The sequence below is a fragment of the Misgurnus anguillicaudatus genome, chromosome 19, assembly GCF_027580225.2.
Source record: "Misgurnus anguillicaudatus chromosome 19, ASM2758022v2, whole genome shotgun sequence".
NCBI lineage: Eukaryota > Metazoa > Chordata > Actinopteri > Cypriniformes > Cobitidae > Misgurnus > Misgurnus anguillicaudatus.
The window spans coordinates 31,527,614-31,597,314 of NC_073355.2; the positions used below are offsets into that span (position 1 = coordinate 31,527,614).

The 69,701-nt window shown below is 37.5% G+C and overlaps 8 protein-coding genes across 18 annotated transcripts; 2 read left to right on the forward strand and 6 right to left on the reverse strand.

The window, feature by feature from the left end:
- Positions 1–3,416: 3,416 nt before the first annotated feature.
- On the reverse strand, positions 3,417–11,640 carry LOC129436319 (uncharacterized). 2 transcript variants are annotated; one of them, XM_055194387.2, is made up of 6 exons: positions 11,507–11,640; positions 9,138–9,321; positions 8,070–8,176; positions 5,099–7,960; positions 4,781–5,001; positions 3,417–4,058 (listed from the first exon to the last, which is right to left on the reverse strand). In XM_055194387.2, the coding sequence occupies exons 2-6, from the start codon at positions 9,310–9,312 to the stop codon at positions 3,959–3,961; spliced, it is 3,465 nt and encodes a 1,154-aa protein (XP_055050362.2). In that variant the 5' UTR covers positions 9,313–9,321; positions 11,507–11,640; the 3' UTR covers positions 3,417–3,958. The 2 variants fall into 2 exon arrangements, with proteins under 2 accessions (XP_055050362.2, XP_055050361.2); XM_055194386.2 differs by lacking the exon at positions 11,507–11,640 and adding an exon at positions 9,563–9,796.
- asb16 (ankyrin repeat and SOCS box containing 16) lies at positions 10,951–13,832 on the forward strand. Its single transcript, XM_073857471.1, has 7 exons — positions 10,951–11,247; positions 11,536–11,888; positions 11,966–12,233; positions 12,315–12,723; positions 12,830–12,913; positions 13,010–13,129; positions 13,242–13,832. The coding sequence occupies exons 2-7, from the start codon at positions 11,552–11,554 to the stop codon at positions 13,425–13,427; spliced, it is 1,404 nt and encodes a 467-aa protein (XP_073713572.1). The 5' UTR covers positions 10,951–11,247; positions 11,536–11,551; the 3' UTR covers positions 13,428–13,832.
- A 52-nt stretch (positions 13,833–13,884) lies between these two features.
- On the forward strand, positions 13,885–19,696 carry tmub2 (transmembrane and ubiquitin-like domain containing 2). 2 transcript variants are annotated; one of them, XM_055194436.2, is made up of 3 exons: positions 13,885–14,038; positions 14,935–15,465; positions 18,614–19,696. In XM_055194436.2, the coding sequence occupies exons 2-3, from the start codon at positions 14,951–14,953 to the stop codon at positions 18,999–19,001; spliced, it is 903 nt and encodes a 300-aa protein (XP_055050411.2). In that variant the 5' UTR covers positions 13,885–14,038; positions 14,935–14,950; the 3' UTR covers positions 19,002–19,696. The 2 variants fall into 2 exon arrangements, with proteins under 2 accessions (XP_055050411.2, XP_055050412.2); XM_055194437.2 differs by having other exon boundaries at positions 13,899–14,038; positions 14,939–15,465.
- A 544-nt stretch (positions 19,697–20,240) lies between these two features.
- Positions 20,241–28,450, reverse strand: atxn7l3a (ataxin 7 like 3a). Of its 3 annotated transcripts, none has more exons than XM_055194413.2 (13): positions 28,238–28,450; positions 27,534–27,644; positions 27,269–27,401; positions 26,982–27,183; positions 26,619–26,716; positions 26,514–26,536; positions 26,058–26,103; positions 25,936–25,973; positions 25,768–25,836; positions 24,554–24,597; positions 23,589–23,660; positions 21,691–21,827; positions 20,241–21,606 (listed from the first exon to the last, which is right to left on the reverse strand). In XM_055194413.2, the coding sequence occupies exons 2-13, from the start codon at positions 27,582–27,584 to the stop codon at positions 21,365–21,367; spliced, it is 1,155 nt and encodes a 384-aa protein (XP_055050388.2). In that variant the 5' UTR covers positions 27,585–27,644; positions 28,238–28,450; the 3' UTR covers positions 20,241–21,364. The 3 variants fall into 3 exon arrangements, with proteins under 3 accessions (XP_055050388.2, XP_055050389.2, XP_055050390.2); XM_055194414.2 differs by having other exon boundaries at positions 27,012–27,183; positions 28,238–28,447; XM_055194415.2 differs by lacking the exon at positions 23,589–23,660.
- Positions 28,451–28,565: 115 nt separating this feature from the next.
- Positions 28,566–40,152, reverse strand: ubtf (upstream binding transcription factor). 7 transcript variants are annotated; one of them, XM_073857466.1, is made up of 22 exons: positions 39,697–40,147; positions 38,765–38,871; positions 36,775–36,823; positions 36,509–36,687; positions 36,269–36,352; positions 36,025–36,185; positions 35,756–35,816; positions 35,552–35,674; positions 35,348–35,458; positions 35,133–35,266; positions 34,431–34,572; positions 33,743–33,784; positions 33,531–33,635; positions 33,273–33,428; positions 32,902–33,048; positions 31,843–31,953; positions 31,609–31,697; positions 31,332–31,521; positions 31,142–31,189; positions 30,971–31,036; positions 30,653–30,817; positions 28,566–30,567 (listed from the first exon to the last, which is right to left on the reverse strand). In XM_073857466.1, exons 3-22 carry the CDS (start codon positions 36,809–36,811, stop codon positions 30,460–30,462), a joined length of 2,259 nt encoding a protein of 752 aa, XP_073713567.1. In that variant the 5' UTR covers positions 36,812–36,823; positions 38,765–38,871; positions 39,697–40,147; the 3' UTR covers positions 28,566–30,459. The 7 variants fall into 7 exon arrangements, with proteins under 7 accessions (XP_073713567.1, XP_073713565.1, XP_073713571.1 ...); XM_073857464.1 differs by lacking the exon at positions 39,697–40,147 and adding an exon at positions 39,167–39,313; XM_073857470.1 differs by lacking the exon at positions 38,765–38,871 and having other exon boundaries at positions 31,609–31,693; positions 31,839–31,953; positions 39,697–40,152.
- Positions 40,153–40,663: 511 nt separating this feature from the next.
- Positions 40,664–52,700, reverse strand: slc4a1a (solute carrier family 4 member 1a (Diego blood group)). Its single transcript, XM_073857461.1, has 21 exons — positions 52,544–52,700; positions 50,925–51,013; positions 50,759–50,814; positions 49,930–50,033; positions 49,658–49,701; positions 49,399–49,564; positions 48,377–48,512; positions 48,203–48,272; positions 48,057–48,099; positions 47,794–47,978; positions 47,041–47,236; positions 45,965–46,168; positions 44,941–45,089; positions 44,652–44,846; positions 44,331–44,570; positions 43,925–44,014; positions 43,353–43,525; positions 42,858–43,099; positions 42,582–42,751; positions 41,713–41,886; positions 40,664–41,431 (listed from the first exon to the last, which is right to left on the reverse strand). The coding sequence occupies exons 2-21, from the start codon at positions 50,952–50,954 to the stop codon at positions 41,384–41,386; spliced, it is 2,715 nt and encodes a 904-aa protein (XP_073713562.1). The 5' UTR covers positions 50,955–51,013; positions 52,544–52,700; the 3' UTR covers positions 40,664–41,383.
- Positions 52,701–58,852: 6,152 nt separating this feature from the next.
- On the reverse strand, positions 58,853–60,787 carry selenow2b (selenoprotein W, 2b). The gene is made up of 4 exons (XM_055194454.2): positions 60,628–60,787; positions 60,059–60,156; positions 59,709–59,785; positions 58,853–59,353 (listed from the first exon to the last, which is right to left on the reverse strand). Exons 1-4 carry the CDS (start codon positions 60,654–60,656, stop codon positions 59,273–59,275), a joined length of 285 nt encoding a protein of 94 aa, XP_055050429.1. The 5' UTR covers positions 60,657–60,787; the 3' UTR covers positions 58,853–59,272.
- A 1,752-nt stretch (positions 60,788–62,539) lies between these two features.
- selenow2a (selenoprotein W, 2a) lies at positions 62,540–65,925 on the reverse strand. The gene is made up of 4 exons (XM_073857473.1): positions 65,768–65,925; positions 64,072–64,169; positions 63,908–63,988; positions 62,540–63,811 (listed from the first exon to the last, which is right to left on the reverse strand). Exons 1-4 carry the CDS (start codon positions 65,794–65,796, stop codon positions 63,732–63,734), a joined length of 288 nt encoding a protein of 95 aa, XP_073713574.1. The 5' UTR covers positions 65,797–65,925; the 3' UTR covers positions 62,540–63,731.
- Positions 65,926–69,701: the final 3,776 nt, after the last annotated feature.

Genomic DNA, 69,701 nt, shown 5'->3' on the forward strand with positions numbered 1-69,701 from the left:
AAGTCATGTGATTTCTCCTGACATATTACAAAAGTCCCAGCAAGCAATTTTGCATTTAAAAGATGTCTAATAGCCATCCAAACACAGCCCATACTAGTCTAGACTAAAACAAGGCCAAATTTGGGCTGTCTGTGAAAATGTATTCGATGTCTAACCATAGCTCAAAAATAAATGAAACACCTTGGAATCACAGTTGACTTTACTTACATGATTGAATATATCATACATCTCTCAAGTTAGTTTGGCAAAAACAAAATGTAACCAAATTCAAATTTATTTTGAAATAGATTACTTGTAGCCGAAATGTATCTAGATGAAATGGTAAAAATGACAGCTATTGCTAGCTGGGTGTCTCCAGTTGTTCTTCTAGTGCCAATTCTTGTTATGACCATGACCCGTGTTCAAATGTCCATGACTCTCATCTCTACTCTTCCTGTGTCCAGCACCATGACTTTGCCCAAGTGCAAAGTGAACCCTGTGTCCACTGCTAATTTGTTGTCCACTTTTAGCATGTGAGCCACTATTGTGCTTGTGTCTATGCCAAGTGCTCTTATTAGACTTTCTTTTGCCATGTCCACTTGTTTTACATTTCCTCCTATGCCCGTTTTTTGTTAGAGGTGCCGTGTGTTCTTGATTTTTGTCTTTCTTCTTGGGCACCATTATAAATGCTTCATGTCCTTGGTGGGCATCTTGAAGACACTGCGCACAGACGAATTGTGGGTTTGTTCCACAGTAAGCCCCCAACAGCCTGTTGTGCAGAGAGCAAACGTTGCTTTGAGGTCCCGCACTAAAAACAATTACTGTGTGCTTTCCTCTGTTGTGTTCATCATAATGATGGCTCGGGTGGGTCTTGAAGTGCAAATCCTCACATTGCAGACAGCCTCTCACAGTGTTAAGTTCTTGTGCATTACAGATTTTACCCTCCGTGGGTCCAGGACGATCAAAATGCGCAGGTGAAGAATCCCGAAGGCCTGTCTTTTTAAACATCTCCATCACCTCCGCAAACATAGTGTTGCTGTTGAGAATTGGTTTAGGTGTAAAGGTCTTTCTGCACTGAGGGCAACCATAACCAGTCTCTTTACTGCCGTGTTTATCCCAGTAGTCTTTAATGCAGTCCATGCAGTAGTTGTGTCCACAAGGAATTGTTACTGGATCCTGAAGTTGGTCCAAGCAGATCGAACAGTTGAGAGGATCACGGGCTTCAAAATACTGCTTTGCCATTCCTCAACGCTCTGTCTTTACTTCCAATGCATATAAGAGGAAACTATGAATCTGTTTTGTTAAGTTCTACACGGAATATGCGCGTGTTGAAGTTGTGCAACCTGTTTGACAGGTGCAGGTATATCTACCCTGTCAACTAAGTATTTAATTCTTGAGAAAAGGTCTTTACCAGTCAAAGGTTTGTACACATATAAAATGACCCAAATCAAAATATGAAAGTTGAACCAAAATGATGAATTGAATTACTTTGTAATATTCTAGCTTTTAAGCATACAAACCTTTATGCCAGAAGGTTTAAAAACCTCCATTATTTTTATGAAACAAGGAAACGCCGTCCATTATATTAAATGCATTGTATGCAATTACGAGCACTACATGCCCTTGGGGTAAAGCTCTTGTCTTTGTCTTTAATCTCAGCTGCTGCTAATGTGGCCCAAGCAAAGACTCCACCTGCAGGGAATTGCCACTAGATTCAATAGATCACAGGACCGCTGAGTTAGTCTCAGAGTAGCAGGTATCTTGGCTCAGCCATATTGATAAAACGGCAAAGAGATTAAGATACTGCCAAGGTCAGGTGTTCTGTGATTCAGAGCAGATAACTGTGGGGTTTTGCTTTCTCGTTGTTACTTAGTGTTGAACAAAGATCCAGGAAAAATAACATATAGAGAGAATTATTTTGAGCTACTCTGTTTATGTCATGCATGCTAATGCTAACTGCTAATGCTATTTTCCAAATTTGCTATGTTATTAATCTGTCCAACACTCTTAGAAAAAAGTATAAAAGTTGTCGCTGGGACAGTAGCTTTTAAAATGGTCCTAATATGTATCATTTGGGTACCAGCAGTGTTGGGGGTAACGCATTACAAGTAACGCGCATTACGTAATAATATTACTTTTCTGAAGTAACGAGTAAAGTAACGCATTACATTATATATGTACACATTAATACTTAAGTTACTATTTTCCAAAAAAGTTTTAATCGTTCATCCACTCGAAAAAGGGTGAACGGCACTTTCACATTCACTTTGCAGCCCTCTATTGGCCAAAACCGCACTAAGGAAGTTTCCAACGGGTCGCGGTCCTGTAGTTCGAGTTAAAACTACAAAAACGTGCTTTACGGCAGACCTACAATCCAATCAGAGTCAGCTTTGCTGCAGTAGGCTAAATTATTTACGACAGTGGTAATGGACAATTTCGCTTCCAACCTGTAGGGGGAGCAAAGAGTAAACACTCTTTAGTGTTGCTTTAATGTAGCACTCTGTGCTCCTGAGCGGGAACAGTTTAAGTCAGAAATGGAGATGGCAGGCCAGAGCTTGACATTTTTGCGATCATAAAAAACACCTGCAAGGCCTAAAAGAGATCAAGCCTTAGGCAAGTAAGAAAAAGTAATGCAAAAGTAACGTAAGCATTACTTTCCATGAAAAGTAACTAAGTAACGCAATTAGTTACTTTTTTGGGGTGTAGCTTAATATTGTAATGCATTACTTTTAAAAGTAACTTTCCCCAACACTGGGTACCAGTATGTACCTTTTAGGTACTTTTTGAAAAGGTACTGCCTCAGTGACAACTTTTGTACCTTCTTGTTTATTTCTGAGAGTGAACATAATGCATTAGTTTGTGATTAGCCTTACAAAACTCATTGAAATGAGCCACTTGCTACTTTTTAGCCTCAGGAAATTCTCTGAAAATCTTCCTATCTGTCATACCTTTCAAATTTTTCACATTAGCTTACATTCAAATAGGGCATGTGAAAATGTGTCATGTAAGGGCTTGGCTTTAAAAACAACAAGCACCACATCTGAATGTTCACAAATGAGATTTGTAAGACCTTATTTACATTTTACTAGTTTACAAATTTTACAAAAGTAGTTTGACAGATTGAGATCACAATGCTTGCGGCATCAATAATCTTTAAAAATGGTTAGGTTGTTGTGAATTTTACAGTACGAATACTGTGCACCACTCATACATTTTCTGCTGAAAATGTAAAAATCTACTGCTGGTAACTGACTGGAAATCCATTATACATCTTACTTTCCAAGATTGAAAGGTTCTAACGAAATTATATATATGGTATACTGTATATTAGATTTAGGAGAAAGACCATTATAGAAGTTCATTTCCCGTGCTGTGTTGATAAAGGCTTGAAAAGATCGCAATCATTTGTAGTACAGGGACTAAAAAAACACAACCTCTACACAACAAGATGTTTATTTTTCAATAAAAGACGACATTTAACTGATTCAGAATTTACAGAGGTTATCAAAGTACATACTGAGCTTTTCTAATACAGAACCTATGAATATAAAATACATTTTAGAGAATCATTAGCATTCTCAATATTACTCATCTCAAAGAGATATACATAAAATACTGTACACTAACAGATTACTGTAAGTAGTCTTTCACAGTTATCATAAATGGCTATTTGATCATTTTTGTTCAATTACATACTATTGTTTTCCTGAACAGGGCTTAAGGTATACTCCAAGTCTAAAATGCTTGCTTAAGCGGTCTTAAGTAAAAACAGCTTGCACATATCTTAAAATATATCAGTGCCCAATGTTTTGTCTCAAGATGCACACTAGTATTGTTTTTTGTAAGCTATGTTTGTAAAAACTACTTCATTGTCCTAATATAACTAAGGCCTAGTCATAGCTTAATCTAAACCCTGTCTGCGAAAGAGAATCAGCCCCTAAAAGTTTACTTTGTAGTTTTGTCAGGTTTGAATTCAGCATCAGGATTTGGGTTGATCTTTACCGATCGTAGGTTCAATCCTATAAGCCGCCAGTGCCTCGTATAAACGGTTAAGGTATGTAGAGTCTGGATACCCATTCCTACAAAAAAGAAATATTTACCTAAGCATATACATTTTATTACTATACACAGACAGAAAGGGCAAACATATACAGATGAATGTGTTAACGCAATACATGTACAATAATGCACACATGCACAACTTAAAATAAAACAAAATGTAGTGTTAAATGCTTTATAAAATAACCTTAGGGTGGTTTCCCGGACAGGGATTAGCTTAAACCAGGACTAGGCCTTAGTTTAATTAGGAAATATAACTTGTTTTCACAAACATGCCTTACTTAAAACAGTGGTTACCAAACTTTTTCAGCGTGTACGGGGCATTCCTTTGCGGCCCCCAAAGAAAATTTGTGACAAAAACTGTTCTAAAACTCAACATTTTAATTAAAAAAAAACATTAAATTATACAAAAAAGTAGTGCTTTTTGTCAGTAGCCTTATTTTTTTAGGTTTAGTTACACAGAATTAATGATAAATAAAATGTCATAAAACTGGGGCCCCCCTGGCACCATCTCGCGGCCCCCAGTTTGAAAACCACTGACTTAAAACATTACTTGTGTGTAAGTGTAAGTTGTTTTCAGTTGGGACAGCTCTTACATTTATTTTAGTCTAGGACTAGTCTAATCCCTGTCCGGGAAATCGTCCCCTTATGAAATAAAGCACTCTTGTAGTGAGTAAAATGATGCTTATCGACTTAAGGTGGTAAAAAATGTCTGTATGATAGCTTCAACATCTCCACTCACCTACTCCTTCCTCCCCTCATCCCGGTCTTGTGAGGAATCTTGCTCCAGGTCACTTTTCCACCTCCATCACCGGCCTTGTTGCTTGGACTAATGGTAAAGGTTAGCCCTTGATGAAAAGCCTTTTCCAGGCATGGTAATAAAGCCTGTCCCTTTGGGTTAAGTGGCAGGTAAGCCTCAAACACACCACCCTGGAATGATGACCCTGGACAGGGATCATTATCCTAGAGATGTGCACAAAAAGACAATTACAATCCGGTTTCATTAGTGAATACCCTTGTTAGGATTTTCAAGTTTTAAACTGTATACGAGCATTAATACCCCCTGTATGCCATCAGGTATGATGTATTTGATCTTGGCTGTTGTGTCTTTGGGATGTCCATCAAGGCTTAAAGGCATCTCCGTATACGTCATGGTGCCATAAATGCCTTTTTGATCTTTGCTGCCCTCTTTTCTTGAATTCTGCTCTTCCTGATACGTCTGCATCTGATTCTGTTGTACATCCTTTGAGCTGGAACCTTGTACCGGATTCTCTAGAACTTTCTTCTGAGACTCTTCTTGTCCACACACTCTACAATTGGAATGCTGTAGCGTGCACACATTGCATAGGATGACACCACAGCTGGTCCTTTTAACACCTGGTCCACTTGCTCCACACACGCAATCTGATGGTGTGTGGGAGAGCAGGTTGGTCTGTTTCAACGTCTTTGAGGTGTACTCTTTTCTGTGTTCTCTGAGAGATAAAGATGTTTGTCCGTTACTTTTTAGTCCTGTTTCGTTTTCTCTGGCATCAGTCTTGCTCAACTCATCCTTTACAGATTTCGGTGTCTTTAACCTTTCCAGTGTACCTGTTTTGAGTTTTGTTGAGTGACCACCACTCTTGTATTTGGGCTGACTGATGTTAGACAGAACATCATTTGTGCTCTGAAATGAAAGCTCATTTTCACTTTGATCAGACCTAGTTGGATCCATTCCTCTTGAACCCCTGCTCACTTGGTCTACAGTTGACTTGGTTGTTCCCTGATCAACACCATCCTGCAGGTGTAAAGACTTTTTTACAGAGTTAGACTCTGTCCCAAGAAATACATCCTTAAATATATCACTAACTTGACAGCAGAGCAATTTCGGGCCTAGTAAGAAAACTCTGTCCATCAACGTGTGCAAGATGACCTTCTTAAAGCGTGACTGGACATCCGAGCAGCAGGTCTCAAACAATTCATCTTTATCAACCAGGCCAAGCTCTGCTAAACGCAGCTCCTGAACAGTAAAGTCACTGGCCACCATAGCCACTAAATTCTGAAGCTTGCGATGACTTTCTTCAACCTTAGAGGAATCTGTACCCTTCAGAATCACACTCACATCACTTTTGCTTGCTTGTTTCTCAGACATCTGCATGTCAGATTTCACGCTGTCCAATTGGTTGCAGTACGCATCCTTCATGTAGTTCCACATTACAGAAGACACAGTCAATTGTGCTTCTACTGTAGATAAAGGAAAACCTGTACTGGCTTTTCCACCACTGATGCTATTGGATCTTGCTCTTTGATGAGCATGGGTGTCAGTTATTGACCCAGAAGCAACCTGTTTTTTTTGCACCTGCTCTTTTAGGTCAGGCTGACCAGAGAAACTATTGGCCCTTCTTAAAGAGGATTTGGAAGAGGGCACTGATGTTGGTGTGAAGGGGGCAACGGACTTAACTTCTCTTTCTAAAGAAGCATTCACATTTGTGTTTAATGGGGCACTGAGTCCTGTGGTCAATCCTGAAGTGAATCCAGAGGAAGTAGTTGATTTGCTGGCGGACGTGCTGGAGGTGGTTCCAGTGCTATTCACATAAGATAGCATGTCTTGGTTTTTAAACAGGACATCCTCCCCAGTACAGTTTGGCTGTGTCATCTTGTATGTTTGAGTTCCTTCACCGGTCAGTTCATGACTGAAAATACTTGCACTGTTAAAGGACAACCTAATGGGTGGTGTTGATTGATAGCTTGGGTTTAAATTTAACATGTCCATTTTGTTACTGATACTCTTTAAATCTTCACTAATCTTCTCTTTAGCAAGTCCCTTTCCTCCCAACCCAGAGCTCTTAAACCGAGCTGCAAGTTTGTATTCTTTTCCAGCCTCCACTTTTCGTTCTGTGTTTGAGCCAAACAATTTAGGGGTCATTGGAGTATGCACTTCACTTTGCTTTTTACCAAACTGTCCTCTTTCCAAGGATTCAGGAGATGGTGATGGAGAACAGGAAGAGGATGGTGGCATTTCGGTCAAGCTACTGATCATACCCTCCCCTGCCCCAATCAGTAGTATTTGTTTAGCCTGAGATACCTCACTTTTCTCCCCAACTATATAAACGTTGTCTTGGTCATAACTAAGCAAAACATTAGGGAGAACTGACTGCACATTGTTCAATGCTGCAGTCAGTCCTCCCGGCAAGAAAAGGGTGTTCCTTTGAAGCTGGTCTTTCCTCAGGCAACTTTCTTGCTGCTGATAAAGGTGTCCCAGTTCCTTATGAGCTCTCCGCATGTTTTCTGTATCCTCCGACCCTGTGGGGACCTCTGATTGCAGAAACAAGGTGGTAACCCCATCAGACGTCACATGAACCACTTGCACCCCATGACTCTGAAGTATACGCCTGTATTCCTTGTTGCTCTGCAAGTATGCAAACACATCAGCTTCCATGATGAGTGAAAGATCTTGACAATTGGTTTCATCTATTCTGCACTCTGCCCCCTCCTCCAAATTGGTTTTCTCAGGCCTAGCACTCTGTTCTTCAAGCTGGGCGAGAGCTTCACCTCTGTTTGTAAGCCTATAACCATGTTGTCCTAAATCCAGAGTAGATTCAGTGCCGAGGTCTCCCATGAAAAGGCCTGGTGACTGCTGTGCAGAATTGGCCCATCTCTGTTGCTTTTGACTTCCGATGTCTTCCCTCTTCTCTGCAGTTTCTCTACTCTTTCCACTAGGATCAGAACTTTTAGTACCTGAATGGTTTTGAATGGGCCTAAAGTATTTCTGCATATAGGCCAAAGCATCCTGAACCTCAGAATACATTCCTTGCAAGGTGCATGTCTGCTGTAATAGGCCAGGTTGGGTACGTAGGCCTGGAAATTTACAGCGCAGTACATTCAGAGTCTCTGGACCCTCCTGCAGCTGACTGCAATCTATGGTTACAACCATATCAAGGATCACCTAAAGATAAAAAGTACACAATTTAAGTGACACTTAATAAAATACTACAGTATGTAATATTAGGTAATAGCACTTGAATTCCACAAGTTTATTTATACTGTCAACAAACCTTATTCAGGCTCAAAGGGTCTTGGCCTGGGAGACTCAGGGAGAGTTCATACTTTCTGCCATCGACCTCTATAATGTGAGGATGATGACGAAGTGCACTCTGGACCGCTAAATGTAATTGAAGAGAGAGGATCAATCCCATTTGAAAAATATAAACTTAAAGATGCACATGAATGCTAACTTAGGATAATGACCTCTTTATAAAAGCACCTCACTTTCAACTTATCCGACTTCGCTGCAAGACACACACACAAGCATATTCCCACTTTATCGATAAAAAACTACACAATCTACAGTAGACTTGGCAGATCAATCAACCAGCAAGAGCCAGAGACTTCATTAGCTATTCCAGCAGTCTGCTGCCTAGCCGTGCATTAGACTGTTCCCACTGCCAAATATACTTTGGCAGTGTTAAAATACACTGTTTCCAGTGTGTGGAGCACTAGAAATAAAGAGTAAGATTAGATGTGACATGACTTGCACCATTTAAGAAAGGCTGGCATGAAAAATTACTAAGCAATTAAAACCTGAAATATTCAAAGCAAATTATCTATATATGACAGGTAAAGTGTGTTCTAAAAATGCCATACTGTGTCGTGAACTGAAATAATTGACATGGTTCCATACATTTCACATTTTTGAGTAAAAAACTTACAGCAAAACAAGACTTTACAGTGTAGTCATTGTGTTCATATATTATTTTGAAATGTTTAAAATGTATGACTGACTTAAGGACATTGACTGACTTAAACCAAAGTCATGGGTTCAATCCCCAGGGAACACATCATAGACTGATGGAATAATGTATAGGTTGAATGCACTGTTAGTTACTTTGGATAAAATGGAAATGCATAAATGTAACCCTTAGCATCGCACAGTTTGCTCCAAATAACACACAGCAAGCTGCGTCCACGGCCATACATTACAAAATGCATCTTCAGAAATAACCAGGCCTCTGTCTTTATTTAGAGGACAATACTACAAAATATGCCACCTCCAACCCCCCAGCTGTTTATCAGTATCACTTCATTTACTTTTTGATATTCAATAGCCGTCATAATACTCTCACCTCTGCTCTCCTCAAAGGTGATGAGGGCGCACTCAGTGACGACTGTAATTGACGTGACCTCTCCTCCTCCGTTCCTCGCGCGCAGGAAGTGGATCAGTAGTTTGTCCCGGAGCCGCTCGTGATCCACATCTGTCGGTAAACCGTGAACGTACAGTTCACGGCCCTCCATTGCCATCTTGAGATGCTGATTCAAAACGAGCAATGAAATTAAGAGCAAAAATATAATATACAATATATTTTTCAAAATGTATTTACATGTAGCAATCAAGCAGTGCTAACTCCCTCGCTCATACTGATTATGGAAAATGACAAAAACGGGCGTTTGTTTATGTCTAAGCAGCATACAGGAAGTGTAACTAACAACAGAGCTCGTGAGCAGCGCGGATATAGTATTGTTTCAAGATGAATAAAACGCATATTTTCACCTCGCGTGCACCTGAGTCCTTCAACAGTTCGCCCGTCTCTGTAACCTTTCAAATCAAACGGTTTTTAATCTCACTAAAGAGACATTACGGTCTCTGCTTTGCGTCGACATTGAAATAAAAGTGAAAGTGAGAAGTTGCAGACCGGGCGATTATAAAAAAAAAGTTTTTATGACTTGAGCGTCATGTCAACTTATGCATACTATAGCTGCTATGGTTTTGCATGCTGCTACAAGATATTGTTACTTTCAGTGTTTGTTTCCTATAAAACGTTTTATGTTTGAAATAACAGACAAACATCCCTGCTGAAGAAAACATTAAAACCCATCACAGAAATTGTAATAAATTTAATGGTTAGCAATTGTTTTTGTGCTGCTTTTATTGGATTTTAAGCCATTAAATCCTACTGGAATTTGGCACAGTATATAAATATATTTTGCTTTATGTTTAATGGTAAACAGCTCATCCATATGGATTCATAGTGGTATTTGCTATAAAAAAACATTACAATTCCTTGTTTATTTCAGCAGGAATAAATTATCTATGTATGTTTTTTTCATTTATTTAATTTATTACTATTATTTATTTTCTTTTTTGTCTTTTTTTATCCAGTTTCTTTAAATATACTTTAATATAGTTTTCTATTTTCCTTTTTTCTTCTGTTTTTGCTCTTCTGAGGGGGTGGGTTGAGGTAAAAACATTTTTTTCATGATTCTCCTGTATATTTTTTGTAAAAGCTTTAATAAACAGATTTTTAAAAAATTATCTACGTATAAGAATTTGGATGAATCTACAGACATAGTTTATAAAAAATTATATATATTTTATTGAACTAGACTGGATTCTGAAAAAAATAAAGTGGATACCAAAATTGTGCTGAACTGTAAAATGAAGAGGAGTTTTGAAAGTTTGGATTTATTTAACAATTTTTGTTATTTTATTTTTAATTACAGGCTATTTTATTTACTTATGTATTTATTTATTTATGAGTTTAGTATTATTGTGTAATTGAGAAAATAGCAATAACGAAGAATGAGTATGTGTGTCCAAACCTTCGAGTGTGTCCACCTTTTCAAAAATGACAGGTTTTGTATTTAATTAACAGAATAGTTCACCTAAAAATGAAAATTTTGTCATAATTTTTTCACTCTTATGTTGTTACAAACCTGTATAAATGTCTTTATTCTGATATACACAAAGGAAGATATTTTGAGAAATGTTTGTAAACAAACCATTTACTTCATTCTTCTTTATTCCTACTATGAAAGTGAACGGTCTGTTTACAAACATTTCTCAAAATATCTTTCTTTGTGTATATCAGAACAAAAAAAATGTATACAGGTTAGTAACAACATGAGGGTATGACAGATCTTCATTTTTGGGTGAACTATCCCTTTAAACTCAGAAAAAGAAATATGGTACAATGTTGCGCCATCTATCGGTGATGTCATGCTAGTGCTGGAAGTATCTGCTCACATTCTGGTCTAATAATACCCAGAGCCCACCGTCTGTCAGGTCAACAATATCTTGTGACAGACTGCCTCGTTCATGAAAGGACATGCGGTCGTTTTTATGAACAAAAGTATGAAATATTCTGAGTATTGTCTGTTCCAGATATCAAACAGGTGTTTTATGCAAATGTATATATTCTTACCATACTGTCTGAAGAGCAAAAGAGGAATTTAAAGGTAAGATAATCCTGGCTTTAAAACATGTTCTATATATGCTGTACTTCATTATTACATGTATTGTATGTAGGCTATATTCATTCATGTATTCATTATAAAGCTGCTCTTTAAATAGACGATTGTTGGGAGCTTTACTTAGCTTGTGTTTTCAGGGATGATTTGTATAGTTTGTCTGTTGACCAGAATGCTGTCTTAAGGACACTTCTATGTGTTGTTTGTATTGAATGCCAACAGCAAAAGCCCTGAATACCAACTATACCACGACTTCTGTTTTCTCTCTTGTTAAAGGCACACTGCTGCTGGGATGTCCCGGGACACCTTTGCTTTCACTTCTGCCTCTCTGCGCTCCTTTCGACTGGAACAGGAGCTTCAGGACTGGGAGGATGCAAGACGGTCACTGGCACACAGGAGGGCTATGGCCAGGCGTCCACTGCCTGCTGCCCCCAGGCTTCGGCACGGGAACGAGAGGATCCAGACAGTCCGTGCTCCCCCACCTCAAATACAGTGTAGAGATCCAGCCATCCACAATGTCTTCATATGTGGAGATATGAAGAAAGTGTACGCTGTGCTTAAAGAGCCAGGCATGGTCAATGCTTTGATGGAAACCGTTCACGAAGAAATGGCGTGGGCCCCGGAGATGGGTAGGACCCTTTTGGGATTAAAAAAATCAGTGGTTCAGTCTGAACTCTTGTTGAATATATTTTGTTCTGTGCTGCAGGAATGTGGACTCTAATCTCAAAGGTGAAACAGACGTCTGCACTGCGTCTGGCTGCCAGCAGGGGGCAATCTGGCTGTGTTGAAGAACTGCTGTTTAGAGGAGCAGAGGTGGATGCAGACCCAGGTGGGCGTACAGCTTTACACGATGCTTGCTCTGGCGCTCATCACATCTGTGTACGCCTGCTGCTGGACCACGGGGCCGACCCAGATGTGCTCTCTGTCGATGGCAATGCCCCGTTGCACCTCTGCAATGCAATGGAAACATATCAGTATGTGTTAGTTAAGTGAAGTAACTGAAGTACTAATGTATACTAGATATTTGATAAACAGTTAACTTTGATACCATGTAGGTGTGCTGAGCACTTGGTGACCAGTGGTGCCCTGGTGAATGTGACCCAACAGGACTCAGGTCTCACCCCTCTTCATGTGGCCTGCAGAAAAGGGCTGGAGGACCATGTTAAGCTCTTCCTGTCCAATGGAGGGGATGTGACGGCTCAGAGCCAAGAAGGTGAAACGCCCCTGAATGCGGCCTGTGCTGGGGCAGAGAGGCCGGCAGAGGCTGGACGGTACCTGCGTATTGTACAGATGCTGTTAGAGGCCGGTGCCAATGCGCAAACTGCAGGAAGAAAGAAACATACAGCCCTGCATAATGCTTGTGGAAACTGTTGCCCACGTATAGTTGAACTACTGCTAAAAGAAGGGGCACAGGCAGATGTAGCTAACTGCGCCGGATACACGCCAATGGACTGCCTGCTGCAGGTGGGAGCATAGAAGTAGAATATGAGGTGTAGACTAGTTAATGTGGCTTAAACATGCATGAGCTCTCATGGTCATCACACCTGTATAAAAAGGTATTTTTTTACAGGTAATAGAGGATTACCCAAACCAGCAGCCAGATGTTGTGGCTCGATTGCTTCTCAACTATGGAGCACAGCCTGTCTCCACTAGAGTAAGCACAGTACAGATAATTTAAATAGATAATATAATTTATTTATTTATTATAATTTATTGGTTATTTTTGGTTTTATATGTGTGCTTGTGTCAGACTCAGATGCTGAAACTCTGTGTTCTGTCTCCTGACACTCTGGAGGTGATGCTGAATTGTTATGAGGTGGTACCTTCATGTGAGGAGTGGTTAGAGAACATGCCTGAGGAACTACAAAAGGTCTCTATGAATACTTACATGCATAAGGCAAAAAGTTGTTCTTTCTTAGCTCAGAAGATAGAACTTATTCAACTATTAAACCACCAATGACAACAACTGGTTGTATTTTTAGGCACATAAATCTTTTTTGGATGCAGTCAGACAGATGATCAATCAGCCGCGCTCTCTACAGCACCTGTGCCGCTGTGCGCTCCGCCGCCGCCTGGGGTCGCTGTGTCACATTGCGATAAACCAGCTGGACATCCCGAACACTTTGAAAGATTATCTGTTGCTGTATAATGATGGACAACTCCGTTGACAGTTTTAAAATAAGAAATGTGAATTACTTTGAGTTATTAAAAATGATAGACCAACAATTCTAACAGCGTTTTCTGGACAAATCGTATAATGTTTAAGAATGCTGCTGATTGGGTAAGAGTTTGCGAGGTCCTAGCATGCATTGCGGCATGAATGCTTCTACTGTTGTTGTCCTTTTTGATACCTTTATCTTATGTTGTGTGTTTTAATCCTCATTTGTCTTTTATTTTAAGTGGTAAAAATACGAGCTCATAATTTTACATAGTGAAGTTTGTCACCAACACTGAATTTATTTTAGGTTGAAAAGAGATTAAGTGAACGATAAAATCTTATTTGTCTACAGTCTAGTTATAAAATATGTACAATAATGTTACAATAAAAAATGCCGGGTTGGAGTTTTGTTTTACTGAATGTTTTGTTTCACTGAATCGCTGAATGTTTTGGCGACCACGTGACCTTTCCTTACTCCGCGCTGAGGCGTCAGCTGTGTGCGTGCATCTGTGACTGTGTACGTGTGTGTGTTATTGATCTCTAATCCATTGAAGTCTTGTGTTTATCGATTGGTGCTGGGACTGTAACACGTCGAACAAAAATGGTCTGAAGAAAGAGAAGGTAAATGCACTGTTTCATATTTTTTAAAGGTTGAAGTTTAAAAGCTTGTGAATCAAGGTCGTCCAAACGTTACACCGCCGCTACATGGTTAGCTGCCATCTCACCCAAACAGACAGAAATAATAACTGGTAACTTTTAATCCATGGTCATTTATGTTCATTTACTATCTCATTCGTTTAGTATAAAGTTATAAGTCGATTCTAAGCTCTGTTCATGACAATAAATCCGTAAAGATGAAGGTTTGTTGAAGGCTAAAGGTAAACAGCAGCTAGCTTTCAGACGAAGAACCAGTTAGCTGGTACTATGTATATTACACGTAAGATAGTTTAAATACATCGCTTTTGATTTAAAAGAGAGTAAAACCCAAAAATATTTTGTCATGTGCTAATGCCTAATGCAGACTTCGCTAACTGTGTCACCCAATGTTAGGTAACAGGTATGGGTTTTACGCCCTTAAATATCTTAAAAGTTGATCTGTCTTAACAAGTTATGTCTGTAAACGGCTTTGTTTAGTAAGCTGTTAGTACAGTAAAAGTAACAGTTGTCATAAATTAAAGACATTTCTTGTATTTAGTATTTACGGCATGATATTTGCTCTTAACTAATAAAGTGTGTCTACATAGTCTTAATTAATCAAAATGCAATAATTAGCTTGACATCTAAAACAACTTTCATTTGGGGTTGACGTCACCAAGTCCTCGTGTCCTATTGGATCATGTTAGTACACAGTATTCCCAACTGTAAACGTGCATTCAGTGCTGATTCGCCTCTTTATAAAACGCACTTTTCCTTGATCCTATCCTTCCCTAAATAATAAAATCTATAATATATGTTTTGTATCATTTATAAATGCGTAAACAATTTGTGAATTTTTCATCACCCACCTTTTCACGCAGGTAGAGAGGGGCAGGGATGGCGGTGTGTGCTCTTACCGTGCTAGATAGGCTTGGTGAGGAGGCCACGGCTCTGGGCGGTCTGATCGTCCTGCTTCTGGCCGTGGTTCTCGCCTGGCTGTCCACCCACGTGGCCGACCGCGGAGATCACATTCTGGGAACCATTCTCACCGTAGGTGCCCATGCCTCTCTTATCGGCCTCGGGGGTCACGACAGCTACACGAGCCCCCCTCCCAGCTCAGAGTCCAGTGAGCAGCAAGACGAGGAGCCCGCGGAGGAGGAGAAACAGGAAGAGGGTGAAGCCAGACAGGAAGGGGGAGAAGACGTGCCTGGGGAAGAGCTGCTGGACATTCAGGGTGGAAGGAAGAAAGTGAGTTTTGTTCAGAGTGATGAAAAGGAGGAGAGGAAAGAGGAAGGGATGGAAGAGGAAGACGAAGACGAGGCCACCAGTATCACAGTGAGACTGAAGTTCCTAAATGACACGGAGGAGCTCGCTGTGCTCAGACCTCATGACACAGTTGGACTACTAAAGAGGTGATGAGTCAAACACACACTTTGACAATACATACAATAGGCAGGGCTCAACACTAAGGATTTTTTCTACTGGCCCGGTTGGTTTAAGTTTTTACTGGCTCTGCCAAAATTAAACAGGCCTGATTATTGCCTTAATAAATATAACACCACACCAAAAACTACTACACCACCTCATAAATTTTAAATATTGTTAAAGACAAGTTAATGTCTTAAGCGAAAATAATCAAAACATGAGAAATAGCAGAAAAATACAACAGAATAACCCTCAGCTGGGGTGCAGACCCCCCCTCTAATTTAGTGGGTGGCCTGACTGGCTCTTTCTTATCTTCATATCATTGATTTTTCAGTAAAAAATAAAGTTGTAAACTTTGGCAAACTGTTACCATTGGATTTTATTACTATTTGTTTTTTTTCCTTTAGTGTGCTACATGTTTTCTACTTATCTGGAACGCCTTGTTATAAATGAGGTCAAAAGGAGTCGTTAAGTAAGTTTACCGCCTTTGACCAACAGCATTTGCGTGGTGGTTAAAAACGCTAGTGTCTTTTTCGTGTCTACTTTGATCAAATATTTGAATTTGCCTAAAAATGGCGTTAAAGCATGCAAATGATAAACTTTCGTGACGTGCCACACTGGCCCGAGCATCATTTACACCGGCCCCGGACCATCAGTCTATCCTTATTGTCGAGCCCTGAATAGATGTACTTATGAGGGTTTGTCTAATGTGCCAGCTGTAGGAAAGAAGTCACCGTTTTTGGTAACACTTTACTTGAAGGGGTATTCATAAGACTTGACATGTCACCTTCATATGTCTGTTCTGACACAGAGATTTTTGCAGGTTTATTACAACGGTCATAAAGTGTCATTCACTCAGTTGTGTCATTTTTAATGCAAAGATGACGTTGTTTGAGATGTATTTGTTATGGCAACTTGACATTAACCAATACATCATAACTTGTCATAAATCTGTCATAAACATGACATAACATATTAATTATCAAACTTAAGAAACTACCTAGCTTTATGGGTTAACATTACATTAAACTGTCATATGATTGCTTTTGACATTGGCTATTTGTGATACAAATGAATTTTTCATTAAAATGTCATTAACGTCAACTTTATGTGTATAGCACATTTAAAAACAACCAAAGTTTACCACAGAGCTTCACAGGATCAAGGACTACACATATTCATATCAACTCACATCTGAAAACACATAACAACACTCAAAATATCTCAACACTCAATTCACATTAAAAGCCAAAGAATAAAAATATCTCCAAAGTCTTAACACTCTCAAGTGTTTGAGCTGTTCTTATATGAAATGATAAACCATTCATTAAAGGGACACAAGGCAGCATTTTTATGTTAATAAATCATCTTCGTAAGTCGGTATATGGTTAAATGACTCATTACATGACGAATGAAGACTCTCTCGCCCGCCCCTACCGTCTGTAGGAAGAATACCCCACTTGCAAGTTCGCTGTATCCGACCCGGTGTCCTTAAGTCTTGTATAATCTCAGATATAGAACGCATTTACTCCCAGACACTAGGGGGAGCTAGTAGAGAAATAATACTCAGACTTGCCTTGTGTGCCTTTAATTTAGGCGCTGCCATTGAAAATGCTCAGTCTCCTCTGTTTTTACGCCTAGACCGTGGAACATCGAGTAGCATCAGATTGATTGGACGACATCAATGATCTAGCCAGAGTATGTAGCATGTAGTCATTAAGTGTCAATATTCTGTCAAATAGTTTTATAAAACCATAATGAGTATTTTTCTACAGTGGTACAAATTTAACTTTGATTGTAAATACTTTGTAAAATAATTTTAAATACCTTAACAAAATGCGACATGTCAAAAGATTGTACTTTATGTATGTGCACAAATTAGGGGTGCACCAATGAATGCCGATATAAACTAATAATACGTGTCCGAGAACTATTCTGAACCGCACAGCCGATATTATTCACAGCTATTTCATGTACTATGGCTTTTGATCTGTAAGTCCTTATCGATCTGAAATCGATTTGAGTCGTTTATAACATGCATTTAAAAAGGAACACTCGTCAAACATAATTATTATACGTATCCTTTATTGTCATGAAAATACCTGAAAAGGTTTGAAGAACAGCAATACAAATATATCCTTAAGCCATTTCCTGGACTGCGTTTCTAATGGTTCTTTGTCTGCAGTACATATTGAGTTTCTGGATGAGAGCGCCCTCTGGCTTTTGGATGTAGCAGCATTTCATCGTATTTTATTGAGAAGCAAAGCAAGCATTATCGGCCGAGATATCGGTGGACCCCTAGCACAAATATATAAAAAACTGAAAAAAGAACTTGTTTTTCCTCACACAGAGGGTTCTGAAATTTCCTGACATAGAAGACAAAAACTAACAAAACATTTGATTAAAATGTTTCATTTATTAATTCATTTAATATAATTAACAGTTTTTGTAGAGACCCACCTGTAAGGAAAATTAAAAACATTATAAAATGAAGAATATTCATGACGCTGTTATAAAACTGATTGACAGAGTATTAACACTTACTGACATTTTAATCAAAAATTCAATGTGTACCACTGTAGTTAAAGTCGAGAAAAATATTCACGACGCTGTTATAAAACTATTTTTAACTATTAACACGTAATGGTATTTTAATGACAAGTTCAATTTGTGTCTCTGGTAAAAAGTGGTCAGACACAATTATAATGGCCTCATGACAGCCAATTTCAAAAGCAACCAGATGACAGTTTAATGTAATGTTAACCCATAAAACTAGGTTTCTTAAGTTGATAATCAATCTATGCATTATAATGACATAATTGAGTGAATGACACAAAATGACAGTTGTCATAAAATCTCCTTCATGTTCATCATGACACGTGTTATGTTATGATTATGAGTGTGACACGTCACCCCTTCTAGTAAAGTGTTACCCAGTTTTTAATTCAAAGATTCATTGATCTAATCTTTATGTCAGTTTTACTTTATACACAAAAGTTTGTTTATTTAAGGCAAAGAAGCAGTTGTGTCCATTTGGTATAACCTCACTGCCTGCCTTCAATGTTGCCTTAAGCAAAAGAATATTAAACTACCAATAGTGAATAGTTTATAATCGTTTTTTTTCTTTTCAAAGAGTAAGTACTTCTCTGGCCGTGAACAGCAGATAAAGCTCATCTACCAGGGTCAGCTCCTTCAGGACCCCCAGCGCTCTCTCCTGTCTCTGAACATCACCCACAACAGCGTGCTCCATTGTCACGTCTCCCAAGCCCAGACGCTCCACGAGGCCACCCCAGAAGAGAACCCCCGAACCGGGGGGAGCTCTGTGTTTGGCGGGGGCCTGCGATCGGCCGGAATGGCTCTCAGCACAGGAAGTCTGGTGGTCCCCGTGTTTGTGGTCCTGCTCGCGGTGGTCTGGTACTTCCGAATCAATTATCGGCAGCTCTTTACCGCGCCAGCCACCATCTCTCTGGTCGGAGTCACGGTCTTCTTCAGTTTTCTCATCTTTGGCATGCACAGTCGATGATTAAAGTATCTGTCAGAGGATTATGATGCCAATACAAGAGAAGTATTGAGGTGCGAGAAACTTCAGAAGAGTGACAAGTTCTCAGGGAGCCTTTGAGGCTTCTGGTGCCATTCAGATGATTGAAGTCGGTTGTGTGTGTGCTTTCAGCTTAATTCATGAGTGTCCACGATGTAGCATTGCTGTATAATTTAGCTTCATGGTAAAAAGCTTATATAATTATTTAATCTCAGCTGAAGCTATAGCTTCTCTGTGTAAAGAGAAATCAAGATTGCATGTTTGACTGGACTTCATTTAATGAAAATGCAGTTTTTAATCAGTTGTTCTGGTTTGTCTTCACAAGTGATGACAGCGCTGTCTTACATAGTTGACAGATGATGTACTTGTGTTAGGAGATGAGTTTTATTTCTTTGATTTTTGCAAATGAAGGATGTTTGGTAGCTGACATCTGTATTTATTTTTAACATGTCCAACCTGGCTTGGCACGTCAGCTGCACCTGTTACAGCTCACATTCTTTCATTTATGACATAGTTTTATACTGTATAAAGCTAGAAACACAAGAGCGCTAAATAGTGTTTATTCTTTAAAGTTATGGTTCATTGGATTAATAGGTGTGTTTCATATGACTGATAAATCATATTGTAAAATCTGTATATAAACATTGTATTTACTGTAGATAAAACCTAGAAAAACTAAAGCATATAGTTTGGTACTATATGAGTCTAATTTGTCAAAGTATTTGCTTTTGTTTTAAAGAAAAACCTTCCTACCTATTCTCATGCTTCCTAGCACAGACAACTAGCATCTGTTTTTGAGTTAATTTCAAAAATAAAATGGCTCATCTTTAAACATTTTTGGTTGTTTGTCCAAATGCGCTTGAACAGGACCTTCCAGCTTTATAGGCTAGTTACTCAAAAATGTAATATAATTGTTATATTAATAACTGATTTCGGTGGAAACTGAGGACAACGCAGTTGAGTCCTGAGCAATATTGTTTTATTTAGATCATAATAGAGATACTACAGTGCACTAAGAGACTAAGACAACCAATAACTCTGCAAACACGTGGCCACATCCATAGTAACCCACATAGCAATAGATATCATCCGCTACGAAGTCTATTGCTATTTGGGAAACGATGCGTCACTTATACCATAGTTTTGTATCGTCCCCCCATGCAGACAGTTTGATTAACATTGTCCGGCACAGAGCTCTTAGATCATTTATGTCACGCCATAATAAAAAAACAAAATCCAACAAGGCCGTACTAACTGGATTTGATCCATTTTAAGTGCATTTTCAGTCAATATTTACACAAAACAAATCTTAAAGCAAACAAATTCGATCCAAACACTAGTCTGAAAAAATGCATTGCACATATTCAGAAGATGAAGGATAAGCGATTAAAAATTCATGATTATAAAAGGCATTCAAAAGCACACAAAATAAAGCAGTGACAATAAACTGTTTTTTTAACAAAGGCAAACGATTTGGCTGCTGGGTGCACTACTAAAGTCCAATATTTAGCAAGACATCAATAAAAAGCATGTGTAGCACTGCTTGGCCAGAAAGCAGTCGAGAAGAAAACAACAGGTTTGCAATTACATTTTGAAAACAATGTAAAATCCTTTAAACCAGTGCACAAATTAATCAACAATCAACATTACACTTGGGTTACATGAGCCACCAGGGACAAAATATTTGCAACATCCCATTCACATTCATTCTTGCTTACACACACACACATTTTATGTGTCACTGCAAACCCAAAACTCGCATATACTCACAGTACAGAGTATGGAATCGTGCCGGATGACAGTGAACTGCATAAATAAAATATAAAGTGACAATCTTTCTTGCTCCAACTCACACACACCAAAAACGTTAAAGGGATTTTTCACAGAAAAAAAATTCTGTCATCCTTTATTCAATATCATGTTGTTACAACCCTGTATTTTTTGTTATGACGAACACGAAGGAAGATATTTTGAGCAATGTTTGTAACCAAACCGGTCAGAGGCCCCATTGACTTGCATACTATTCTTTTTTCCTTGCATTCATTCCTCAAAATATCTTCCTTCCTGTTCATCCAAACAAAGTAATGTATAAAGGTTTGTAACAAGATGAGGGAGTAAATGACGACAGAATTTTTATTTTCGCGTGAACTATACCTTTAATGCCGCCATTCACTTTTCACTGTGCAACACTTTCCAGAAACAAAAGCGTATTTAGTCCAGACGTTCCCTCTCTCACATGCATACTCCACTTATTTTCTTCATCAACATTTAAAATCACGAAAAAAGGACAGATCAAGTTAGATAAGACAATATTCAGGTCCCAGAAAGTACAAGTGCAAACATGTTCCTTAGTTTAGGTCGTCGTAAATACTGGGTGCCGGAGGAACTGGCAGTTTTGGTCGTTTTTTCCGACTGGGCAGACCGAGTGTATTTTGGGAGCTGCTGCTGCTACTACTGCCTCCGGCCACTTTGTCACCTCTTTCTCGTTCCTGTCCTTTATCTCTCTCCACTCCACCTCCAGAGCTACTAAGAGAAAGTGTGCTAGGCTTCTTTTTCTTCCTGGGTCTCTTAGATTCAGAGTTATTGGTGCCTAATATAAAGACAACGAATAAATGAGAATGAGAAGTGTACAGGTAAAAAGCATATGTTTTTTGCATCTGTTCGGGTCTCTCACTGGCTTTGGAAGATGCGGAGTCTGAAGGCGAGATGTCAGAGGAACCATCCCACTGGAGGCGGGACATGATGAGCTGGCCGTCAGGACCATCATAACCTTCATTTTCCAGCATTGTATCCGAGTCGGGTAACGTCGTCCTATCAAACAGAAATGAGATGATGCTATGCGCAAACGACTGATCTGCTAGTGAGGTGGTAATATTTTAACTTAAACAGGTAAAAATCCTAGAATCCCAGATCAAAGTCAAGTGCAACAGATTGGACACAGACAAGACATTTACTGTCTCTGTCACCTATTATTTTACAAGTTAAAACATACACTCACATAAAGGATTATTAGGAGCACCTGTTCAATTTCTCATTAATGCAATTATCTAATCAACCAATCAATCACATGGCAGTTGCTTCAATGCATTTAGGGATGTGGTCCTGGTCAAGAAAATCTCCTGAACTCCAAACTCCAAAGAAAGGTGATTTAAGCAATTTTGAGCGTGGCATGGTTGTTGGTGCCAGACGGGCCGGTCTGAGTATTTCACAGTCTGCTCAGTTACTGGGATTTTCACGCACAACCATTTCTAGGGTTTACAAAGAATGGTGTGAAAAGGGAAAAACATTCAGTATGCGTTAGTCCTGTGTGATCGAAAATGCCTTGTTAATGCTAGAGGTCAGAAGAGAATGGGCTGACTCAAGCTGATAGAAGAGCAACTTTGACTGAAATAACCTCTGTTACAACTGAGGTATGCAGCAAAGCATTTGTGAAGCCACAACACGCACAACCTTGAGGCGGATGGGCTACTACAGCAGAAGACCCAACCGGGTACCACTCATCTCCACTACAAATAGGAAAAAGAGGCTACAATTTGAACGAGCTCACCAAAATTGGACAGTCGAAGACTTGAAAAATGTTGCCTGGTCTGACGAGTCTCGATTTCTGTTGAGACATTCAGATGGTAGAGTCAGAATTTGGTGTTAACAGAATGAGAACATGGATCCATCATGCCTTGTTAGCACTGTGCAGGCTGGTGGTGTAATGGTGTGGGGGATGTTTTCTTGGCACACTTTAGGCCCCTTAGTGCCAATGGGGCATCGTTTAAATGCCACGGCCTACATGAGCGTTGTTTCTGACCATGTCCATCCCTTTATGACCACCATGTACTCATCCTCTGATGGCTACTTCCAGCAGGATAATGCACCATGTCACAAAGCTTGAATAATTTCAAATTGGTTTCTTGAACATGACAATGAGTTCACTGTACTAAAATGGCCCCCACAGTCACCAGATCTCAACCCAATAGAGAATCTTTGTGATGTTGTGGATCAAATCTCCATCAACTGCATGATGCTGTCCTATTAATATGGGCCAACATTTCTAAAGAATGCTTTCAGCACCTTGTTGAATCAATGCCACATAGAATTAAGGCAGTTCTGAAGGTGAAAGGGGGTCAAACACATTATTAGTATGGGGTTTCTAATAATCCTTTAGGTGAGTGTATACTGCATTTTTAACAATTGTTAGGCAAAAGCACCTTTACCTATAAACTGGCAATAAACTCTACAAGTCTGTCAGCTTGAGATACATAAATGAACGGACTAGTAAACTTTAGCATCTTCTTTAAAAGAAGAAAAATATATAAAAAATGGACGGTAACTTCTCACTGGGCTGCTCTGGCCATGCAAGGCAAACACTTCACAAGAAATGTAAAAAAAAAAAAAGATTTAAGCTGTAACATCCCTGTTGATGTGTATTCGATTCTAGGGCTATATACGTTTTTGATAATTCGATTTATTTCCTGGATGGCCGCTACAAGTGATCACGAGGGATTAAGAGACAGACCGATGTAATGAAATACGAAAAGCTGCAGGGAGAGGTCAGGGTTGGGGAAAAGGGGAGAAACTCACGCGGACGGCCCAAGGAGGAAGACCCTGACTGCCCTCCTCTGTTCGTCCGTGTGCTGGGGACACCGCTGGGACCTGCCAGGACACAACGTGGCATTACGCACTGCACCAGACACAACGATTGGCCGAGAGACTAAATGAACAGCGCCAGCAAGGTTCTAGAGGGGGCTTGAGGGTTAGACATAAGCACCAAAAAAAGTGGCTGATGTTCATAAAGTCTCTTGCTTCGTAAAACAGGCAGTGCTTGAAAGGAGCTATGACCGTCCAATTGGGAAAGAATGGTGTATTGTTATGTCCAACTGGAATGGAGACAGATTATTTCAATTAGACATATAAGAGAGGCCAAATCAAATCTAAAACCAATTCAAATATTGTAATTTATATTGTTGCCAGTTGTGTTCCGTAAAATGAGTCCCAACACAACATGATCGTTTCCATTTACACAAATGAAAAAGATCATGTGATCACATGCATAATAAATCTCTAACACTAAAGCAGCACACACATACACACGCTAATATAATTTTACCCTGTCTGTACCTGTTGTTGAGCACAACCCAAACATTGGGTTACTTCTGATTACATTTTAACAGATCCTTTTAACTGCCAGACTACATCAGTTGTACTATTAGCCATAGAGCCAATATTAATGTTTGTATTAATTATTAGCTTAAGCCTAATTAGACCAAACTAAGCTGTTTTTATTAAATTCAACCAAAGTTCTAAGAGTTACCATAAATGGTTGTTTAACACAGAGTTAAAAAAGTTTAATCCTTTATGTCTCTTTAGACTGGTTTCATAAACTATATAAACATATAGTTATCATATAGGCATATTGAAACAGCAGTGAAGGATAATGTGTCCATTTGTAGACATACATTACAGAGATTATGATTACTTGTATTGTTTAGTTGAAGAAAAAAATCCTTTGCATGTCATTTGTCCACAAACATGTACTGAATTCTTACCGAGTACACATTTTCTTTGTGTGCTCTGACACAACACCACATTGCTGAAAAAAAAAGAAAGTCTGTTACCAAGAGGGATTTATAGGATTTGTCATTATGCATCACACAACATATTACGGAGCGGTGGAGGTGACATGTGCAAAAAATAAATTGAAAGACTGTCTGTGTTAAAAATTAAGCCTGTTATTGATAAAACAATCTCTAGATGGCACGATGTTAAAGGAGTTGTGTGTAGATTTTTTGCGACATCTAGTGGTGAGACTTGCTGAATTGCAACCGACAGCTCAGTGCACAGCTCACCCCTCCCTTTCGAAACGCATACAGTATCCGCTACAGGACAAATCATGTCATCATCTGAGACAATGTAGTGACATCACGCAGAGCAGTTTGTCCGTTTAGTGCTATTGTAAAAACATGACGGCACAAAATGGTGACTTCCATGTAAGGGGACCCGCAGTGTATGTAAATGGCTAATTCTAATGTAATAAAAACAATACAGTTCATTTTGTGAGGTTTTACAACTCCATAGCATTTAAATTACTGATAGGCCAAAATATTTTGAGATGTAAACATTAAACATTAATCATTACATTATTTGCATAAAATACACAATTTCTGTTTATACACAGTGGCAAGAAAAAGTATGTGAACCTTTTGGAATTGTCTGTGTAATTATTTTTAGACACATGTTTGTCAATACCCTTGACTTCAGAAAACCATGCAATTCCAAAAGGTTCACATACTTTTTCTTGCCAGTACTGTATAGGGTGATTTCAGGTAGTGTCTGATGTAGGTAGTGTAAAATGACATTTTACACAGATGCCACCACAGAATAAACTTCACAATGTAAAATGAAAGTTATGTTGTACACACTTAAAGGAACAGTATGTAGGATTGTGGCCAAAACTGGTATTGCAATCACAAAACTTGTGGCTAAAACTGGTACTGCAATCACACAACTGGTGGCCAATACACAAAATGACAACATAAACATCAGTTGAGGGCTGCAACTCCACTTTTTAAATGACAATATCCTGGCCAGACCACTGTTGTCAGTGTTATAAGTTTTGTTAATGTCTAGTGACATATCAGGGCCATTTTATGATTTATTGATATACATTTCTTACATACTGTTCCTTTAATTACTAAGGTCTGCAGCCCTAATAGCAAGCACCCACTTTTGATGAAACTTAGGACAAATAAAAACTGTTTACCGTAGTCAGTATCGAACGCAGTTCCTCAGGTCCCAGAGTCTCATAACTAATGCCAGAACTATAGTTATACTGTAGAGAGAGAAAAGGTAGTACACTGTTATTACTGCAGGTGTAAAAAACTGACTTTGGGTTTTACTGTTATATAGGGACATGCTTTAATGATCTTACTTTGTAAGGGTCTGGAATTACACTACCGCTGAGCTCTCCTGTAATGAGACAAACAAAAACATTGAAAAAATATTCACAAATTTCTCAAAGCACTGAAAACTAGATTTAATCATAAAACTCACCATTTTTATGCTTTAGAGATTTAGATCTCCTAGGAGAGTTTGGATTCTAAGGCACACAAACACTTATTTCATTTCACAATATTTACAATTTGTCAAAATTTCAAGCAAAACACCACCGTTTTTCAATTAATCACTTAATCGGTGTTCAGCGCGTCATGACTGTGTTAGCATTTAGCCTAGCCCCATTCATTCCTTAGAATCCAAACAGGGATGATGATTAGTTACGTCAGTAAGTACGGTGGCACAAAATAAAAAGTGTTCGGTGGCTTCTAAATTCATCCGTTTGGATCCTAAGGAATGAATGGGGCCAACACATTCACGACGTGCTGTACAAAGATTAAGTGCATGCATTAAAAAAATATATGCATGTATTACTTTGTCTAAGTTGAGGTAAGAACATGGTAAAATATTGAAAAACTGTAGTGTTTTCCTTTAAAAAACAATGAAAAATGATACCTTTTCTGACTTTCTCTTCTTGGCTGTGGGAAACATAAAATTAAAGGTTTTAAAAAAAACTATACTATTAATCAAATACTAATGTGACAGGTGTAGAGAATTTACCTTTCTTTTCTGAACCATAGGACCAGTCATTGTCATTAACATCGTCATTGTCTTCCTGATCACTTTCTGACTTGCTTGCATGGTTGCTGCTGGCTATTCTGTGAAAATATCAGAAGAATCTACCTGAACAACTGAATGCCGGCTGTTTGTAAGTCTGTTATTTCATTGGGAAAAAGTCTAATCGTTCTCTCCCTATTTCTAGATATCGAGCAAAAAATGGCCAATAATCCATTCTTATAGCATGCATATAACAGAATCTTCTTGTAAAGGTAAACTGTTGTTTTATTCTGGCATGAAAGCATTGTGTAAAATTTTGAGGAAAACACAAAAGACATTTTAATGATAAGTGAGCCTAATAGTTACATCACAGCCCTTTCTTCCGTCCTAGCTGACCTGCGGTTGGCTATTCTGCTGCTGTTGCGGCCCATCCCAAGACACTTCTCCAGATGAGGAGCAAAGCGAGAAGCCGCGATACTCCGGTTACAGTTGGGACACACACACTCCTTATTCTTCCACTGGTTGAACACCTGCCCAAAGATGTCCACACCTGGTTGGTCCACTATTTCAAAATCAGAGAGAAACATTAAAGATTTGAAACCTTGGCAATAGTAACAACAAAATAATAAAGACACGATTTACAAATTCCCCACCAAAATCCTTCATGCTTTCTTGGTCGGTCTCATCCAAGAAGAAATAGCCCTGTTTGACTGCCCTGTGTACCTCGAAACACAGCCCCAAACAAGCATCCTCCACCAGGTCTGAGTAAACGTCATGAGCCAAGGCCTACAAGACATAAGACAGATAACAAAGAATTCAAACGCACAAATAGAAAGATATGCGATACTCGAAAAAATGTTAATATGATGAATGCCTTTGACAACAAATGACAGATTGTTCTGCTTATAAACTCTTTACCTCTAGCTTGGTGTTATCCAGGCCTGACAGAGACATATCCTCCATTTTCATTTGCAACTACTACACTAGGGAACTCTCATCATCCACATAATGGATACAATTGTTGAAACACTGCAAAACAGAACGAATGAAAAGGAATACTACATCAAAATATTATATTCTTCATGTAAGAACATTTTTCATGTACATTTACACATCTATCCAGCGCATTCAAGATGTAAACTTTCTTAGTATGTGTGCGAACCCATGACATTTGTGTTTGCTCGGCTAAACTACAGGTAATCTAGGATCATCCGGGATTTATAGTTTGCGCACGTGCGATTTTATTAAGACGCACATCGCTACCCTATATGTATTTACCACCATGACAGACATAATTCAAACACAATAAAATAACAAAATGACGTTATTTATGTTTGTGTGGGTACCGCAGTCAGCTAGCAAAATGATCGATGAAAATAATGTACGGCTAGTCATTGTAACGGTTTCAAACATCAATCGTTTAGACTATTTGACAGTTTGCTGCATGCTGCGATTATAAACACTGCTGACGCACTGCTTGGTTTTAACACGCCAAGACTTTTCTTAAAAGGGCGGGAAACTTAGTAACATAGTATCAGATTTTCCCGCGATAATTAAACTGTGCAACTTGCTACAGTGCCGCCGCGGCATTTGTAGCGTTCATGTATCGTGTTTATACTTACCGACACTGACTGAGCGGGCCAGGTGCGTGACACTCACGAACCCGCAGCTCTTTTATTTATGGACGACATGGAACCATCATTACCTTAATGAAAGCCTACATATGACCGTAACAGAAATGTGTTGCTGCTAAATTACTTAGATTATTTGTTCAAAAATCGCCTGAGCATAAATACTGTGAGATAATAACGCTGCCATTTTGGCTTCCCCGTCAGACATCACTAGTCAATTGCCGATCTGAGGTGACGCATCGATTCAGCTGCCTGGAATTACAATACTACAGAGTTTAATGGCATTACCTAGAATGAAAAATACACAGAAACGCAGGGAAACGGTTTAAGAGGTTTATTTGCCCAAATTGTAAATAGCAGGGATATAACATTTCTTGCTATAGAAAATGTCCAAATTTTTCAAATCTGTAGTACAAATTTAAGATGTTCTTTTTTGCCATTTCTACAAATAAACAAAGATGGGGAGGGTAAAAACTAAAACATACCAAATTAAAAACATCCCCAACTGACAAACAACTCATTTTAACTAAACCGTAAATTGTTTAGCCAACTGAAAAAACAATTCACTCAATACAAAGGGAAAAAAAATAAAGCCATATTTACAAATACCTTACAATAGCACTGAACGCAACCCAGGTCTATGCAGATCTCAAAATCCAATAAAATAACACATTTTGATAGTTCAACTGGATTGTCTCCTATTCCAGCCCATCGATTGCTTTACCAAACCGAGTCAATAACATTCTGCATCACACAGAACTTCCTATTGGGCACTAGCCATGAAATGCCTAAAAGTTGTCAAATGATGACTTCTCATCCAAAATAAAAATTCATTAGCTTGTCCTGATTTTTTTAAAGTATATTTTTGCAAATGCCCAATTAAGTTTGAAAAGTTAATTTACTGTTTGCATCACTTTGGAGGCTCTGTAGAAATACTGAGAATAATTATATGTAGCTCATATCAAAATTAGTTGCAATGTCTGGTCAAGGCATTGGAATAAGAGAATGTACCAGTCGCACTCAAAACTGTTCATATATACATAAACACACAACAAATAATGATATCCCCTTTTAAATAAAACATCTCCATTACATTCCTTGAGCTGGTGCGTAAAAAACCCTTGAAGCTATGGGGTGATGGATGAAATGTAAAAATAATCTTAAAACAACACTGGATTCGCGAGCCTGGGGTTCCGTCGTAAGTGCACTGAATTGTGGGGTAGCTCAAATCCATCATATTTAAAACAGATCTCAATTAAGTTTTAAAAAGGAAACAGTTTTTTGAGCACCAAGTAAAACAGTGGTTGAAAAGAACAAGAAATCATCTTTAAAATAACAAATAGTAGGGAAAAACTTTTGGTGCCCAGTCTGTGAAAAAAAGCTATTTTAGAACAATTAACTTATGAACTATCATGTAACATGAACAGCTAACGCAAATACATCGCTGTTCTGTGACTACGTCACAACCACATTGCAAAACAGCTATGGGCAACGTTCCTATAGCAGGACGAAAATAGTCTGTTTTCACCTTTAACACCGCCTCAGGTGCGGAGGGGTCCATGCGGCAACAATCAAAATGGCTTTAATGTTCCTGAAAATACCACATTTTTGAACCGAAGCAAAGCAAATAAAAGAGGAGCCTGCAGAGGAGCGATGCTAATAGAAAACAAAAACAAAAAGGAGGTACAGATGGAGAAAGAGAGCAAACATTCTTTCGAGTGCAATTATTTGGTCCCCTGTACCTCCCAAAATAATATGCGAACTAAGATTCTTTGGCTCCTTTATGAAAAAAAATGGCGCCTGGTGCTTCTATGTTCTGCTTTGAAATAGTAAAACATGTAAATGATAAACATGGTGCACCTTAATAATGCCTCATAAGCCAATAGCAGAGCTCTACACCCTTTTCTCTGATCTGCAGGAGGAATTTCGAACATACATCCTTGTGCACATTTCATTCTCCTAAACTGCCTTGCCAAGCAAATTCAGAGAGTGAGGAACAAATAAAACCCAGAAGTCTGGGAAACGGATGGAACAGAAGCAGGGGTAAAGACTGTGGGTGAAGCGGGAGGGTGTAGTAGATGTGTTACAGTGGGGTGAGCTCCCTCTGGTGGTGAAACGAGCGCAGTGCAAGAGCAGGCTCAGACCATTGGGTTCATGGCTCAGATCAACAGCATTTCTGGCAGTCTGTGGGCTCAGCCTGACTCGGCTCTGGCTCAGTCTGAATCCGAACCCGATGAATCGTCAGAGCTGGAGGCACTGCTGCTGCTTTCCGATTTATTCTCTTTATCCTCCACCTCTTCGTCCTCAACATCTTCCTCGTTCTGAAAGTGAAATTGACCAGTTTGAGTATGTGTCTGCATTCAAGTATGTACATGGACATAGTTATTAGCATACTGCGCAACCTACATTATCGTCACCGTCTTCATCGTCGTCGTCGTCATCATCATCATCACTGTCATCTCCAGACGATGATCCTTCATCAGATTCCTTCTCCTCTTCGTCTTCATCTTCATCCTTGTCTTCATCATCCTCGTCGTCGTCGTCCTCCTCCTCCTCTTCCTCCACCTTTTTCTATTTTCAATTGAGAAGAAAACATATGATGCTATCTAACCAATCACCACACACTGCTAAAACATTTTAAATATGTAGATACTTGTTGATAATTTTAGCTCTTATACAAACGCTCAAGAAAATGTCTCTCTTTTAAACATTGTTTGTACTTACCGATCGTTGAGCTTTGGCTTTAACTTTAGCAGCGGTGCCACCTGGTTTTGCTGTACTCCTCCTTTTCTAAAGAAGAGAAGAAAAATTATCAGTTATTATGCCATTTGTATGACGCAAAAATACTAAACTCTAAATATGGTTTCAACAAAATGTGTGTACATCTAGACTTACCAGAGAATTGTATTCTTTATATGCAGCTCTCTCTTGTGATGATATACTCTGTAAAAGACAAAATGACCCAATTACTCTCATTTTATTCATGATAATACAATCACAAACAAAACGCAGGAAATGCAGAGGTGGCAAAACTGATATATTACATAACACCAGAAACAAAATATATAAGATTCTCATTTAGTACCGCGAGCCACTGCTCCAGCAGCACTTTGTACTGCCTCTGTTTCTCCTCCGCCATCTTCTTGTATCGATCTTTGTCTTTCTGAGAAAGTCGCTGCCAACGGCCCCCAATCTCACCCATTCGCTCTTTCATAGGAAGATGGTTAAGTTCGCCATTGGACAGCATCTCCTGAGAGAACTTCTGATAACCATTTCTGCAGACATGTGTAATTGAAAAGTGGTTAGAAGGCTCCGAGCAATGCCTTAAACACATTATAACCAACATAAGAAAATGAACTTACGAGGGCGGTTTTTTCGGTTCCCCATCAAATTTCATTTTCTTTCCTGGTGTGATGACTGGAGCAGGGGATCGCATCTCACTTAGTTCTCTCTGCAGAAGATGAAAAAGAAGAATTACTGGTTTGAAAAGGTACAAAATATTCCATACAGTAAATTATGATTCAGGACTTAGAATTAGAAAAGTATGTACAAATGCTCTCATCATTTGCCCACAAATCAAATCTGTCTGAACTTGCCTCATATCTCTTTTGGTCTTCAGCAGCCTTCTTGATCCAGACAATCTTCTCTTTCTTCTCCATGGTGTTCCACGTTGCCTCCATGGTCTTCTGGGCTTTTGTTCGATCACCCTGATAAAATCAAAGCAAAAGGGCGACTTCAGTAACAAAACTGTTTTCACTATATGTACCATGTTGGTACATTACATTTGTGTGGGCTTCCTTACGTGTAGGGGTGGTGCGTGGGGAAAAAAACTAACGCGGGGTTAGTTGTAACACGGACTGTTTACATTGTTGTACAAGGTTGAGCGTTTTGTTTTTCCGGTATTTTTTTCACGCGGCCAAAAGACGATCTCCCGCAAATTATTGGAAATGTATAATGTTTTTCCAGAGAGTTATTGATGAACGAGTGTTTTGGTGGCATGTGAGTAAATTTTTTTATCATATGTTTTTTTTGGTTTCTAAGTTGGGTGTGTAAGATACCAAATCCAATGTTATGTCATATTAATCAGTGTCTTGTAAAACATAGCATTATTTTTAAATCTGTCTGCAGCTCTTAGCAACTTTTTTAGTGGTCTGGAAAATATTTTGACTCAGCGGGGTTAATTGTAACGCTGTGTTACAACTAACCCCTCAGCACTTACGATATGAAAACCGCTAACGTTAGCTTAATTCTTGCCGTTGTTTTAAATAGGCTACACACAAATGATTGCTGGCTGCCACCAAAATAAATGTGCCTGTCTTATCAAAAATCGTGTGTCAAATTTATTTTTGTTCATATCTTAAATATTGATTGAGTAAGGTCATGTCAAAGATTGAAATCATAATGAAATGAATGCCTAAAGTAACGTTTGCACTTCTGTCACGTTTGGTGTAATTGTCCAAGAATGGTAAGTACTAGAAACAAACTTCAAATGTTCATTTGTAGCATAGATGTGTGTGTTGCCAAAAAGCATTAGGTTGTGCACCGCTCTCTCCTACTATTAGTTGAGTGACAAAAACTAACTTAGTACAAAACATCACCTCATATACCGTTTGCTTTTGGACAAAGCCATACAATGGGATTGTTGTATTTCTTACCTTGAATCGGGCGAGATAGTCTCCAATGACACTCTGTTGCCAGATTTCCTGAGCCGTTTTGGGCGTTTCTGGTAGTTTCCCTTTATCATCTTTGAGCTGCTTCTCTGAGTTTGCCTTTAACGTCATCTCCAGATTTTTATACTTTTCCTGCAAGATAATTTAATAAAATAATAAGCTATACATACAGGACGTCCCAATTCATGCTTTTCCACCACAATGGTTCATTTTGAAATTACTAATTAGATGGTTTAACTAAAACCTATAAAGCTGGCCTGAGTAAGCACACACAGAATTATTCATGTAACAGTGTAATCCTGTAAACAAAAGAGAGAAATACTGTGGTGTGTCGCTGAGTAATGTGTTTTCAGTACCTTCTTTTTGTCAGAAAGCTCGTTCCACATGCGGGCCAGCAGTCTCGTGAGCTCCATGTCAGATAGTTCAGGCTTTTCCTGATGAAGTTTTGGGCGCTTCTCTTCTGAAAAAATGAACATTGCCGACACCGGGGGCTTGGGCTTCTCCGGGCTGGACTGTTAGGGCAAAAGAGTTGAATAGAGGGCATTAAATTGAGAAAAAAAGACAACGTTTTGGGTATTTCCGCCAGTCTTAAGATGATTGACAGGTGAACTGACCTTTGCCTTTGAGTTCTTCTTTTTGGATGCGGGGCTAGCGCCCCTTTTAAAGCTTCCCATCTTCTGTTCGGACAGTATTCTTTGCTGTTCCTCTTCTGAGATACTCTGGGAAATGTAAAAAGCAAAGTGTTATATGTTATATAAAGCAAAAGGTGTAGCACAGAGCAAAGGTTACACAGAGCTACGTTAGTTCATTGTAAACACATACTTACCAATAAGTAGCGATTCATCTCGACTTCGTAGTCTTTCTTTCTCTGAGTATCAATAACAAAAATATACAAAGTATTTATATTTACACATACACACAAAAATACATTATTAGGTGGTTGATTATTAACAGACAGATGAAAGTGCACAAAACAGATAACGTATTTTCCGGACTATAAGTCGGATCAGTCAAAAATGCGTTTTGAAGAGGAAAAACACATACAAGTCGCACTGGACTATACGCCGCATTTATTTAGAAAATGATTTCACAAAATCCAAGCCGAAGAACAGACATTTAATCTGGAAAGGCAAGTTATTCACCTAAACAATAGACAGGACAGCAGGCTAAATAGGTGTCCGTACATGTTAACGTAACATTACCATTTATTCACCGAACACAATAGCATATCGAACATACCTGGGAGGCTGAATAGGCTAAATTAACACCACAAGCCAAATCAAGTTCAAAAAGGTCCCGAAGTCATTCAACATCACTGAATCCATTGAATTACATAAATACAGGAGCAGGCCTCTCGCGGCTGTAGATGGTAATGGTTTCTCTTGGTTCATATGAATTAATTTTGACATATAAGTAGCACCTGACTAGAAGTCGCAGGACCACCCAAACTATGAAAAAGGTGCGACTTATAGTCCGGTATAATACGGTATTGTTATCACAAGTGAGTTACAGACCTGTTCACAGCGTTTTTGGTAAGCATCTTTCTCGTTTTGTTTGAGTAGTTTCCAGCGTTGGCTGCACATGACCATACGTTCTGTACTGGGAACGTCTTTCATATTGGACATCAGCTCAGCACAGAACATCGAGTAACCATTACTAAAAGAACAGAAGAAAATTTAAACCCCTCTAAAACGCTGTACAAAGCCATAAAAACTCACAAAATGTGCTTAAAAGTATAGCAAAAATGATAAAAACGAATGTGTGAGAATAATATAGTGGTAGGAACACATATTGTCTTTTTGTTTCATACTTTATCTTAACAGGGCCAGACTAACTTTTTTCACTAGGAACACAGTGGCCCCCAACTGAAAGTTTTAGGGGCGCAACCAGAAAATTTAGGGGCACACACTGTAAATGAAAATGCTAACCAAACATTCACATTTCTACTAATTTCCACTGTATTACTAATAAATACTTTAATAATAGATGCAGAAAGTGTTGTTTTCAATTCAGTGTCACATCACAAAAAAAGGTCAAATTTACTGGTCACACATGTGCGACTGGATGTAAAATTCAGTGGCACACTCTCAAATTTTGGTGGCAGTGTGGAGCCCTGACTTAACCCGATTTAAACTAAGGCTTGACAATTAGACTTAACATTAACTTAACCCATTAGTTTTGTAATGTTCTGCTCGCATTCAACCAAGTAAACTTACGATGGGGGTTTGTCTGGTCGCCCATCAAACTTGTCCTTGAGCTGTCTCTCTGCTTTGGTGAGAGTGGATTTTACAATGTCTTCCTCTGTAAGGTTCATCTCTGGATGTTGCTGGATTAACTCGCGCATCTTCTCCTGAAGCAGAATAAGAAAAAAACGTTTAAAGACACATTCACCCTCTGCTGGTTAATATGCTGCGTGAGCTGAAAGAGTCACCTCGTATAGTTTAAGCTGTTCCAGTGATTTTTTGATCCACTTTATCCTCTTCTTGTCTGAGAGCTGCGGCCACTGCTTCCCAAGATTGTCCTTGATGTCTTTGGTGGTCGCCTGATAAGACAAAAATATTGCATTTCACCCTAAATTGCAACATTGATGTGCAGAGGCAGTAGCAAATTGTGTGTTTGTGCTTGTGGATCTTACATCTGGGTGTGCTTTGAGAAAGGCTTTCTTTTCATGGCAATACCACAGCTGTTGGGGTGTCCTGGGCTTCTCTGGGACATTAGACTTCTTGTTAACGTTCTCCACAAGGTCTGGATGGTCTTCCTTGATCAGACAGGCATAAATGAGCATATATGCGAGTAAACTCATACAATTTACAAATGTGAACAATCTGTAGTTTGCTTACTTGAACTTTGTCATGTTCTGTGTGAACGACTCTTTTTCTCTGAGAAAATCTTTAACATATTTATCCTACAAAATAAAGTAAAACAAGTAGGTCAGTCAAAACAATGCAGGTTGTTGACAAATCTACAAAGGCACCGCTCAAAACAACAGGTGATCCAGACAAAACACTATGATGTTTTCTAAATATTTCTGCACATGAGCAGCAGATGCCTCTTTGAACTTTGCACTACATATTCTTCATTAAAAAAAAAAAGTTTAAAAGGTAAAGCTTATCTTTTTTCCGCTCTGGGAGCTCTTTGTATTTTTTGGATAGGATTTTTGTTAGATCTAGGTTGCTCATCTCTGGATGTAGTTTTGCATACTTGGCGCGCTTTTCCATGAAGAAGCGGAAGTACGGTGTCAGTGGCTTCTTGGGGAAGTCTGGGTGTTTCTGTAGGGAGGATGAGCAGTCAAAGTCAAGATGGTCTTTTGGTCAAGCCAAGTTTTAAGATTGAGCAATAAGACTGGCAGTACCTTCAGTTTCTTCCCTTTATAGGGATTTTTGACGTAGTCCTGCGCATCCACGATCAGCTCGGAAAGGGTGCGAAATTTGCGAATCTGAAAGAAGAGCCATTTTTAATGACAATGAAATTCATAGCCCGCATTTTATAGTTTGCCACACGCATATTATCACTACAAAAAACATACACCAATTCCTCTGTGACAGTTGTTTAGACATCATCTTCAATTGGCATCAGTCACTAAACGCCATACCTCACGTGAAACCTCCTGCCATTTCTGTTTGCACATCTCTGCAGAGTACGGGTTGAAAGCCACTTTCTCCCAATCCAGATGGGACTCGGAGGTCTTGTACTTGGAAAGATCCTTTTCTGGCAGGTTTACCTTCATGGCATCCAAAAGCTTCAACATGTCATCCTGGTGCCAAACAGCAGCTATAAAGAATAACGGAAAAAAACATTGGTTACCTGCCTAAGTCAAGGTGACTTAATTTAATGACACTTGGGGTATAAGTTGCTTACCAGGGTCTTTAGCAGACGAATCCATTTCTCCATTCATCGTTTCAAATCACTGAAAAATAAATGAATGTTAATGAATACAAAACTGAAAGATATACGAAATTGGCTTATTATTATTAAATGACTTATGATGAATTTTCATTTTATTGTGATTTACTGTTTTCTTTATAAAATCATAAAAACACATGTTAAGGAACATTCTGTAAAATTATAACCTTGATATATTTTATTTTGAGAGAGTAAGGTCATGGCAAAATTGAAATTAAAGTTAAATCAATTTAACTTGTGAAATCAAAGACATTAGCCTGCATTTCACAAATTTACCATAGTAACTTATTATAGTAAAAATTTGTTTTAAATGGATAGCCTCTTACATGAAAACAAAGTATGTACTATAGTATTTAGCTAGTTTACCAAGATATTTACTTTATTAAGGTTTAAAAACATAGTATACTACAGTACACTACACTATATGAACTATATACAATATTAGTATACTACAGTTTACTATAGTATACTATATAGTAGCCTATTCTAAATGTCATGGTATTTTTTCATATAGGTTAAATTAAATGAATAAGAAACAATATGTATACATGTATGTATATATGCTATATTGATCTAGTGCTGCCTGAAAAGTGGAATTAAAATCCTTCCCGACACATAACGCTTGATGTTCATTACGCCGCCCCTAAGCGTTTACGCTTCATCGTGAGACAGAGCCCATTGCTTGTGACGGTTTCAAATCTCAAATAACTCTGCAGTCGACACAAGCAAGCACAGGCAATCCGTCTAATTCTCCATTTTGTCTACTGAACTAAGACCTGAATCGGCGTCTCTCTCACTCTTTCCGGGCTTTTCGTGCGAGCATTTCATCCAGTCGGTCAAAAATGGAGTATATTTTCGGCGGACGAGTGGATACGGGGAGGTACCACAGGAGGAGGAAGGAGCGATTTGGACGACAGGCACGCAGCAGCTGCGGACGGACCAGCTGACCACGGATCGGGATCTGCTTTCGGTCTTCGTCGAGAGGGGGATACACAGCCAGGGATCATGAGTGACTGCTACAGCATGCAGCACCAGTGTCTGCCTCCAAAACCGACGGGGCGCGGGTCTCCGCTTCCGCCATGGACAGATTCTAGGTCGCCCCCCTTTGACACGCGGTGACCATATTGAGAGTTTTGCGTCCTCGAATAAAACGCTCGAGTTTCGCATGCATGCGGAGGGATGGTCGCAATCTGATGCGATTTCGCAAATGTTTGAATTAGTCACAAAATGGCACGAGCCTTTTTCCAGAGGCGTCGCCGCCGCAGTATGTGTGTAATGGCGGCGAGTGAGCAAGCAGAGTCCTGCTTTAAAACAGACACGGGCTGAAGCTCTTGGGGCATTTTTACCCTCCCAAAATTTTACTGGAAGAATGGGTGGCGTGATAACCATACCCTTCCACAGCAGAATGGAGGTGTAATGCCCCAGAAATGCGCAGAATTACCCTAAGGGCGGCTTTTGAGAGTTTCAAGCGCCTTTGTGACTTTGATACAAAAGCTTTGTAACCGAGGTCTCGGTTTAGGGTAAAAATATAAAAATGTGAAAAGGGTAACAATTACACATTTCATTATTAATTCATGTTAAAATTTAATGAAACTTAAAATCTTCTAATGTTACCACAATGAAGCTTTTCTCAATGTTTTATATTTATTAAATTACTGATTTATCAAAAAGTTAATTTTACGGTCAACAACAGGTTTCATCACAAACTTAAACTACTCACTTATACATAACTGAAGATAAATAAAATCCTGAAAAGCGGTTTTAAAAATAGGCACTGTCTATGTGTTGACCTACACCGGAGCTAGCCGGCTGTAACTAGCATTGAATCCCCCTCCAGCCCTGGTGATAGATAGATTGGTTAAAATAGCTCTTAAATGCTCCAAACATTCATTCTTATTATATTTCTCTAAACATTTTATTATTGACGTCCAAAATGACATCTTACCGTAAAAAAAGTGTTGTTTACCCCGACTTTCGACTGACGAAGAACACGGGGTGAAAGCGAGGCGTTTGCAGCCGTATGGCGGCGAATGGCAGCAGGGACTTCAGAGACTTGAAAAATAGATATTAAAGAAATATACGATTATTTTTACTAAACACGCGGCGACTGAAGCGGAATTATGACTGAAAATTTCAATCCGGTCAGAAATGTGACCAGCCTTTGATAAAATGTGTCATTTTCTCCTTTAGTCACAATGGAAAATTGTAGAAGCCGAGAAAGAGTACGCTTTACTGGCGTGACGGTTGTTCTAGAGCCGCCATACTACCTTCCACTCGTGGTGCAAGCCTAATTCACACCAACCGAAAGAAAACGATATAAAATGTTAAGGTAAACCTCGAAACTCACCTGGTTTGTCTATTAAACACAGACGACCGATCCACTGAAGACTGTGATCGCGAACTTTGCCTTCAAGATAGACGCAAGCGAAAACAAGCCCACACGGTGAGAGATATAACCGAGCTCCCTGATGGCGAACCAGAGACGGCTGGTTCTTCCCTACACAAGCCTCATGGAGTCTCGACTCGGAAATAAAGACAACCGCAAGGGCTCCAAACAACGGCGGAGGTACCCTTATTGCGTTTACTTGGATGTTCGCAGGTTACTTGAGTAAGATTAAGATATTTTAAACGACGAAAGATTATGATAGCGGATGTTTTTCCCCGAGTCACAGGACGGGAAATTCGGGTAAGGCGACCTCGGAATCTATCGTGCTTTGCATTTAGTCTACGCGAATTTAAGCGAGGCTGCTTTAAAAAATAAACATAAGCGAACTATTTAACATCATGCAGTGATTATTATTTTTTATTTTTTACCAGAATTTTTTCAAGGTTTGTTTACGAAACGGTTGATAGGATGAGGCGCTGATTAGACCTTACCTGTCGCTGCTTGTGTGGAACTGGTTGTGGAACAAGGGGAGGGTTGAATGTTAGCCAGCACTGCGCCGCCGGTCCAGGGCACGGGCGCTCCAGTCCCCGCAGAGCTGAGAGACTTCCCCCCGCCTCCATCTCTCTCGCTCTCCTTCCAGTCAGCGCACAGCTCTCTCGATCCGCTCATTTCTCTTTCCAAAGAGACATCCGCATTTTCAATCTCTCCCCTTGCTTGTCGCTCTCATCACGGATGGCTCGCCGGGTTTCGCTTCCATTTGGATTTTGAACTCGGAGCTTCTGTCACGAGCTACCCGGGCGACTCCTAACCCCGCACGAGCATGCAACACGCTCGTTCTAAAACACGTTTGTTTATTAAGAATGAGGTTGTAAATAAAAGTTTAATAAATTAACTGATCTGCCAACTTTTAAATAATACATTTCCAGTGTGTGTGTTTTTTTCCAGCGTGTTTTTTTGATTTCATAAAAAACACGAAGCCGTATTTCTGCATTTATTCACACAAAGTACATGCAAAATGTAAAAATTGAACTGTTGTGTACTTCATTCATCTTTTCAATATTTGCAGTCCAGCTCTGACAGCTACATCTTTTTGGTCACGTTAAATAATTAAACCCCACCTTGTGTTTTTGTGGGCGTCACCTGCGACGTCCAATCAAGACGTTGTGATTTGGTAAAAACATGATTTTCCAATGAGCGCACAGATTCGTTAAAACATCAGAGCGGTGACGCGCTCTTTTTATTGGAATGCCTTTAGGTGTGTTCGGCAGCACGGAGCGCTGCGCAAACGAGGCGCAGTCCGTTCGAGGTATGACACCGAAATACCGCGAGAGTACAGCTTTCTCGCGGTACTTTGGTGTCATAACTCGAACATTCTGCGCAAAGCTGCGTAAGACACCTACAGCCTTAATGAGCTGTTCGTGCTGCCTGCCTGAAAGCACGAAGAATGCGTAAAGCTGGTAAACGTTTTAAATAACTTTAATTATTAAACAACGAGTAATGAGAAAAACCATAACAGAGCAAATATACATTAAATCACTATTTAGTAATACCCACAGGTTTCAAATCTTTGCAACAGTAGCTAGTAGTAGTTATTTCTAAATTACGCTAACATTCTTTGTTCATATAGGTCTATTGTATTTACAGGTATCAATGCCCCTGAATATAGTTAAACATTAAAATCTCATAAGAAATATAATGGCACGTTTTGCATAGGTATCATCTGTAAAAACAGTGATTTACATTCAAGCTGGTAGTTGATATGTTCACAGGTGTGAGTGACAGATCACACACTGTCAATAGATTTTTGTTGTTATTTTGCAAGAAACCCTAAACACATTAAATAAATAAACACTGTGATGTATAAAGGCAAAAAATCTTATAGGCACACAAACAAGCAAAAGAAAAAAAGCACAATTGTCATTGGGAAAAATAGACTGCGATCAACATAAACTATGGAATGTATATGAACAGTTTGTGAATTTTACGTGTGCATTACTTACATCCTAAAACTTTTAATACATAATATGCCAAACAAATAAGTATAGCTAAAATTGTATGTAGCCATAATAGTTAAAATATATAAGCAAACGATTCTTATGTAATGCACATAGTAAGATGAATACAAAGTGGCTTGAAATCCAGAATCAAGAAAGTTGTCTTGGTTATTTTAGGGTTGTTTTAGTCGTCCTCATCATCAAATTTCAGTTTGGCACCATCTCCATCCAGCTGCAACATAACAGAGAGACATAACATATGGAGTCATAATGTCCAATAAACCAGACAGTCCTGTAATATGTGAACAGTATATGACAGGGTGGCAATATTTTGCATTAATACATTAATAGTAATATATTAATATGAATAATTATTATAGTAATCATTTAGCTAATTAGAGGTGTAGATATTAAATATATACAAAAGTGATAGGTTTTGACCATGTGCAGTATTCATTTATTTAGTAAACTGCATTATTAGCCTTGGTTAGTTTACATTTTGGAGATACTTACGCATTTCATCTCCTTGCCAGTAAAGACAAGTTTGCCCAGGAGCATTCGCAGAGGGACAGTGAGGATTAGGATAAAGGGCAAAGCAAGTGAAGCTACACTTGATTTCACTACCCACAGAATCACCAAACACAGGATCTGGATCACAGTGAATAGGTGCATGCGCAGAGTTGGTACCTGTACAGAAACAGAGGGAGAGATTTATAGATAGATACAGACATTACTTTAATGTGGACTAATCTTAAAGGGACATTCCACTTAAAAAAAATACAAATTTTCCAGCTCCCCTAGAGTTAAACACTTGATTTTTATCGTTTGAAATCAAAAGCAGCTGAAAATAGTCCCCTTAGTGACTTTCATTGGCAGGGGACTATTTTCGGGCAGTGCGTAATATCACTACGCCTGCTGCAGCCATGTTACATCAGCAAAGTCCTGGATTATTACACCAGAATGAGAGTATAGTTTACTAGCCATATCTGCCTAGAAAATCACAACTTTTAATTTTCTATCGGTCTTAGTACACGGTGTATCTACAGTAGAGTCAAGTTTTAAATAGGAAAAATATTGAAACTCTTTAGCGCAATGCTAACGGTCTAATCAGATTCAATGGATTGTGCTAAGCTATGCTAAAAGTGGTAGCGCCAGACCCGGAGATCAGCCGAATGGACTCCAAAATCAAATGTTTAACTCTAGGAGAGCTGGAAAATGAGCATATTTTCAAAAAAATTGGAATGTCCCTTTAATGCTTAATTATATAATGCCATTTTTAAATGTATGCTTTCAGCAATTTGGGGGAGGGCTTTTTTGTTCTGGTATGATATTTCCACATGCACAAAAAAGATGTGTGTGTGTTTCTGAATACAATATCTTACATGAGTAACAAAAGGAACACGTGGATGATGCTTTTTCGGCATAAATAATAGAAGTACTCGGTCCCAAAGCTGGATGCCACTCAGCGAAGTGATACCCATATAGAGGAAGATGCCGAACAGTGCAGTCAGAGGTATCATCTTCAGGACAGGCTCCATCAGAATTGAAACCCCTGTGGGTAAAGAATTATTACATTTTTCAAATTGTAGCAATAAAAACCTTTATCTGCAGCTGTTTACATATTTAGTGTTATTACAGCAAAGAAAGATGGAGCTTACCAACCAGCACCGCCACCAAAATTCCACTGACCCTCTGTTCTATCACTCGTTCAATCATTGGCTTGGGACCTTTGGTCATGACAGTGAGGGCATTGGCATGGGTCACAGATCTGACTGTCGCAGCACTAAGCCAAGGGACACCGAAGATAGAGCAAACTCCACCCAGGAACACAATAAGGAGAAGGTCCAGATGGAAACCAGAGCCCTTTACCATTTTTCTCTCAGGCTGGCTTACAATCAGCCTGGATTGGTGAAAAGTTGGTTAGTAAAGCAACAATGAAATCCAATCCAAGAAGGACAAGCTAGTGTACGCATCTACACACAACAGTGCTAATGAATTGCAGCCTGCACTGCTAATATGCTACCCAGTCTATGAAAACCCATTTTTGTCCTACAAAAAACATTCTGTGAAAATCTTTAATATTGACTGAGTGAAAGAATGAAATTAATGTAGTCACACATTCTTCATGTTTTTTTATAAGTGAGACACTCAGCGTAGTGATCTGGGACTCGAGGAAAATAAGGATGAAGACTAGCAAGGCAGGAACAAAGCAAGCGAACATCATCCAGATTGGGAAAGGATCTGTGGTTAAATTGCCCAGTGGGTGAATAAACCATCCTCTGGCAGCGGGATTGGACACGGTCAGACCCTTTGGCACTTCCAGTTTCTAAAGCAGGATGGGGAAAACATATAAACTATGAATTGTATAAATAAACCCATCTGTTATTGTCTTGCACTGATGTTGTAAGGTCAACATTCAAGTTCATTTGGTCCAGATTTGCAACATGAATCAATTTATGTTCCAGTTTAGGTTGAGTCATTTTGTCTAAGAAACCAGCATAGACTACAAAGCTATGTGCACCTTGCATGAAGAGCACTAAATATAACAGAAAATTGCTGCCTACAGGTGAATCACTATGAGATTCTAGAATTGGATGCCGCCATAGAAAATATCTGCTGCGTTCTGTCTGTAAGCAATAGGCAGTGAAACAGCTTACAACAAGGTTTAACTGTAGATCAGAGCCTTTTTTTAACAGTACAACAGCAAAGTGGTTGTTATTCAAACCTGTGTGTAGGTATCTGTGATGAGGATATCCAAAGTGATCATGAAGAAGATGGCAATGGGAACGCCGAAATCTCCAATCATCCGACGAATCTGATGGGGTAAAGTGTTTTAACAACAATGTTAACCTGGGCTCATGACTGTACAATATTAGCTTGTATTGTATGTACTTGTATTAAGAGTGATACAGTATGCAAGGACAGCATGCGTCACAACGAATAATAATTTATGCTATGACAAAAATCATTTGCCAGATGGCCCAAATCTGAATATTTAAAGGGCTATATACTTGACGTAAATAATTTTTTTTTTACCAGAATCATTACTTTAGATTTGCTTGGATTTTACCACATTTGTTGCTGTGGCACAGACTTAGCCAAGAAGTTACAGCAGAACCAGGCATACTTACTGGACCAGGGAGAAAGACTCCAGTTTTAAACCCACGGAGATAGTATGCAATGAAGAAACACCCAAACATAAGACACATGGAGAGCAAAGCCGTGTTGGGGTACTCTTTATGTATTGAGGGCTGTGTAGTATTGCCACTAGGAGGGGTTGTGGTGTTTTTGATGCTGATGCGGTAAAAGTGGTCGTCCGAGGTCTTGTTCAGTTCATCGTAGTTTAGCTGCAAAGGATGTTCTTGGAAAATCTGAGGATTGAAAAGAGTTTTTAAAATATTTGTTATTATTCATTTGTTTTTATTATAAATTTTGCATGTAACCCCGCTTACCTTTATTAGCTTGGAAAAGGTCTCGTAGATGAAAATGAGAGAGATCAAGATGGAGAAGATCTCCTGGGTGAAGCGTGAGATGTAGCGTACGAGGAAGCTGCCCTCCACCGCCACAATCACCACCACAATGACGATCAACCATATGCCTACCCAGACGCGCCCCACAATGTACTCGAAGCCATTAGATGAGCAGAACTAACGAAAGATGGATAAATATGTTTAGATGACTCATTTTTGTTTTTGAGTACAGTGATCCTTCAAGCCCAATTTTTCAAGGTAAAACCCTCACGTTATAGAACGCCTCTTCAAAAACCATCAAAGGACCGGTAAACCCGATGACCAGAATTGGCTGAGCCGCAAACAGACAGAAAATGACACCCTGCACGCAGGTTGCGACCATCATCTCAGAGATCCCTATCATGCCGCCCGTCTTTTCCGCTAATAGAAATAGAGACATCGAAAAGAAGCAAAAAATAAAGAAGTTAATAGTTTTCTTGGATTGGATTTTCACCAATGCTTTTGAAGAACTATTGAGATACACTGCAAAAAAATGATTTTCAAGAAAAAAAATCTTAGTATTTTTTTACTTGTTTTCAGTAAAAATATCTAGAGATTCTTAAATTGGGATGCTTTTTCTTGATGAGCGGAACGACCCAAGAAAATAAGTCTAGTTTTTAGACCAAAAATATACAATTTAAGCGAATTTGTGCTTAAAACAAGCATACAAACCTGCCAATGGAACAAGAAAAAAAATCTTGAACTAAGTGTTTATGAAAAAAGTTAACTTATTTCAAGAAAACTTTTCTTATTCCATTGGCAGATTTTTGGCTTGTTTAAAGCACTAATTTCCTTAAATGTTATGTCTAAAGACAAGACTTATTTTTCTAGGTAATTTTGCTCATTAAGAAAATACATATTAATTTAAGATTTTTTTTTATATTTTTACTAAAAACAAGACAAAAATACTAAGTAAGACAGTAATTTTTTGCAGTTGTTTAAAGCACTAATTTCCTTAAATGTTATGTCTAAAGACAAGACTTATTTTTCTAGGTAATTTTGCTCATTAAGAAAATACATATTAAGTTAATACTAAAAACAAGACAAAAATACTAAGTAAGACAGTAATTTTTTGCAGTGTATCAGTTGCATCAAATCTTAATAAGACATTTATAGCTTAAATATATAGGCCTACATAATTTCTTTTGGATAGCACATCTATACACATTTTCTTTTCTTTTTACAGCATCTATAAAAGTCAACGGTCTGCCTACAGTGAATGTATTTCATCAAATGCTTGCAGAATATGTTCTCACCCATCAGTCCTCCAAAGGTAATGGCAGGAGAAAGGGCAGCAAAATAGATGAAGATGATAGCAGAGAGCACCTGAGGATTCAGGGCATCAGTGAAGTCACTGAGATAATGCTTGTAGCGGCGTTTTATGTCTTTGACCATACCGCCAAATGGATAGCCGGTACGGGCCAGTGGATCCTCCCGTGGCTCTTCCGATCCAGTTAGGACTAAACAAACAAAATTACATCATTCCAGAGATCAGAATAGGATACAGAAATGTGCAGTCCAACTGCAGATAGAAAGAGAAAAGAGCTTTCCAAGAAGTCACAATTAATCTGCATGTTAGTACATTTATGAAATTTGTAACTAAAATCACCTAATGCAATGCATAAAAAAAAATGAAATGTAAGTGTAAAAGGATGCTGATTTTCTGTAGTTATGACCAGGCACATTCTGAGTCTTTGGACTGATTTGGGGGAAAATATGTGTAAATGATTTAAAAATGATCTAATGCAAATTATACTGGTAGCTAAAAGCATGATCAAACTAGCCAAAACATTTAAGTCGATATTATTTTAAGAATTGTGCTGATCTCTGCGTGTAGCATTTTAAGTTTAATATATCTGATCAGAATAAAAGAAACTCTGGATCATTTTATTAAAGAAAAAACCCCACCGTTTTTCAATATTTTACTATGTTTTTACCTCAACTTAGATGAATCAATCTTTTTTTAATGCGTACACTTTTAATCCTTGTACAATGCCTTTTAAATGTGTTAGCATCTAGCCCAGCCCCATTCATTCCCATGGCTCCCAACAAAAGTTTTATTTTGTGCCACCATACTTACTCGTGTAGCTACTCATGTAATAGTCTTTAAATAGGGAAAACATGGAAGTGTTTGGTGGCTTCTAAATTCATCCCTGTTTGGAGCCATAGGAATGAATGGGGCTAGGCTAAATGCTAATACATTCATGAAGGGCTGTACAAAGATTAAGTGCACGCATTCAATAAAGATTGGTATGTATTAATTTGTCTAAGTTGAGGTAAGAACACAGCAAAATATTGAAAAACGGTGGTGTTTTCCTTTAAAACCTTATACCTCCAGGCATAAGTCGGGTGTCATATGGGCGGGCCCTCTCACGCAGCATCTTCTTTTGGAAGCTGATGATTGGCTTGAGCATGGCCTCATCCTGGATATCCGTAGGTGGGATTACAATGCTGCAATCCATGAAGTCTGCCATGGCATTGGTCAGATCCTTCTCGTTTGTGGCCAGGTAAGCCTCCAGACTGAACACCTGTCAACAGATATGGGATGAAGATGTTATGACGGATAGAGTCCAATACATGACTCTCTTTTCTACTCATCATTTTATCACCTTTGTCTCACTATATTCCCTTTAAGTTCCCTTTAAGTAACACTGCTCCTGCACTCAAATATTTTTAGGCTTTCTTGTTCCAGAGCATTTAAATATTTGCTCTATAGAAATTCCCAGAAGGCACCTTTACAAATAATCACCTACCAGGATAATAAGTGACATCAGGATAATAGAAAATAAAAACCTGTCATATACCTTACTGAACACCTTTGGCATTTTACATAAAGTCACACATTTTTTTATGATCGTCACTGGATGTGTTACAGGTACAATGAATGCATGCTAATCAAAACAAATGATACCAGAAGGAAATCAATCAAAGTATACAGTAACCCTGTTGAAAAACACAGGCTGTATTTTAATGAGTAACTTTAATACCTAATGTTGCAACAACCTTACTAGCTTTCTAATTTGCGTTCATGATATTAAGATTCACATCATTATGAACTTGTGAGAGAAATGAGACACAATCTTACCCAGTCAGCCATCAGTGAGGCCATGGCACGGCCGCTCTCATAATAATCCAGGCCGCTTTGACTGGGACCCACCAGGAAGAACACAAAGCGAACTGGGATAGGAGCTTCCAAAACTCCATCCATCACCACTGAATCCCGCAGACGTGCAAACGCCACCACTGGTTTCTGAAGGCTGTCCACAGCGCCTTGAGAAAGACATGAGCATTAGACGTATGGTACATGGGATGATAAACCTTATGGAATAAAAAGAAATGTTCTCTCACCTGATAAAACAACTGAGGCCTCCACACGATCGGCCATATCTCGCTATGGAAAAGAATCAGCAAACGATGAGTACTAGAGACTGACAGAGAAACAACATAATAATACAGGACGGATGGATTGCATGGATTAATTGGTAAACTGGTACCTGTTTGGTGACTGAGAATGTTTGCAGCTGTATATCACCAGGACTAGAAGGTGAAGTGTCCTCTAACTGACTGTGAAACAACATAAATAATTAAGATTATCAATTTTTGAGGAACATTATTTCATGTTTGATACATTTTGAAAAAAAGGAGGGGCTATGAGACATGTATTTTACCTGCGCCTGCGTTGCAAAATTGCCAGAAGAGTGTCCTGGTCAGTGGACCGGATCTCTTTTTTGAGCAGAAGTTGCTCCACCATCTTCTCAGCAACGCTTGATAAGCTGCTTTCATCAACATCCAACAGGATGGCTCCTAGGTACAGTCAAAACAAAGCCTCGTAAATGTCATCGTGAGGTTTCATGAAACCCCCTAAATTCTGTTATCTTCATACACTCAAAAAAACTGCTTTACACAATTAAAATAGATTGAGTTAGTCCAACTCAATTTAAAGTAAATGGCAATACTCAATTAGTTGCCGCAACTCAATTTAGTGTAGTCTGAATAACTCAATTTAGTGAAGTATGAATAACTCAATGTAGTGTAGTCTGAATACTCAATTCTGTTATTTTATATAAAACATTTTAATATCATACTAATAAGCATTCTGTAAGCACATGTTGGCATGCTAACAATAATAACATTAACATAATATGATACTTTGGATGAGCATGTGAGAAGAGACTGATCTCCAAACAGGCATTAACACAGTTAGTGCTCATTGAGAGAAATACGGCACATCCACAACCTAACCACAAGCGTCACTCTTCTACACGATGGTAACCAAACAATTTGAAAAAATATAACACAAACACTTCTAAATCAATAAGATAAACGGACATTAAACACTATTAAGACTTTCTCTTTACCTAAAAATGCATAAAATAACACTTAATTTAAAAAATTGCTCCCCAAAAGCAGTTGCATGCAAAGCATGCTGGGAAATTCTTTTTCCAGAACCCAAACTAATTGTGTTAACGCAATTAAAAAGAAATCAATAAATTATAGTACATATTTATTTTGTGTTAGACTAATTGAATATATATAAACCTACTGCTCTTAATGAGCTCTTAATGAATGTGTCATTTCTAAGAGGGGCTTGACTCATATGTACATTTAATAAACTTTTATGTTAAATTATCCTCACTGTTCAATTCACCACTTCATTTAAAGTGTCTAAATGTGTCATTCTGTGTCTCACCTGTGCTCATGACCTTACGAAGTTGAATGAGACTTTTGAAAGTGAGATAGGAGACATGGGAGGGACCCCACTGTTGAGTGTCAGGGCTGAAGTTCTCCTCATAGCCCACCCATCGTCCCATTTCCTGCCACACATCTCCCTGAAGCTCATTCATCTCAACGTATGCCTGATGAGGACACATATCATTTTTATTAAGGGTATAATAAATAAATAATGCACCTTAATGCGCATAATTGATTATTAAAAAACCACGTATCACCTCTGCATCTCCTCTCTTGATGGCATTGGTGTTGGTATTTAGAGCAGCTGAAGGGGGAAAATATAAAAAATATTTAGAGAATGAAAAATTGGTGAATGAGTTCAGGACAAAAGTCTTTAAAAAGCAGCAAACTTGACTGGACTTAACTGGTTTGGGTTATTTTAGATATTTACAATTGAAAGACCAGCTTAAATGAACTCAAACCAGTAAGCCAGTTTTGGAGCAAAGTGGGTGCTGTGTTTTTAATATATGATTTATGTGTATGATAAACACAGCCTCCAGGTCTCTAGAGAGGGTGAAAGTCTGATGCGGCTCCTCCTCTTCATTTTGCCTCGTCTGCTCCAAGTCGTAGCTGCCCTTGTGTTCCGCAGGCGTCCTGTAGAGGGCGACAGAGAGCGCAAACTACAGCACACACTAGAAACATGCGGCTGTCCTAGCCAAACACACTCACCAGATGTTATGCACCATAGGCCACACTGATCTCCATCGTCTTACAAATCGACTCAAGCCAACCCTGACACAAGAAACAAAAACCTCACACGGTCCAACCCTCTTACTGCCCTCTGAGTCCCAGCCACAAGGGGGAGACATATTACAGCTTTACCATCTACTGTAACCCTAATAATCTAGTTTGTTTTACTGCTGCTGCTTTTGTTTTAGTCAGAATTGTACTTGTGAACTCAGTATTAAATACCAAAATAAATAAATAAATAAATAATATTGATAAGAGGTTTGAGTCATTAGCATAAAATATTTAAAATGGTCTCAACTCAAAGGTTTTACTTTACCAAAGGTGGTGGAATCAATAATATAATACGGCATTAAAAATAATGACTCAATAAAAATATATTATATTATTTAATTCATTATTAATTTGTTATTCAATTATTTATTTTATTATTATTGTTGTTATTAATACCTTAATTAATAAACAAATTATTAGCATTTAAAATGACTGAAAAAAATGAGTAGTACAGACAGATTGTGAGATTTTAATGTATATTTCTGTAGGACTTTTAACCGTAGCTTTGGCTGCTTAAAAACGGTGCAAAATTTATTTTTCATCAATGAGTGATCATGTAGGACACGTATGATACTTACAAATTATATGGATAGGGTAAAGCTGACTCGCTGCCCTCATAGGATGTGTCATTGTCCTTTAGAGAGGGAAAGAGAGAGGCTTTATTTACTACACCTGTTATTAAATGTATAGATATAACAATCTATTGTGTCAGCCACTATAGTGAATTTGAAAGGTTCCTCTCACCCCTTCAAATGATACAACGGCTTCCATCATGGAGATTATCTGAACTTCTTCTCTCTGTCCCAGAACTTTCAGAAAATCTCACACATAACCTTCATTCACACACGAGTGACACGAGGGAAAGAGAAAAACAACACAGTCAAATATTGTAAGCATCAATCTGTTAAACGCAGTGCTTATTTTTCATTCATTCCTTCAGTACATGTATACACGTTTATCTACAACTTACAGGCTATTCATTACGTCAGTTCTCTAGGAGCCGATCCTATAACCTACCAACTGAGCTACAGGAACACATTTTTCCACTCATTAAGTGCTTGCATAAAGATAATATATTACAACCCATGCCAGAAGTATTTGCATGAAATATGTATATATTCAATAGCAGATTTAACATTTGCATATACTTAGAGTACTTTTAATACTAATGATAAGTCTTTGCACATTTTAAATGTTACTGTGGTTTTATTTTTTTTATTAAAAAAATAAATGTATGCATTGAACAGACGCTTTTATCGAAAGCAACTTGCAGCATATTTAAACTCTACACTTTTTAAAGTGCATTTCATTTATTTCAAATGTCATTTTTTTTAGGGGCAAAAATTTTGGGCTCACATAACTGCCACATGGGCGTGTAAGACGGGCAATTATCTGAAGACTGAACGTCAATTGTGTGATAAGAAATATTCTGTCCCTCACTGAACACAGTGACAAAGGCAGATAGAGTAAACTGTGCTTATGTCCTGATGTTGTCTGACTGTAACGGTTAAAACTCATATACTACTTCATCAGAAGTTTGAAGACAAATACTCATATATGAATTAAATACAAGCAAATCTGATTATCACAGTGGATTTAGATGTCCCATAAAACGTATTAAACTGTTTAAGGCATTTACTTAATGATAAAAACTTTATCTTTAAAAATGGGTTTAGCTCTACATAAATTTGCCTGCTTGGGATTTATGCTAATAACAATGACAACATTGATAATAACAATTATTATTAAAATATTACAGCTAATTAATGAAAGAATTAACCTATAGATTAAATAATAAACTTTACATACAACATAATATAAGGGTGTAAATTAATACAGCTCAGAAATGTAATTTTTACCTAAAAAATGCATTACAATTGTTTTGGAAAATAAATCATATAATTTGAATCTCTGTTTGATTAATATTATTTTTATCAAAATATAATTTATGTGCAAAATTGCTTAAATAAAAAAAGAAAGAGAATTGCTGTAAAGCTCACAAATGCCTGGCAAACATAAATAATTTGAATTTGTAATTGATACTATTTGCAAATAAAGCCAGACCTATTCACTTTGACATGCACATGTACAGTTTGTAGTCATACGTAACCCAGTATACACCCAGATAGCTTATTACACATTTTGGAAATCACACTGTCATTTAGCTTCTAACTCTCATATATTTTTTTGTGACACTTGACTGAAATTTTTGAATTTACTACTTGAAGTTACCTTTAGCAAGTGTCCCCCACTTCACAACAGACCACTTTTACATTTGCACCCACATTAATCTCTGTCTACCCAAATAGACCTTCTCATAAAGTCTAAATCTAAAAATGTCCCAAAGCAGGACACACCCTTACCTGAGCCCAGGTGTTCCTGGCGGGTTTCTGTGCTGAGTTTTCGTGGCTACGCGCTGGAACGGCCAACTCAAGACTGACCTCGGGCCGATTCAAAAGACATGGGAGGGTAATGGAAAAAGACGTAAAGTCACGTAGTGCGCGGAAACCCAAAAAAAGTGACATGCTTTGAGCACCCAGGGGTGGGAGGGGGTGATAAGACACCTATACTCAGGCAAACAGCTTTATCAATGGGGCCACCTTGGAGTAGGAATACCCCAGCCCTAATACCACTCCCAAACTACTACTATTACCCTTAACTTAGTAATGTCAATTAGCAATGGACTTGCTAGTTTTGGTTAGAGCATAAATGTGAAAGGTACAACACTTATGGCACCCCCAAAAATGGTTAGACCTTCTCAACATTAGAATGAGTGAAACTGTGTGTTTGAGCTTTACCTAACATTTAGCAACACATTAGCAGTGCAAAATAATCAGTCAAACAGCATCTTGCTTTCTGACGTCAAGTTGTGTAGATGTTAGGGATTCCCTTTACGTTAAGATATAGCAGACAGCCCTTCAGTAGCGGTTGGGGTTTCCCCCCCTTCATGGCCCTCTCATAAGTTTGATATCTGCTGAGTCACGGAAACACTGACGCATGTCAGCCAATGAGAGCTCAGTTTAAAATTTCATATCATCACATGTGTTACCTTTCATTAAAGAAAACAATCTGTTATGTGCCTTTTAGATTCTTACATTTTCCCAGATTCTGTAAATGGACCTCCATCTCCTTTCAGGTTGAAGTCATTCTCAGCAGACAGTGCCATTGTGTCTTCTTGACTAGAAAAGTAAATGATAAAGTTAGATTTTTAAAGCAGTTCATCAATACAAAAACTTATTTTTATTTGAAATTTTGAAATATTAAGTTTATATTCAGATGAATGATTTTGCTATACTTCTAAATGCTTAATGTTTTCTTTATATATTTCTTTATTATGGTTTCATAAAGAAACTTTAACACCCAAAGAACCTTTCAGTTGCAGAAAAGGTTCCTTGTTGAGGAAAAACGGTTCTTCAGACTATTAAATGGTAAGAAAGAAATGTTTTTTTAATAACCTTTGACTGAATGGTTCAGTGGAAAAGCAAAAATGGTTTTTCTATGGCATTACGGTGAAGGACCCTTTATGAAACCTTAACTTTTTTTGTAAACACAGCCTGTTTCTTTATCCCCTGTCTCCCTTTCAATCATGTTGGGACTTTTGCACATGAATAGTTTGATCGTTCTGACATCATTCTGATATCACAACTGTTTTTATCACATGCATGTAAGTATTTTCTATTAGTATTTTAAACATGATTACACTTTTGTTGGGCTCAGCAAGGTCAAAATTTAATTGCCTGGTTTCACAGACAAGGCTTAAGGCTCCAAGACTAAAATGAATGTTTGAGGTGTCTTAACTGAAAATAACTTGCCCTGACATATCTTAAAATATGTCAGTGTCATTGTTTTGACCTTACACTGTAAAAAAAATTTGCTGTAATTATTTAGCTGGTTGCCAGTAACTTACTGTAGAAGATAAAGACTGAAAATGTGTCATGTTCATATAACTTTAAACAAACCGTTGCCAGTAAATATCATAAATATAAAATCTACAGTAAGTTACTGGCAACCAGCTGCCAGTAATACTGTCATTTCTACAGAATTATTTTACAGTGTAGGCACACCAGTAATGTTTAATAAAATTGACTTAAATATGCTAATTTGACTAAAGCATAGTCCTAGCTTAAGCTAAGCCTTGTCTGTGAAACCAGGCCAATATCTTTTAGGGAGAAATCACAGCTGTATATAAGATTTTAGCATCTATAAGTTTGATTTTTTTTGTAGAAATAATCTTTTTCCAATGAAATAAAAAGTACAAAACTCTCATCGACAGTTGTGCAAAAGTCACATTCAATCAATTTTATACTGAGATACAATATTATCAGCAGACATAAACCATGCATTTCATACAATATCTTATCATAGAATACAAATAAACAGTATATAAACATTTATTTAGGCATGAAAAATGTTACCCAGCATTGGGTCAAAAAGGGAAGAGCCCAGCCCGCTGGGTTTTAATTTAAACCATGCTAGTTTGTTTCAACCCAAAATGTTGGGTCAGATATACATTTTTTGAGTTAACTGTAACCCAGTACTGGGCTTGTCCCATTTTGACTCAACGCTGGGTTGAAAATAACTAAGTCCCAGACTAAAATGCACATTTAAGCTGCATTCATTTAAAAACACATTGTGCTGACATATTTTAACATGTAATTAATCTAAACCCTGTCCGAGAAACGCCCTCAAGAAGTTTAAAATCTTTTGTAATTTTATTTTACTCCTACACTGTAAAAAATTTCTGTAGAAAATACAGCATTATTGGGTAGTACTGGCAACTAGCTGCGAGTAACTTACCGTAGATTTTACATTTATGTTATTTACGGGCAACATTTTGTTCAAAGTTAAATGAACATGAAACATTTTTAGACTTTATCTTCTACAGTAAGTTACTGGCAACCAGCTGCAAAATTACAGCAAATTTTTTACAGTATATAGGAATACAAATATTTTGACTTATTTCATGCCCTGAAGAGGGTATGTGGCATTTAAATTCCTCAGTGTGTGAAACAAAATTCAAAAAAATTTTGATCTTTAAGTGCCCATTATTGTGAAAATTGATGCAATTGAAGCCATTTTATGAACCACAACAAATTCAAAACATTATATAAGAAGCGAGAGCGTACATTTTAAAAATGGCTGGGGGATTTTTGCCCCATAATGGGTAAATATTGGACAGAACAAATGCTGGGTTAAAACTGACCCAATGGTGGGTTGTTGTTATGCAGGTAATAATAACCCAGCAGTTGGGTTAAAACAACCCATCATTGGGTCAATTTTAACCCAGCGGTGTGTTCTGTCCAATATTTACCCATTATGGTTCAAAAATAACCCAGACATTTTTAGAGTGTAAAAGACTTCTTTAATGAATGGTAATGATACACCTGACAGATCACCTGAAACATGTAGATGGTGGTCGCCCAGTGGTCCAGTTTCCTGGGGTTCCATCGAAGTGCCAAAGTCAAAGATCCAGTAAACACTTCTGACATTGTCCTGTCCTATTATCACTGTGCCCTTAATAAACGCAGATTGCTTCTGTCCTTGCAATTATTAGGCTGTTTTAGTAAAAATGTATCTGTACATACAGTATGGTAAGACACAAGACAAAGACCTTGAGTGAAGAAACTCATGTTGAGATTACAGGGACACAGTATACACACACCAACAGGATGCATAATAATGTTTTATAAAAACATCTACGAATCCATAAGGAAGAGTATGCTAGATGGTTTATGTGGATTTCCACCTGTCGATATAGGCAATGATTAGTCTTTTGGCACACACACAACTGATATCAGCAGTCCTTGTGTCAGGATTAAGAGAGTTCATTAATTAGTCATGTAGCGATGAGACCTTTTAAGAGAGGAATAACAGAGAGAGGCTTTACATGGATCCATGAGCTGTAAATTAACCCACATGCTATTTTACAAAACCACTGAACAAGTTTAGAGGGAACCTGGACTCTTCTTTAGAGAGAGTCTATTTGTTTATGTATCTGACTGCTAAAACAGATTTTTTTGTGACTTGTAATACCTCAAACTTAAAACATTATAACATTTGGGGGTGGTTTTCCAAACAGGGCTTATCCTAGTCCCAGATAAAAATGCATGTTTGAGATGCCTTTATTTAAAAAACATCTTGCACAAATCTATCTTTTCATATATCAGTGCCACTGTTTTGTGTCAAGATGCACACCAGTAATGTTTTTTTGTAAGGTATGTTTGTAAAAAACGACTTAAATGTCCTAATATGGCTTAGTTCTGGATTAATTTAAAACCTGTCCGGGGTGTTTTTTTGTGTAAATTCACTTTAACAATGTTAATTTTGATTTTGAATTATTGACTAAATGGAAATAATAAAATGTGGTATGATTGATTAAAAATGATTTTTAAAATTATGCTGAAGAAAGGTAAGGTGCATGCCTTGGAATATTGACAAAACCAATATGCTTTTCTTTCACATTTTCAAAGATAAAAATAAAATTCAAGATTTTATTTGCCACACACATACACAGTTATATCACTTCTAGTGAAATAAAATCTGGCCAACCCTATAGACCAGTGGTTCTTAACCTTTACTTCAAAGCCCCCCTATTGGTCATAACAATATTTGAATATTATATATCCAAACAATAAAACAATAAGAAATCTGTGATTTTGATTTTGTTTGTTTCTGCTTATTTTAATGCTTGTTTTTCTCATTTTTAATAATTTTAAGTTAGGCCTCCTTGGAAATTTGTTGAGGTCTCCTGTTGTCCTCAGCCCCCTGGTTGAGAAACAACACTATAGACAATGCAAAATATTTAAAATATAAGATCAAACTAAAGTATAAGATTAAAAGTAAATATTTATAGCTAAACAATTTATAGCTAAACAATAAAAAAATATAGACTCAGTGAACCAATGAAACAAATGTCAAGTATGATATCTATAAATATGTAACTGGGTATTATTACAGCTTTCAGTGTTGATTATTATATTATTGTAATTAACACATTAAAATATCCATTCTCATTTTTATACGCCTGCATTTATAATCTCATGAGAGTTGTTCTTTCCATTAAAAAACCTTAGACTAATGTTTGTGTGACACTTTTCTCCAGCGCTCATATTATAGCACACATATTACATTGTACAACACACTGTATGTAGGTGTGTCCCTCCTGCAGTCTCTGGTATTTTATGATAAAACACAGCAACTTGAATGCTCAATGATAACCATGCCAGCCTGAAGGACACACATAGACTATCACTAGCTGCTTTAAGGGCGTTCACACAACTGTAGTTTTTAAAATTACAGCGCAGTGTTGGAAACTCTTCATTGAACTGGTTATAGCCACATATCTTTTCATTGTTAAACATGGAAACAGCACTTAACTAAAGTTAGTGATTTAGTCATTATATAGGCCTAGTCTGTATACTGTTTGAGTATATTCATTGATATATACACTCTCTTATTTTTTTACTCAGGATTGGATCAAAAAAAGACGAACAAAGACATTGGGTTAAAACAACCCAGAAAATATTTCACCCAACAATGGGTTAAAACAACCTAATATTTTAGGTTGAAACAGCCCAGCATAAGTTAAATTAAAACCCCACCCCTTTTTGACCCAATGCTGGGTTGATAATAACTCTGCAATAAATAATAATATAAATAATAATAATAAGAATAAAATGGATTTCTAACTTTTTTTGTCTTGATTTCCAGTACAAACATCTAAACATTCTTAATTTGAGATACATTTAGCTATTTGAGAAGATAAATGGCCTAAATATTAACTTTGTTTTGTGATCAGCTGTAAAATTAAGAGTTTATGCTTGAAACAAAAAATATGTCGGCCAATGGGGTAAGAAAATGTAACTTTAATTAATTAATTAATTAAGAATAAAGTTTTATCGAATTAAGTACTTTAACATTATTTAAAAATTGTCAGCACTCAACTCTTTATTCTACTAATGCATGAACGTAATTGTCGAATTAAAGCGCCCTCTAGTGGTGGTAAATAGGTTTACAATGTGAAAGCCTGTGAATAAAACATGCATTTCTGCACTAGATAGTTTAACAAACTAATAATAAACCCTAATATGACCATATTTACTTATGTTTGCCCAAATGTTTCGGACCTGTTCAATGTAGGAGACAAAATAAACAACCGTCAACCTTTAATAAAAATAAAAAAGACATTTTCAGTAACTATAACATTTATTTTTGTTCTACATGGATCACAGGAAGAGCATCTAAAATAAATAGAATAATATATAATATTTTATTATATTCAATATTAATTGAACAAGACAGACTATTAGTACTAATTTCAGTGAATTAATCAAGCGTTTTTCTACATCTGAATTTATCTCCATATAGAAATAATTTGAATAATATGTGACCCTGGGCCACAAAACCATGTCATAAGTAGCACGAGTGTATTTTTAGCAATAGCCAACAATACATTGTATGGCTCAAAATATCAATTTTTATGCCAAAAATGATTAGCATATTAAGTAAAGATCATGTTCCATGAAGATATTTTGTAAATTTCCTAACGTAAATATATCAAAAATGATTTATCATTCATAATATGTGATGCTGATGACTTTATTTGGACGAATTTAAAAGCAATTTTCTCAATATTTAGATTTTTTGCACCCCCATATTCTAGATTTTTCAATGAAAGCTTATTCATACAGATGATAGATCAAAGTTTTTAATAATTATGGTTTTGTGATCCAGGGTCACATATTATTCATAATATTATTTAAAATAACTCTTTTTAAATAAGTTTTGATATTCTATTAAAACAATGGATCTAACTTCAGGCTGCATCAGAATAAGACTAGATGTGCTTGATCTTATTAAATAGGAGAATTAACATTACAAGAATAGTTTACTGCTTTACTTCACTGTCTACTTTATTGCTCTACCTCAGCTTTAGAGTTTTCTGGACTTTAGTCTCATACCATAACATGAATTTTTAGCTATGGCAATCATTTACGTCCAACAAACTCAGTGTGAAGTAGAATGAAAAAGGAGACAGCTGAAGATCGCTCAGAGGCTGGACCCCATCTCAGATGAGATGTTTATGTTGGGCATTACATGATGATGCACTCTTTACGTTTTCTGGTAATCTTCTGAGGCTTGCCATCTTCAGCTTCATTGATGGCCTCCATGATCTACAGGGATCACAAAAATGAAAGTTGTGAAAATGAAAAACAAAAAAAAATCAAGCAAAAATATGGAAACTATCTGATTGTGATTACAAACCCTTATTATTAAAAAGGAAAATACAGGAACAAGTTAACTTGTTTCGGAATTCATTTGTTAATTTCAGATATTCAGCTAACTTCTGCCATGCTTCACCATTGAATTTGACTATCCATCCTTTAATCCACACATCCTTCCCGTCAAATCCCTCCCAACACACTGATTATCAAATGAGATATGAAAATCACTTACAAAGTAAAGTGGCCAGCCACACATCACCAACACACAAACAAAATTAGTTTAGGCCTGTATATTAATACTTACATCTTCTTCAAAAGGAAAACCACCCGTTTCTAACTTTGAGAAGACCAGATGATCATTGATCACCACCTCATAACACCCTTTAGGAAAAAACAATACGTTTTTTTTAACAAATGATTACTAAACTTTGTTACTGTAATAGGGAATTCTCTATAAATTGATAAAAATGATGGGACTACATTTAATATTTACTATGGTAAGGTTCAAAAACATTACAATATTTAGGAATTTTATGCCCTAGTACTTTTGTATGAATCAACATTACATTAGAAAAATAAACTACAGCAGATGTGCTGAGGTAGGCCTAAATTACGAACACAAATGAAAGTTATGAAGGACACGATGTACTTAACCTCTTCTGCCCACAGAGCCAGACACCACCGCATCAGGAAACTTGGCGTTGATCTTTCGCTTCAGTTCCTGGAAGCGGGGTGCGTAGCCTCATGCGCCGCTGGTGGGTTACAACACAATTTTGGATTCATTTCTGTTGTGAAGTTATGATACACAAGACAAGTGGTTTCTCCGGTTTCTCCACCTTCATAGCTACACCACAGCCTACGCTGAGTTTCAAATTATGCATTTTTAGCATGTTGGCCTAATATGATGGCATTATAGCTTACTTGATTTTGTGACGCAGCCGTAAAGTTATTAAAAACAACTTTCAAATGTATAAAAATATTTTTTTTTAAACTTCCCACGTAAATAATTACAGTTGTATAGTAAATATTAAAGTATGTATCAGTCTATAATACAGTTAATCAATTTACTAGGCTAGAGATTAACACTGTGTAATATTAATGTAATACCAAAAATTGACTGAAGTAAATACTAATGTATGCTACACGTCGTCTAAAAACACATTATTTTAACCATAAACACATCCTTGTTAAAACCACATAGACTTGATAGTCAAAGATCTTACCAGTACTCTACTTTTATCTCCACCACCATGACTCGTGTGTACAGATCCTGATTTGTGTTAGTTAAATGGTTACCTGGTTGCAAGCTGCGACTCAAAACTACTCACAAACACCTTAACCACCCCTAGGACACCTGTGTCAGGTGAGCTGCACCCTTCACCTACAACACCCACACCAACAATGACACTACATTGTTTTCCTGTAGATATCCAATGACATTTAAACGGAGGCATTTATCATTCAAAGCGACTAATAAAGAATTCATGTAAACACGACATCTTAAATTACATCAAAGTACACAACAACGTCTGCTTTTATTACGTTATAAAGGAAATGGTGGTCAAATGTAAAATAAAATATTTATGGTAAGCTTTTACAGTTTGAATTTACCTGATACTTAATATGTGATAAATAATATAATATACAGTGGCAAGAAAAAGTATGTGAACCCTGGTTTTCTACAGTGATTTGGCATAAAATGTGATCTGATCCTCATCTACACAACAATAGACAAACACAATGTGTATAAGCTGACAACACACAAATAATTATAGATTCTTGTGTTTTTTTGTTTTTTTTTTTAAACACCCATTAAACATTCACAGTGCTGGAGAAAAATATAAGTGAACCCATAGATTAATAACTTTAATCAAAGCTCATTTGTGTCAGAAGCTGGCAAACTGGAGTCGACGCTTTGCTGCCTTGGGACCTGGACCACTTGAATTTCACAAAATATCCTACAGGATAATGTCAGGGTGGCTGTCCGCCAGTTGAAGCTCAGTAGAAGTTGGTTGATGCAGGACAATGACCTTAAGCATTGAAGGAAATCCACCACAGACTGGCTTAAGAAAAACAAAATGCGCCGTTTGGAGTGGCCTAGCCAAAGCCCAGATCTTAACCTCATAGAAATGACCTCAAAAGAGCGGTTCACACCAGACCTGTTGGAGCAGTTTTATAAAGGGGACTGGGCAAAAATTCCTTCTGAACGATTTGCAGGTCTGATTCAGAACTACTGAAAGAGCTTGCTTAAAGGGGGGGTGCATGATCTCTAAAGCCAATGTTGATATTTGAAATCACCTAAACAAACACTCCCCTACCCCAATAAAATCTTCTTTTGATAGACCCACCCCACACATACCCAACCAAGGCAACAATGTCGGTTAGTAGACACGCCCCTTACTGCTGATTGGCTACAAGTATGTTTTGATACTTGGCCCATTTTAACAAGCTATTAAATCCAAGGAGAGGGAAGTCTCTGCAGAGCAAAAAAGGCGTTTCCCAATTTTTTTAAACTGAAATAGGTGTTTCCACCTCCTTGTCTGACTGGCTCAAATTGAGTGGGGGATTCCCAAATGCATTTTTGAGGCGTTTCCCAATTTTGGGGCGTTTTCAAACTGAAATAGGTGTTAAAAATAATGATGTATGGCTTTTCGAGGCTTCTGTACTTTTTTATTGGATGGGTAAAAAAGCCTAATCCCAGTTTAAAAACCCCCAAAATCGGAAAACGCACCCTTTTTTTCCACAAAGACATATACTTCAATCCAAGGGTTCACTTACATTTTGCTCCAGCACTATATGCATGTTTATTAGGTGTTTCAAAAAAAGACACAAGAAACTTGAATTATCTGTGTGTTGTCAGCTTATACACATTGTGTTTGTCTATTGTTGTGACCTAGATCAGGATCACATACATTTTATGGCAAATCACTGTAAAAAAAAAACAGTTGCCACTGTATAGTAATTATTAATATATATATATATATATATGTGTAGTGTAACAATATGATACACTAGAAAACATAACTATATCCAAACAATGTTGTAATGAATTTGTTTCTTTTTCCACGTTTATCTATTTGTACAATCATCAAACCTATATTTAAAAAAAATTCTGGAGTCAGGAACAAAACAGAATAAAGTCCATGTATTTTATTTAAACTCAACAAGTTGCAAAAGTAAATCATTTAAACAATTATGTTCATCCAATAGGACACTAACTAGCACTATGCTCAATCATTAGCAACAGAAATTCACATTTCACTGCATTTTTACTACACTAACATAAAATATTTTTTAAATAAACCCTTTAAAATCATTATTACCTACAATCTATGATAATGCCTTTTTATCATACCACTACCATCAAATTATTTGTATATGTCTGATGTGTCATAATAAAAGTCTTTAAAAAGATTTCATACAAAACAACAGACTAACCCTACGGCAGTGGCTGCTGTATATGATAAAACATAAACAAGTTATTTGGTTTAGTTTACCCAACCAATAAAATGGCTATAAATTACGATTACCTAAGATATTTATATTAGCATAACAGGGATGGGAAACCTACAGTAAGAGATACTTGTGTGTAAAAATGTGTGTCCTCAAGACACACACACACACACACACACCAAAACTATAATAATTTATGTTAATAACTATATTCATTCCCTTCTTGCAATCATTGTTTTTAGTATACTGGATTTACATAAATATTTTGCATTGTACTCTTTATTTCCAACACTGTAAAAAATACTTTTGCTGTCTTAAAATTTTTTGCTGAATCAACTCGTCATTTCAACTTACTATTATTTATCTTGACTAGAGATGAGTTGTTGTAACTACAGGTGAGTTGTTATAACTTATAAAATTAAGTTGACTTTTCTCAACTATATTTTATAAGTTGTGACAACTCATCTCTGTAAATCTGAGTTGATTTAACTAAAATTTTTAAGGCAGCAAAGTATTTTTTTTACAGTGAATACAAAGGAATAAACAATAAGCAGAGAAACAGTAACGGCAGTAGGCAGTGTGGCTTTATAAAAAAATCAAATAACCCTTTCATTGGCTCCATCCTCACAGTCCCTCATCTATCTCCTACTGCTTAAAGACTGCATGGACTGCAGGCCTCATACTATAACTACTGACTTTATAGTTACAATAATCATTTACGTCCAACAACCAGGCAGGAGGAGTGAAGAGGAGGGATTGTTTAGGGATCCCGTACTGGACCTTACAAAGTCTTACATTTTAGACCTTCCCTAACTTGTCCTAAGGTGCTAATATAGTTACGGGAGCCAAACAGAAAGGGTTAAAAGCATACACATTACAGAATGACACAAGGAGGCTGACTCTTGGTGATCTTCTCCAATGGCTGGCCATCACAGGCTCTTTGGATAGCAGCCATTATCTTGTAAATGAAAAAAAAGACAGAGATGAATGCATGAACAATCAATACACTGTGATAGTACGTAACAGGGAGGTAACCACTAAGAAGTTTACTTATATCATCCTCATAGGGGAATCCACTGGTTTCTAACTTTGAAAAGATCAGTTGTCCATTGATCTCAATCTCAAAGCTCCCTGAAAGAGAGAGACATACGTTTGCTATCAGCAGTCTTTGTTCTATTTGCATTTTATATGTATATTTTGCATTTTAAATTTACCCTGTCGGCCTACGAAGCCCGTCACGTCCGCATCAGTGAACTCAGCAGTGACAACCCGCTTGAGCTCCTGATAGCGGGGCTCGTACCCTCATCCACCACTGCAGCAAGAAAAGGCATAAGTTAAAGGAATATTCAATTTTCTTAAAAGAAAAATCCAGACAATCCACTCACCACCATGTCATCCAAAATGCCGATGTCCCTCCCCGTTCAGTCGAGAAGAAATTATGTTTTTTGAGGAAAACATTGCAGGATTTTTCTCATTTTAATGGACTTTAATAGACACCAACAATCAACACTTAACTCAACACGTAACAGTTTTTTTCAGTTTTTTTAGAGTCCCAAAGGACTACAAACAATCCCAAACGAGGCACAAGGGTCCCATCCATCAAAACGACCGTCATTTTTGACAAGAAAAACAACAAATATACACCCCTAAAGCACAACTTCTCGTCTAGATCTGGTCGTGATGCGCCAGCGTGACCCCACGCAATACGTCATGATGTCAAGAGGTCACAGAGGACGAACGCGAAACTCCGCCCCAGTGTTTACTAGTGTTGAGAAAGAGGACCGTTCTTACGTTGTTGTATATCAACTGATACTAATTAATGTCTTTGTGTCAGTTTATTGTTTACAATGGTCCGCAAATGTGCGTTTTATATATGTAACACGTGACCTCCCTACGTCACTACGCATTTACGTTAGGTCGCGCTGGACCGGATCCAGACGAAAAGTTGTGCTTAAAGAGCATATCTTTATTTTTCCTGTCAAAAATGACAATCGTTTTGCTAGATAAGACACTTATGCCTCGTTTGGGATTGTTTATAGTCCCTTAAAACTCCGTTGAAAAAAACTGTTACGTGTTAAGTGTTAATTGTTGGTGTCTATTAAAGTAAAAAAAAATAATTTCTTCTCGACTGAACAAAGAAAGACATCAACATCCTGGACGACATGGTGGTGAGTAAATTATCTGGATTTTTCTTTTAAGAAAATGGACTATTCCTTTAACAATAATGACATCATAGTCTCCACATATCTGTGTTTTTTGAGCTTTTAAGATACCTTATAAAAATATAAAATGTAGAGAATTTTTATATAAATTTGTTTGTGTTTAGCTGAAGAAAGTAAATCATATACATCTGAATATGAGAGTAAACTATTCCTTTAAGAAAGTAAAAATGTAATACACGTGAAGTATGCAAAACGTTTGCAAAGTGTGATTATTATCTCGAGAGATAACAATCATCAGCTAATGCACTGCAGTGTGTATAACCAGTGTAACCAAAGATTCTGACACCAGGTTTTACTCAAGTTCGACATTAAGGAATCCTTAACAATCACAATACACTTGTTAAAGATAAATCCCACAATTAACGTTATAAAAATTAAATGAGGAAAACATTAAGACTTAAACTAGATCCTTAAATTACTTCATCAAATCAAGTCCGTGTTATATGATATATATATATGATACAGTCGTTCGCTACAGCTATCCACTCATCTATCTATAACTAGACAAAGGAGCTAAACATGTCGTGATAATAACATAGGTAGGTAGTTAGCATCGTTAGCAATCATGCTCGAACTGGTATACTGGATCAATCACAGTTACAGATTAATCTTTACAACATAAAAATAGCATAACAATTACACAACATTGTGAACAATTTATAAAGACCTCCAGCTTGAAACTACTTACCAGTATTCAACTTTTATTTGCACACCCATGTCTGCCTGTCAATGTAGCTCGCTGCGTCACTATGCTCTGTGCTTTAATTCACTTCCTCGTTTGCTTTATGCGGAGCTGCGGTAAATATAAACATCAAGCGCCCCCTATCAATTGAAGGAGGTATTACAGAAACCAAAGGTAAGAGAAAGCCACATGATGGCAGCATATAACCAGACTACAACTTCTCATGACAGCTTGTGAAGTACATTCTTTTTTCAAGTTTTATTGTAAATACATAACGCTGTTTAAACAATGTTAGAGGAATATGTTTCATAGTCTGGAGGTCTGAGCTGAGCAACATAAAGTTCTGATATATATCAGGGGCTATGAAAGACACTGACACCAAATGCCGTTCAAACATAGACCAAAGTTTATTAGACAGGCTTCACATTATAGGGTACAGGTACCCTGATGAACATAAGATAATGTCTAGAAGAATCATGTGAGCAGCTATTGAGCAAACATGTCTGGAGAACAATCACATGATCGGTCCCTTAGCAGTCTGGATACGGATACATAAATAACCATGCTTAGACAGTTGTATAGTGCAAACGAGGAAGGCGAGATTGGAACAGGGAAGTCTGGTCAAACTTCATAACCTGGACTGATCAGCCCATGTCCAGCTTTTGTGCATATAAAGGGAAATGTCACAACTCAATCTCAACTTAGTAGGTGCAAGACAAATGAACAGTTACATTGCTTTATTAATCATCCGAGTATAATAATAAAGAAATATACAAGGTTCTATGAAAATATATCAAATATATAAATGTGGGGGAACAACATTTAAATTCTTACAAACAACAAAGCCAAATCACGGTCATTTCTTATTTTAATTCACAGTCTTAATTTTTCTATTTATTTTCTTATTCAAAAAAGCAAAGAAGGCAAAGTTAATATCCAATTTGTTAATCAATTGCATTTTTGCAAAGCAATTAACAGTGCATTTAAAGTACATTTTTATTAGTATATGTGTATTAGTATGCCTCTGCTCACAAAAAAATACTGTAATTATTTAAAATTTACCCTGTCGGCAGGCGCGGAGCTATGGGCGGGCCTGGGCGGGCCTGGGCCCGCCCAGATTGACAGCTGGCCCGCCCAATCAGAAATGTAAAAAATACTACTCTGTATAGTTAGACATGTATACTTCTTTATGTGGTGTATTTTATCTATTGCATGTTATGTTAAAAACAGTAAAATTATAAGTAAGCCTGATAACTAAAAACTATTATAAAGCAGTTGAATGTTGCGTTACATTATGGTTAATGAGAAAAATATTCCCGAGCAGCTTTCAGCCATGATCACTTTGAGACCTTTTTTGCAAGCAAGTGGAAAACGTATTTTGAATAACAACACGTTATAAATATGTGCTGCGCGCTTTCCTCTCAATAACATAAACACACAACAAATATGACAGCGGGGTAAAAAATAGAAAGAAAACATCTGATCACACTGATGTTGTTTGATAGCCTATACCGAGAGCCATACCAGCTCTCTAACTCAGCACTATAAGTCACGCCACGTTTTTTGCTACACTTTATACAATATAGCCTATTGCTTTTAAGCAACAAATAGCCTATCATAACAACCTATAAGCCTACTGTGTAATTGAGACATTAATTTAAGAAATGCATTAAAAGCAGAAAGACGTGTAGGCTGCGGAATTATAGTGGGTTCACTTCAATCCACACCACAGACGTTCTTGGTTTGCTTCTTATTTATTAAATCGAGGCAATTGTTTGATTAAACATTGATTAATATTAAGATACAATTTATACAAAACGAAATTCACTTTAAAGAAAGTCTTTCAACAAAGCAAACCTATGCAGGACTCGCAAAATTGCTACCCCGAAGTCCCGGGGCTATGGCGAATCTACCCGTTCTGTCGGGCTAAAAAAAAAAATGCGCCCTGCCCGTCGGGCGGAGGAAAAAATATTGTAATGTGTTTGCATTCTCTCAGATTTAGTTAGGTAATTATATTGTATGTAATTCGGCGTCATCTTGTTAGTCATTAATATCCTCACTAACAAGTGAAACTGTCAGGAAATGAACGCATAATTAAACCCATTATTCCTTTCGTTCAAGTCTGATATGCGCGCTCCTCGGCTCCGCTCTTCACGAGTAGGCTTGCTCTTATGCTCATCAAAAAGTATATTAAATGTTTATTTATTTGTCATTTCAGTTAACCTCAGAGTCTAACATTATTCTAGCCATTCCCTTTTTCTTTCTTTATTTAGTAAATTAACTTAAATATGTGAGAACGAAAATATATTTTTAGTGATTTGCATGAAGAGAATATGATGTTAGAAGCTTCCTTTTAAGCATTTAGTAGCCGTATTTATTTAAACACTTTAATAGGCTATTTAAAAAAGTATAAGGTTTTTTGGGGTTCATTTATATTTCTTGTCACTGTGTGCAGGTTCTTTTTTGTAGGCTTTTTACCAAAAAGGCTTAATTAATGTCACGTTGCATTACAATTTAAAATATCAATAATGTCAAAAATGTGACGTGCAGTTCGGGTCTGTGTGTATGGTGTTTAAATTAGTGTTCTGAAGTCTTGACGAATTTTATAGACTTGTTATAGTTTCTTATTCAAAAGTGACACCCATAGATTCAGGCCCACCCGGACTTAATCCATGCCCACCCATATGTCACGTTCTGCATCCGCCACTGCCTGTCGGCCTATTAAGCCCGTCACGTCCGCATCAGTGAACTCAGCAGTGACAACCCGCTTGAGCTGATAGCGGGGCATACCCTCATCCTCCACTCAACTTTAAATGAAAACACCACAGTTTTCAATATTTTACTAGTTCTTACCTCAACTTAGATGAATTAATACATACCTACCTATTAATCTTTATACAGCACTTCGTGAATGTGCCAGCATTCAGCCTAGCCCCATTCACTCCTATGGCTCCAAACAAAAGCTTTATTTCATGCCATCGTACTTGCTCGTGTAACTACACATGTAACAGTCTTTAAATAGGGAAAACATGGAAGTGTTTGGTGGCTTCTAAATCCATCCCTGTTTGGAGCCATAGGAATGAATGGGGCTAGGCTAACAGCTAACACATTCATGAGGCGCTGTACAAAGAATAAAAGTGCATGCATTGAAAAAAGGTATTAATTTGTCTAAGTTGAGGTAAGAACATAATACTGAAAAACGGTGGTGTTTTCCTTTAAGTCAACTATTTTAAGTGTGTTCTTTTCTATTAATATACTATAGTAAACTGCAATTACCCACAGCTTACTTTAGTAAATATTAAAATATACTAGAACATCTACACAAGTTTATTAATTTACTATAATTAATACTCCAGAATTCTATAGTATACCTTAAAAAAAGTGTAGTAATTGCTATAATATACTATAGTATACTGCAATTTACCACAGCGTACTATAGTAAATATTAAAATATACCAAAGTAGTCACATTAGTTTATCAATTCACTATAGTTAATACCAGAGTCGTATAATAACAGAGTTACGAAACGCTTTGATTTCGCCGCCGCGCGGTCACGTGATTCATGTAAAGTTCTACAGTTCCAAACCAAGCAGGGCTGTCAATCTGTTTGCATAGGTTTTCAGCTATTTTAGGTAAATATTAGCTTGTAATGGGAATTGATCACTATACATACTATGTTTATAACGTTTTTTTACTACACTGTAAAAAGTCATTCTGCAGGCTTGTAGATTTTATGAAATTGAATATGTAAACTTTATTTAATAAAATTAATTTCATGTAGTTTGTTATTATTTTTGTGTTAAAATTCTTTAAAAATGACTGGAATAAAAACAACTTATTGTTTTTGTGAAGGATTTAGCTATTCTTATTGTGTATCTGCGCATGTAGCGAATACTGAATAAATCCAACGTAATATTAATCAGCTGTTTTAAATCAAAAA

Coding starts and splice junctions, on each gene's coding strand:
- LOC129436319 (XM_055194387.2), bottom strand. CDS start 9,312: ATGGCAATGGAGGGCCGTGAACTGTACGTTCACGGTTTACCGACAGAT. Junction 8,177..9,137: donor CACCTTTGAGGAGAGCAGAG/GTGAGAGTATTA, acceptor AATTACATTTAG/CGGTCCAGAGTGCACTTCGT. Junction 5,002..5,098: donor TACCTGATGGCATACAGGGG/GTATTAATGCTC, acceptor GCACATCTCTAG/GATAATGATCCCTGTCCAGG.
- asb16 (XM_073857471.1), top strand. CDS start 11,552: ATGTCCCGGGACACCTTTGCTTTCACTTCTGCCTCTCTGCGCTCCTTT. Junction 12,724..12,829: donor CAATGGACTGCCTGCTGCAG/GTGGGAGCATAG, acceptor ATTTTTTTACAG/GTAATAGAGGATTACCCAAA. Junction 12,914..13,009: donor CACAGCCTGTCTCCACTAGA/GTAAGCACAGTA, acceptor TGCTTGTGTCAG/ACTCAGATGCTGAAACTCTG.
- tmub2 (XM_055194436.2), top strand. CDS start 14,951: ATGGCGGTGTGTGCTCTTACCGTGCTAGATAGGCTTGGTGAGGAGGCC. Junction 15,466..18,613: donor ACAGTTGGACTACTAAAGAG/GTGATGAGTCAA, acceptor CTTTTCAAAGAG/TAAGTACTTCTCTGGCCGTG.
- atxn7l3a (XM_055194413.2), bottom strand. CDS start 27,584: ATGAAAATGGAGGATATGTCTCTGTCAGGCCTGGATAACACCAAGCTA. Junction 27,184..27,268: donor AGAAAGCATGAAGGATTTTG/GTGGGGAATTTG, acceptor TCTCTGATTTTG/AAATAGTGGACCAACCAGGT. Junction 24,598..25,767: donor TGCGTTCGATACTGACTACG/GTAAACAGTTTT, acceptor TTTTTTTTTCAG/CAATGTGGTGTTGTGTCAGA.
- ubtf (XM_073857470.1), bottom strand. CDS start 36,811: ATGAATGGAGAAATGGATTCGTCTGCTAAAGACCCTG. Junction 33,785..34,430: donor ACCAAAAACGCTGTGAACAG/GTCTGTAACTCA, acceptor ATTGATACTCAG/AGAAAGAAAGACTACGAAGT. Junction 31,190..31,331: donor TGCTGGAGCAGTGGCTCGCG/GTACTAAATGAG, acceptor TGTCTTTTACAG/AGTATATCATCACAAGAGAG.
- slc4a1a (XM_073857461.1), bottom strand. CDS start 50,954: ATGATGGAAGCCGTTGTATCATTTGAAGGG. Junction 49,565..49,657: donor TCAAGAGAGGAGATGCAGAG/GTGATACGTGGT, acceptor TGTCCTCATCAG/GCATACGTTGAGATGAATGA. Junction 47,237..47,793: donor CCTCACTGATGGCTGACTGG/GTAAGATTGTGT, acceptor ATCTGTTGACAG/GTGTTCAGTCTGGAGGCTTA.